The sequence below is a fragment of the Canis lupus genome, chromosome 25 (assembly GCF_011100685.1).
Source record: "Canis lupus familiaris isolate Mischka breed German Shepherd chromosome 25, alternate assembly UU_Cfam_GSD_1.0, whole genome shotgun sequence".
In the NCBI taxonomy this organism is placed as follows: Eukaryota; Metazoa; Chordata; class Mammalia; order Carnivora; family Canidae; genus Canis; species Canis lupus.
In genome coordinates this window covers 37,195,183-37,252,393 of record NC_049246.1, presented here as the reverse complement: position 1 = coordinate 37,252,393, position 57,211 = coordinate 37,195,183, and the positions used below count along the sequence as shown (strand labels likewise).

At 37.0% G+C, this 57,211-nt stretch overlaps 1 pseudogene; it reads left to right on the top strand.

The window, feature by feature from the left end:
- The first annotated feature begins 37,380 nt into the window (after positions 1-37,380).
- LOC100684156 lies at positions 37,381-38,675 on the top strand (annotated as a pseudogene).
- Positions 38,676-57,211: the final 18,536 nt, after the last annotated feature.

The following is a 57,211-nucleotide window of genomic DNA, read 5'->3' as shown; positions in this document are numbered from 1 at the left end:
TTTCTGTCATTTATAAATTCTTTATGTTTGAGTTAGTGATCTTTCCCTGGCAATATCAGTCTTTACCCATTAGCACTGTTTCAGGTTAGTAGGTTGTCTTCCTTCGATTGTTATGAGTTTATAGACAGTTGTGTCACTCTACTCTTCAATTTGGGGACTGGAAATTTCCAGAAGACACATGCCAAGTATGTTTTGAGATTTCTACAAGTTAATCAACTGAGGGCCAAAAATTCAGTCAGCATTTGCCTCAGAGTTGCTGATCATGCTTATTGAATATTTTCTGTTTTCCATGTTTACATGTAGTCTGGTTGCTCCAAAGAAAAGCTGAGCTGGGCCTCAGACTCTTAGATATCCAGAATCCTAGAAGATTTAGTATGTAAAAGGAAGGAGTGAAAAGAGATTAATTTAAAATTAGGTGCACTGGAAGGGTGGGTTTCCCTGTGTCCACTAACATGCTTGCACATAATCCTTCATAGGTTTGATTGTCTTGCTGCTAAACAAATCACAGCACGTGTTCTGTTGCCAAGCATGAGAGAGATTGCTAACTTCTGTACTGATTTCTAGGCCGGAGACTTCCATCCTGGGACTCAGCATAACTTACTATTGGATTGATTTACCAATCCACATCTTAATTTAGAGTGTAATGGGTCATGATATAACAAATGTAAATATTTATGTATCCAACTTTGGAGCACCTAAATACATAAAACAAATATTAAGAGACATAAAGGGAGAAATTGATAGTAATACAGTAATAGTACTTTAATCCCCCCCACCCCCCCATCAATGGATACATCATCTAGGCAGAAAATTAAGAAGGAAACAGTTTTTTGGGATGCCTGGGTGGCTCAGAGGTTAAGCGCGTCTGCCTTTGGCTCAGGGAGTGATCCTGGAGTCCTCTGCATGGAGCCTGCTTCTCCCTCTGCCTATGTCTCTGCCTCTCTCTTTCTATGTCTCTCATGAATGAATAAATAAATTTTAAAAATCTTAAAAAAATATAAAAAAGACAAGGAAACAGTTTCTTTGAATGACACATTATACCAGATAAACCTAAAAATATATATGGAACATTGCACTCAAAAGCAACAAAATATACATTCTTTTCAAGTGCACATGGAACATTCTCCAGAATAGATCATGTGCCAGGCCTCAGAACAAGTCTCAATAAATTTAAGAGGATATATTATACATCTTTTTTGACCACACTGGTTTAAAACTAGAAATCAATTACAAGACAAAAACTAGAAAAAGACCCCCACAAACACATGGAGGTTAAACAACATGTTACTAAACAGCTAATGTGTTAACAAAAAAATCAAAGAGAAAATTTAAAAATACATAGAGACAAATAAAAATGAAAACACGGCAGTCCAAAATCTGTGGCATATACTGAAGGAAGTTCTAAGAGGGAAATTTCTAGTGTTACAGGCCTACTCCAAGAAACAAGAAAAATCTCAAACATTCTAATCTTACATCTTAAGGAACTAGGGGAAAAAAAAGGGCAAACAAAACCCAGGGTTAGTAGAAAGAAGGGAACAACAAATATTGGAACATAAATAAATGAAATAGAGACAAAAGAACAAAGAAGAAAGAAAGAAGGAAAGAAAGAAAGAAAAAATTCAATGAAATCAAGAACTAATTCTTTGAAAAAAGTAAACAAAATCAATAAACTGTGAGCCAGATTCATCAAGAAAAAAAAACACAGAAATACAAAGGACTATAATACAATACTATGAAAAATTGTATGCCAGCATATTGGGCAACCTAGGAGAAACTGATAAATTCCTAGAAACATACAATCTTCCAAAACTGAAAAGACCAAAAATGAGTAAATAATTGAATTGGTAAACAGAAAACTACAAAAAACAAAAGTCAGCAAAGTAGCAGAAGAAGAAATTAAGAAAACAATTCTATTTACAATTGTGCCTAAAAGAATAAAATAGCTGGGAATAAACTTAACAAAGGAGGTGAAATACTTCTACTCTGCAAACTGTAAAAAGGCAATGAAAGAAATTGAAGATGTCACAAACAAATAAAAAGATATTCCATGCTTATGGATTGGAAAATATCATATTGTTAAAATGTCCATACTTGTCAAAGCAATATATAGATTCAATGAAATCCCTATTAAATTATCAGTAGCAATTTTTACTGAAACAAAGAGTACTAATCTCTTCAATAAATGATGCTGGGAAACTGTATAGCTATATATAAAAGAATAAAGCTGGGCTATACACACAAAAGAATAAACTTTCACTATACACACAAATAAATTCAAAATGGATTAAAGACCAAAATATGAGACATGAAATCATAAAAACCTTAGAAGAAAAGATAGGAGTAATTTCCTTTACATCATCCATTAAACATTTGTCTAGATATGCCTCCTTAGGCAAGAGAGCCAAAACCAAAAAAATAAATTATTGGGACTACACCAAAATTTTAAAAATGCTTTTGTACAGTGAAGGAAACCATCAATGCAATGAAAGGCAACCTACTGAATAGGAGAAGATATTTGCAAATGATACATTCTATAAGAAATCAATATCCAAGATACATAAAGAATTTTTACAATTCAATACCCCAAAACAAGTAATCCTATTTAAAAAATGGACAGAGGGCCTATTCAAGACATTTTTCCAAAGAAGACATACAGATGGCCAACAGACACATGAAAAAAATGCACATGATTAATCATCAGGGAAATGCAAATCAAAATAACAATGAGATATCACTGTACACTCGTCAGAATGGCTAGAATCAAAAAGACAAGAAACAACAAGTCCTGGTGAGGATATGGAGGAAAAGGAACCCTTATGCACTATTGTGAGAATAAATGTTGGTGAAGCCACTGTGGAAAACAGTATAGAGGGTCCTCAAAAAATTAAAAATAGAAATGCCATATGATAGAGTACTTCCCCAACTGGGTATTTACCCAAATAAAATGATAGCATCTTAATATAATTTGGAAAGATACAGGCACCTCTATGTTATCGCAACATTATTTACAATAGCCAAGATATGGAAGTAGCCCAAGTGTATACCAATAGATAAATTGATAAAGAAGTATATATACATAGTAGAAACCATAAAAAAGATGAGATCTTGCCATGCCTTCCTCACCGTGCACCAGAACATCGGGTCAGAAGTTGAATGTTCCACTATGAAACAATAGAAAAAGCTGCAGCTGCTCATTGGAGAATTAGAAGATCGTGATAAAGAGCTCAATAATATGGTTGCAGTACATCAGAAACAACTTTTTTCTTGGGAAGAGGATCCGCAGAAAGTGTTGACTTTGGAAGAACGTTGCAGCAAATTAGAGGGTGAACTACATAAAAGAACTGAAATAATCAGGTCACTCACCGAGAAGGTAAAAACCCTTGAATCTAATCAAATTGAATGCCAAGCGGCTCTTCAGAAGACTCAGCTCCAGCTCCAAGAAATGGCTCAAAAAGCAACCCATTCCTCTCTTCTCTCTGAAGACCTTGAGGACAAAGATATTATTGAGGCTGTCAATCACATTGCAGACTGCTCAGGAAAATTTAAACTATTAGAGCATGCCTTGTGTGAGGCGAAGATGGTGAAGACTTGTATTGTGAAAGAAAAGCAAGATTATAAGCAGAAATTGAAGACACTTAAGATTGAAGTCAATAAACTGAAAGAGGATCTAAATGAAAAGACAACAGAAAATAATGAACAACGAGAAGAGATCGTTCGCCTCAAGCAAGAGAAAAGTTGCCTGCATGATGAATTAGTTTTTACTGGTAAAAATAATTAATTTAAATGATTGAATAGTTTTGTGTTTACAGCCTAAACTTTCTGTGGTACAACTATGACAAGATTAAAGGAATTATATCTCTCACTCAAAAAAAAAAAAAAAGAAAGTGTATTGTGCTAAGTGAAATAAGTTAGACAAAGACAGACAAATATCATACGATGTTACATATATCCAGAATCTAAAAAACAAATGAATAAACAAACAAAAACCAAACTGATCCATAAACATAGAGAACAAACTGATAGCAGTTTGGGAATGGGGTGGAGGGATAAACAAAATAGGTGCAGAAAAGTTGGAGGTACAGACTTCTAATTATAGAATATAGTCATCCTTATTATAATAAGGTCACATGGTGATTGATAGTAACTACTGTGATGACCACAGCATAATATATAGACTTGTCCAATGAGTGTTGTACACCTGAAAGTAATGTAACAGTGTGTGTCAACTATACTTCAATAAAATTGTGTTTAGAGTTACTCATATTTATTATTCTTTTGATCTCTGTTGTATTCATGGTGATATTCTCTGTTTCATTTCTGACATTTCTACCTCGTGTCTTCTTTTTTTCTTTGTCAGTTTTTCTAGAGATTTGTCAATTGTATTGATCGTTCACTGAAAAAATTAAATTAAAAAATTTAGTGTTGAGGGTCATATATTTTGTTTTCCCAGTTACCTTAAACCAAAAAAGGCATGGTTTTATAAAATCTACAATGATCTAAGGAATTTAGAGACAGTTAGTTATAAATGTTTCAGACATAGTCTCTCTTTTGCTCATTAGGGAAAGACTTTTGGAAAACAGAAGGAAACAGATGGATGCTGGAAAACATCCAATGGTTATACACATCAGCTGCTTCTGGGATAACCCAAATCCAGGAACAAGACAATTACACCAAAGCATATTGTAGTCAAGTTCTTTTAAAAAACTTGAGAAAGAAAAATCTTAAGCAACTAGAGAAAAAAGATATATATATGTACAGAAGAAGAAAAATAAAAGATAACAGAGTACTTTTTGTTGAAAAAATTCATAAGAATGCAAATGAGCAATATCTTTAAGGTAAAGATTTTACTAAAAAAAAAAACTATAGCCTAAAATTCTACAACCAATAAAAAGTATCTTTCAAAACAAAGATAAATAAGACTTTTTCAGATGTATGGAAGATAAATAAGACTTTTTCAGACGTATGGAAGCTTAAATAATTCATTATCAGCAGATGCCCAGTATCAGAAATGTTAAAGAAATGTTAAGTGTTTTTTCAAAGTGGAAAGAAAATAGTTCCAGGTGAACATATGAATCCACACAAAACAATGAAGACCATTGGAAATGACAATTCTGCATATAGTTTTTTTCTTACTTTTTAAATGTGTTTAAACAATCACCTGTTTAAAGCAAAAGTAACAACAAAGAATTGTGGGGTTTATAACTTATATAGAAGGAAAAAGATAAAAGTGGACCAGTGGCTGGGAAGAAAGAAATGAAAGTAAGGCTCTTATGCTATAAGTGAAGTTGTATTATATAATATCATTAGAATAAAGACTGTGATAAATTAAAGATTTATGTCATAAATGGTAAAACAATAAATAAAATAACAAAAGGTTTGAGCTAATAAGCCAAGAAAAGGGAGATACAATGAAGTAATAAAATTATTTAATCCAAAATAATACAGAAAAAGAGAAAAAAAGAAGGAGAAACAAAGAACAGGGAGGACAAATAGAAAACAATTAGGAAGATAATATCCTTATTTCTAACCATATCAACAATAACATTAATCAAAATGTTATACACACTCCCAAATAAAGAGAGACTTTAGAGGGCCTGAGTTGCTCAGTTGGTTAGGCATCCGACTCTTGATTTCAGCTCATATCTTGATCTTGGGGTTGTGAGTTCAAGTCCTTTATTGGGCTCCATTCTGGGCATGGAACCTACTTAAAAAAAAGAAAAAAAGAGATTATATATATATATATGAAGAGATCATCAGAGATAATCATAATGAGAAACTAAAACTCTCATACGTGACTAGTGGGAATATAAATGTATACTCACTTTGGAAAACAGTTTGGCAAGTTCTTAAAAAGCTAAACAAACACCTACCATATAATTCAGCCTATCTACTCTTAGGAATTTACCAAAGAGAAATGAGAGCATATGTTCATACAGACTGGTACAGGGATGTTCATAGCAGATCTCTGTTTGTAATAGCTATAAACTGGAAACAACCCACGTGACTATCAACATATGAATGTGTGAACAAATTGTGACTATTGATATACTCAACGACATGAATGGATCTCAAAATAATTATGGCTTTGTGAAGAAGCCAGACAAAAGAAGTGTGCGTACTATATTATTTCCTTTATCTAAATTCTACTAACTTTAAATTAATCTATAATGACAGAATGCTTATTAGTGATTGCCTGAAGACTGAAGGGAGGGAAGACAGGAGAGAAGGGTTGTAAAGCAAGATGAGTATTTGGGGTTGTGGATATGTTCATTATCTTGATTGTGGTGATGGTTACGCTATCACAACACTTAACTAAATTGTACACTTTAGAAATGCAGTTTATTGCATTCGAATTATACTTTATTTTTTTCTTTTCTTTTTTTATTCATAAATTTATTTTTTATTGGTGTTCAATTTGCTTACATATAGAATAACACCCAGTGCTCATCCCATCAAGTGCCCCCCTCAGTGCCCGTCACCCAGTCACCCCCCCCTCCCCTTCCACCACCCCTAGTTCGTTTCCCAGAGTTAGCAGTCTTTATATTCTGTCTCCCTTTCTGATATTTCCCACTCATTTTTTCTCCTTTCCCCTTTATTCCCTTTCACTATTTTTTATATTCCCCAAATGAATGAGAACATATAATGTTTGTCCTTCTCCGATTGACTTATTTCACTCAGCATAATACCCTCCAGTTCCATCCATGTCGAAGCAAATAGTGGGTATTTGTCGTTTCTAATGGCTGAGGAATATTCCATTGTATACATAGACCACATCTTCTTTATCAATTCATCCTTCGATGGACACCGAGGCTCCTTCCACAGTTTGGCTATTGTGGACATTGCTGCTAGAAACATCGGGGTGCAGGTGTCCCAGCGTTTCACTGCATCTGTATCTTTGAGGTAAATCCCCAGCAGTGCAATTGCTGGGTCGTAGGGCAGATCTATTTTTAACTCTTTGAGGAACCTGCACACAGTTTTCCAGAGTGGCTGCACCAGTTCACATTCCCACCAACAGTGCAAGAGGGTTCGGTTCCCCTTTCTCCACATCTTCTCCAACATTTGTGGTTTCCTGCTTTGTTAATTTTCCCCATTCTCACTGGTGTGAGGTGGTATCTCATTGTGGTTTTGATTTGTATTTCCCTGATGGCAAGTGATGCGGAGCATTTCCTCATGTGCTTGTTGGCCGTGTCTATGTCTTCCTCGAATTATACTTTAATAAGCTGCCCAAAACAAAACAAAATAGGGAAAAGAGTTACATAATATTTACCCATGGATATATTAAAAATAATTTTTTCTCTTACAGAAATACCCATTCCTGGGGCCAAATAATTGAAGAAAAGTCTCACAAAGTTCTATCTCCTCCAGCAAAATCTTGGGAATACCTTCCCTAATATATGCAGCTTTAACGTAATAACCTGTCTTGGAGACCATCATGCTTTAATTCCATCATGCTTAGTAAATCCATTTTTACTGTTCATCAAAGAAGCTCAAGATTCCTCTGTCACTCATCATCTAACTCTCCTCCCTTCATTATTGCATATATTCCCTAATATGACTGCCTCCTACCCTCTTCCAACTCCACACATTTTTCCATATTTTCCTCTGAGATTATTGATTTGTCATCAGTAAAATCCATTCTCAACTTCTCTTCTGAACAATCTTTACCTTCTTTCTCTGAGACTTGGCTGTCCCTCGAGAGCAACTCTTTCCTGTAGCCTTCTGTAATGGTAGATATTTTCTTTCCCTTTTTTGTCACTGAGGATATAAATACTCCTGCTTCTCCTTACCACTTTTAAAGCATTGCCCCTTCCTCTTCCCTCAAGCCCCAAGTTTGCTCATGTCAACAAATTCAGTATCTTCTATCTCCCCCTTTGGTTATCTGTATAGACCTCTGAATTAGTCTTCCTAACCATTATTTTAGCACTCTCTCTTTCTAACACTAGTCTTGTCATTGTTCTTATTGATTGGTTATCCACATTTGGTAGATTTTGTTTTCCAAAAATGGCCACAACAATATTTCCCATTCTGTATGTTTTTCTGCAAGGTTGTACTGTTCTCATCAAGAGTTGAGATCTGTTCTCCCCACCTCTCTGAATTTGTGTGGGCTCTGAGATTGCTTCTACTAATAGAATATGGTAGAAATGACACTGCACGAGTTTGGACATAACCCTTTACTGGATTTATAGCTTCTGATTTCTGCTTTTTGAAGGGCTCACTCTTGAGACACTTATCTTTTGAACCCAGCACTTGTGATATTACAAAGCTGTGGTCATCAAGACAGTGTGGTACTGGCACAAAAACAGACACATAGATCAGTGGAACAGAATAGAGAACCCAGAAGTGGACTCTGAACTTTATGGTCAACTAATATTCGATAAAGGAGGAAAGACTATCCATTGGAAGAAAGACAGTCTCTTCAATAAATGGTGCTGGGAAAATTGGACATCCACATGCAGAAGAATGAAACTAGACCACTCTCTTTCACCATACACAAAGATAAACTCAAAATGGATGAAAGATCTAAATGTGAGATAAGATTCCATCAAAATCCTAGAGCAGAACACAGGCAACACCCTTTTTGAACTCGGCCACAGTAACTTCTTGCAAGATACATCCACGAAGGCAAAAGAAACAAAAGCAAAAATGAACTATTGGGACTTCATCAAGATAAGAAGCTTTTGCACAGCAAAGGATACAGTCAACAAAACTCAAAGACAACCTACAGAATGGGAGAAGATATTTGCAAATGACATATCAGATAAAGGGCTAGTTTCCAAGATCTATCAAGAACTTATTAAACTCAACAGCAAAGAAACAAACAATCCAATCATGAAATGGGCAAAAGACATGAAGAGAAATCTCACAGAGGAAGACATAGACATGGCCAACATGCACCTGAGAAAATGCTCTGCATCACTTGCCATCAGGGAAATACAAATCAAAACCACAATGAGATACCACCTCACACCAGTGAGAATGGGGAAAATTAACAAGGCAAGAAACAACAAATGTTGGAGAGGATGCGGAGAAAAGGGAACCCTCTTGCACTGTTGGAGGGAATGTGAACTGGTGCAGCCACTCTGGAAAACTGTGTGGAGGTTCCTCAAAGAGTTAAAAATATACCTGCCCTACGACCCAGCAATTGCACTGTTGGGGATTTACCCCAAAGATACAGATGCAATGAAACGCCGGGACACCTGCACCCCGATGTTTATAGCAGCAATGGCCACGATAGCCAAACTGTGGAAGGAGCCTCGGTGTCCAACGAAAGATGAATGGATAAAGAAGATGTGGTTTATGTATACAATGGAATATTACTCAGCTATTAGAAATGACAAATACCCACCATTTGCTTCAACGTGGATGGAACTGGAGGGTATTATGCTGAGTGAAGTAAGTCAGTCGGAGAAGGACAAACATTATATGTTCTCATTCATTTGGGGAATATAAATAATAGTGAAAGGGAATATAAGGGAAGGGAGAAGAAATGAGTGGGAAATATCAGAAAGGGAGACAGAACGTAAAGACTGCTAACTCTGGGAAACGAACTAGGGGTGGTAGAAGGGGAGGAGGGCAGGGGGTGGGAGTGAATGGGTGACAGGCACTGGGGGTTATTCTGTATGTTAGTAAATTGAACACCAATAAAAATAAATTAAAAAAAATAAAAAAAATAATAAAAAAGGTCACCGGAAAAAAAAATTCTTTATGACAAATATAACAACAACAACAACAACAACAAAAAAAAAAAAAAAAAAAAGAAATCCAAGCTACATGGAGAGACCATATATTGGCATAGTGATAAAAACAAAGAAACAAAACAAAACAAAATAAAACCAAACAAAACAAAAAACAGCTAGCTGAGTGTCCAGCCAGCAGATAGTACTGATTGTCAGCCATGTGGATAAGGCATTTTGGATTTCCAGCCATTGAGTGTTCAGAAGACTATAATTCCAGCTGGCACTTGGATGCATCCACATGAGAGACCCTGATAAAGAGCTGTCCAGCTAAGCCTAGTCAACCTACAGTACAATGAGAGGTAATGATTAATTGTTTTAACTAAGTTTCTGGGAGATTCACTATGCAACAATAGATAGCTGGAATGTGTACAGATGATGCTCCTAATATTGTGACCTCATGATGGCTTTACCTCCTCTCCTCCCATGGTCTTGTCTCCCAATCTATTTTTACATAGACATCCTGAGCCATATACTACATTATGCCATTATTCTATTATCCCATCACTCATAAATTCCATTTCAAGTTCTCCCCTCTCTGACCACTACTTCCTATTTTTCTTTTAATCAATATAATGTCTCCACTGAAACAATTCCACAAATGCCTTGGAACTTCCAACTCATTGATTTATCAATCTCTTGCTTCCTTACACATCCTCACTTTGATCCTTACTTCCTTAGATTTTAAGGGCCATGTGCATGTACACACATAAGCACATGAACACACACACCACTTGTAACTATCTTTGTTACCCTCTCATTCAAATTGTCCCTTCAGTAATTCTACTACATTTCCAAACATTGTTTTACTCTCCCAGATTATTATTTCATTTCACATCTGCAATAACTTCTTACCTCTCTTCACTCACAGCTGATGACTTGGCTTCTTATTTTACTAAAGATATAGATGCAATCATAAGGAGAATTTCTGTGTATTCCACTCCTCAATCTACTAATCTCCCTGCTACTATGTCCATATACTCTGCTTTCCTTTCTAATATGATGTCTTACCTGTCTTACCTAAAGCCAATTCCTTATATATCAATTGTGCAAGAGAAGGAATATCTTCTCTCAGACATTGCTCTAAAGTTGCTCTATTCTTTTTTGCTTCTCAGGTTTTGCTTCCCTACTAAATCATTCTGTCAGCATATAAGCGAGTTATAATAGTTTCTACTTAAAAACAAGATCTAATATGCAGCATAGTGACTATAGTAAAGAATATGGTATTATGGGGGTGGTGAGGTGGCTCAGTCAGTTATGGTCCAACTCTTGATTTCAGCTCAGGTCATGATTTAAGGGTTGTGAGGTCGAGCCCTGAGTTGGGCTCCCTGCTGGGTGTGGAGTCTCCTTAAGATTCTCTCTTTCCCTCTTCCTGCTCTTTGCCCCTCCCCTGCTCCCTCTTAAAAAAAAAAAAGAATATGGTATTGTGTACTTGAAAGTTACTGAGAACAAATCTTAAGCATTCTCACCACACACACACACACACACGTTAACTAGTTAACTGTGTTAACTATTTGAGGTGATTCTATGTTAATTATCTTGATCTTTATAACTATTCTATAACGTATATGTATACCAAATTATTACATTGTAGACTTTAAATATATATAATTGTATTTGTCAGTGATTCCTCAATAAAGTTAATAAATAAATAAATAGTTCCACTTAGCTTTCTAATAGGTATTTCAAATCTAATAAAAAACATAACTATTGATTATAAACCTTCTAATGTCCTACTGTTTAGCAGCCCAGCCCATATGGAGATAGGTTTGAGATTTAGGGAGAAAGGACTGATCTGTGGATGGCTAGATTTAGCACCATGGTGTAGGGTCTGGTAACTGCTTTGGCCAAACATTTTCCCAGCAAGTTTTAATGCACAGGAGTCTCTGGTGTTTTTTTGTAAGCTTCATTGGCTTCAGTGGGGTTTCAGTCAGAAAACTTTGACATCTCTTCCATTTAAACAATTCATTGATGGTGAGCTGTGGCAAGTGATATTAATAGCTGGAGATACAAAGGAAGGCAAGTGTAAAGTTAACTCAGGCTGACAAATTTTATTAGGCACCTACTACATGCAGGCAGCTTGTAAGGTGCTAGGGTCATGGTACCTTGGCAAGTTTCAGCAGGCATATGGGAGTAGATAGGAAAGCTATGAATGACATGGATCTGCATGTGCTTTATGTGCTCAAAAGTGAATATCTTTTTGTAATTCAGCTACCCAGAGTGGTCATTTTTTTTTGTAATTCATTCAAAGACTCTGTACATATTATCACTGACTTTACTCACTCTCCTATCCTTCACTAAAATTAGGGAATATTTAAAGATGCTGGAGGTATCTGTATAGGAGGTAGGAGCTAGAAAATAATGCTGTGTTATATTGTGCCTTGGCTCTATGTTGGCTCCATCATTCTATTCTCCCAGAAATGAATTTATATCATTATTTGTCTTGCCTTCTCAGATGGACACCAGGTTCCTTTAATAATAATATTATATCATCTATCTACTGAAAAAAAGTGTATAAAAATAAACATGCTTACATTTATATTAACAATTCTGTTAATTAGATGCATAAATAAATGGATGGTGACAATCATGAATAAGTACTTTTTCTTTATTTCAAAAATTTTAATTCTGATATAGTTGACATGCAGAGTTATATTAGTTTCAGGTTTACAATATAGTGGTTCAACAATTCTGTACATCACCCAGTGCTTATTATGACAAGTGCATTCCTTAATCTCCATCACCTATTGCACCCATCCCCCACCTACTTCCCCTCTGGTAGGATTAGTTTGTTCTCTATAGTTAAGAGTCTGTTTCTTGGCTTGTCTTTCATTTAAGAAACAAAACAAACGAGCAAAGGAATAAGGACTTTTAAAACTCTAATGAGTAGCATAAATGAATGAAACATCACTTTACTCTCCATATCTCTACCTTTATAGGTTTCTACAAACAATGGGTATAATTGAAATTGACCAATTTACTCATTCTTGCTTGGAACAAGACATTTCGGATGTTCTAAAAATACATTCTTTGACTTATTAAAATAGGTTTCTCAAGACTGTAGTAACAAACATGAACATAATTAGCTCCAGGAAGAGATTTTCCTGTATGTCCTAAGAAGGCTACTAAACGGAACTGAGATGCTGACCTAAAAAAAGCTAAGTAAAGATTGGGTAAATTGAGTTGGGGTTAGAAAAAAAAATTAGAAAGCAGAAGTTAAAAAGAAGGAAGATATTCATATCTTAACACTATATAGTTAATGTTAATTTTAAAAGAAAAAATAACTATTTCCTACTGGGTGTGCCAACATCATGTGAGATAGTATCATACACAAAAGCAATGACAGTACAGGTTAAATAAAGAGCTGATTGAATTAATCATTGTGAACTCAGCATTTTGATATATAAGTAAGGGCTAGAAAAATAGTCTCTCAGAATTCCCCAAGTTGGAGAGTTTGGGTTGTAAAATGAGGCCCTAGGATTCTTCTGTATGTGATTCGGGCCAAGATGCCAATGACAAGTATACTTCTCTCAGATGTGTAAAGCATTCTATTTGAAACCAGGCCACTTATTATTTCAAGGTGACCATGACTCCAAGGACACATTTTAACTCTATATACATAATATAGTATCACTCTGTTCCTCGACCTTTATTGTTTCTGTCATCTTAAAGGAGTGAATAAGGATGATACCTTTTAATCCATACCAGTGAAAGAAGCAGCACTGAAATGGTGTAAGTCGCAGCCTGAATCTGAAAGCCCAAGAACCAAAGGTGCCAATGTCTGGGGGCAGAAGATGGATATCTCAGGTCAAGCAGATAGGTCTGCCTTTTTGTGCTATTGAAACATCCAATAACAACAACAACAAAAGAAACATCCAACAGATTGCATGATGCTCACCAGCGTGTCTTTACTCAGTCTACTGATTCTAATCTTTTCTGGACACATTCTCACAGACACACCCAGAAATAATGTTTTATCAACTACCTGTACATCCTTTTATTTTAGCCATTATTTTTTATTTTAAATTCCAGTATAGTTAATATACAATGTTATATTAATTTCAGGTATATAATAAAATGATTAAACAATTCCATAAATCACCCTGTGCTCAGCAGAATAAGGGCACTCCTTAATCCCCATCACATATTTTACCTATCCCCCACTCCTGTCCCCTCTGGCACTGTCCATTTGCTCTCTTGTTAAGTTTGTTTCTTGGTTTCTCTCTCTCTTTCTCTTTGTCCCTTTGCTCATTTGTTGTTGTTTTTTTTTAATTCCACATGTGAGTGAAATTATATGGAATTTGTCTTATTCTGACTGACTTATTCCACTCAGCATAATGCACTCTAGCTCCATCCATGTTATTGCAAATGGCAAGATTGAATTCTCTTTGAAGGCTGAGTAATATTCATATGTATATATATATATACCATATCTTCTTTGTCCATTCATCAGTTAATGGACATTTGGGCTCTCTCCATAGTTTGGCCATTAATGATAGTGCTGCTATAAATGTCAGGGTGTATATACTCCTTTGAATCTGTATTTTTGGTATCCTTTGGGTAAATACCTAGTAGTACTATTGCTGGATCCTAGGATAGTTCTCTTTTGAACTTTTTGAGGGACCTCCATATTGTTTCCAGAGTGGCTGCATCAGTTTGCATTCCCACCAACAGAGCACAAGGGATCCTTTTTCTCACATTCTTACCAATACCTGTTGTTTCTTCTGTTTTTCATTTAGACCATTCTGATAGGTATGAGTTGGTATCTCACTGTAGTTTTGATTTGTATTTCCCTGATCATGAGTGATGCTGTGAATCTTTTCCTGTGTCTGTTGGCCATTTGGATATCTTCTTTGGAGAAATGTCTGTTCATGTCCTCTGCCCATTTTTAATTGGATTGTTTCTTTTTCGGGGGGTATTTAATTGTATAAGCTGTTTATATATTTTAGATACTAGTGGTTTATTGGATATCATTTGTAAATGTTTTCTCCTATTCAAGAGGTTGCCATTTAGTTTTGTTGATTATTTCCTTCACTATGGAGAAGGTTTTTATTTTGATGCAATCCCAATATTTTACTTTGCTTTTGCTTCCCTTGCACTATGGGACATATGTAGATAAATGTTGCCGTGGCTGATGTTAGAGACATCTGTGCTGTGCTGTCTTGTAGAATTTTGTTGGTTTCACATCTCACATTAAAATTTTTAATCCAGTTTGAATTTGTTTTTGTGTATGATGTTAGAAAGTAGTCCATTTTCATGCTTTTGCTATAGCTATCCAGTTTTCCCAACACCCTTTGTTGAAGAGATTGTTGTTTCTCCAGTGAATATTCTTTCCTGCTTTGTGGAAGATTAGTTGACTACATAATTGTGGGTTTCCTATTCTGTTCTATGGATCTATGGGCCTACCTAGTTTTGTACCAGTACCATACTGTTTTGATGACTACAGCTTTGTAATATAACCTGAAGTCGGGAACTGTGACACCTCCAGCTTTGTATTTCTTTTACAAGATTGCTTTGGCTGTTCAAGGACTTTTGTGGTTCCATATGAATTTAGGATTGTTTGATATAGCTCTGTGAAAATGCTGCTGGTATTTTAATAGGAATTGTTTTAAATGTGTAGATTGCTTTGGGTAGTATAGATATTTTAACAATATTTGTTCTTCCAGTCCATGAGTATGAGCTGTCTTTCTATTTCTTTCTTTCCTCTTCAGTTTCTTTTACCAGTGTTTTATAGTTTTCAAAGTACAGTTCTTTCACCTCTTTGCTTAGGTGTATCCCTAGGTATCTCATTGTTTTTGGTACAATTGTAAATAAAATGTATTCCTTGATTTCTCGTTCTGCTGACTTATTATTTGTGTATAAAAAAGCAACAGAAAAAAAAAAGCAACAGATTTCTGCATATTGATTTTTTGGGGGCTAATGTTGATTTTTCACCAAATGTGTTGCTTCATTGTAAACTAAGAGTCTTAGTACAATTAGGATAAAGGTTTTGAACCCAAAAATATTGGGTTCCCGAGACTAATTATTAAATGAGTACTGGCAACTCTGAATGTAATTTAGTCTGACTATGCCATGAGGCTTCTCATAATCTTCTGAGTCACATGGTAAAGTTAGATTTAAGAGGTGTCTGAATCCACCAAGTCACTCCAAAAGTAGCATTTTTGATAGATACTTATTGTTTTTTTTTAAATTTTATTTTTGCTGTGGGCCATTCCATCAATAAAAACATGGTTTGTGAGTACACTGGATACTTGGCATGTTAGACAAGCTACCTCTAAGTTTTTCCTGTTGCACCCAAAAACTTTCTATAAATCATCATCTAAATTTATAGAGACATGATGGTCAATCTTTTAAGTGTTATATAAAATGCGGGTTAAATTTGAGTTAGGTAATACTTCCTGAATTTTTTTTCTAAGAGAAGCCCTTTATTATATATATACAACGTGGTTTGCCTCTTTGGCCCCTACATTTCCCAAAATTTAATGTATACTAAATGTTTTCTGAACTAACCTGATAAACCAATATCTTAGTTGCTGCTCTCTTCTATAAGGAAGTAATTTTTAAAATGTATTCCAGTCTCCAGAAGGAAAGGAAAGTTGAAAAGGGGGGAGATGGATGAGAGTAATCTTAGGAGGCAGGTGCAGCAAGGTCAGTTTGGCTTTAAGTGCCTCCTGTGAGATTTAAAAGATGGCTCCCCACAAAACATCAACACAATCTTCTAGTAAAATAAAACTGAGTTTGTTGCTTACTTCATTAAGGAAGAATGCAACCTGGTAAAGCATTGGCAGTATCTTAGAGTAGTGATAATAAAATCAGAATTTATTGACAATCAAAACCTGAGGACATTGATTTAAAATGGAACTTTAAAAACAGAGGCTTGATGAGGATTGAGTAAGGATCATGATGGGGTTCAGCACATACTACCTCAGAATATGACCCCTTGCTATATTGAATACTTTAAGCTGAAGGATTGAGAAAATCCAGGAGTGAGATCACTCTGACCTCTCCCCTCCCCTGAAACAGGTTTAAAATCTTCATTTGAGAAATAGAGAAAAGGAGCATTCCTATCTCTGAAAACAAAAGGGCACAGAAAAATTCTAACAAAAAGAACTTGCTCAGTTCCCTCCAATTTATTATACTTACCTCATACTCTCTGACCTATCATTTTTACACAACTACTCACCCTTCATCAGACCTAATGTAAAGATACTCAGGTCTGTTTCTTTGGGTCTTCATTTCCTTATGATGGCTCACATGTCATATAAAACTTACATTAAATAAAATTGTATACTTTTTTTCTATTAGTTTATCTTTGTTAGTTTAATTTCAGACATAGCCAAAAAAGCTAAGAGGGTCAAGAAAGCCTTTTTCTTCCCTTGTATTCACAATCCAACAGCCAAGGCTTGAAAAGAGCAACAGGAGGAATTTGAGGTGTATATTGTTTATTGATGTTTTCCATTGAAGAATTGATGAATCTTTTGGAAAGTTTCTGTATTGAGCAATCAAATTGCCATGGACAGGAAACTCCTGGAAGAATATAGTCATGCTAATGAATACAGAGAATTTCACAAAGTTATGTTTATGTAGACAACCAGTTTTGGTTTCTGTGTCTAGCTGGATGAGGGTGTAGACAGTGTCTGTTCTAGGCATTAGGCTGGCATTAGTCTCCGAATGAGGCCTAATGAGAAGTAGTTATGGAGTCAAAGAGAATGGTATATTTGACAATTAGGAACACACATACACACACACACACACACACACACACACACACACACTGAAATATTACACAGCCATAAAAAGGATGAGATTATGCCATTTGAGACAATATGGATGAACTTACAGGGTATTATGCTAAGTGAAATAAATAAGACTAAGAAAGATAAATACCATGTTATTCTCCTCATAAATGGAATCTTAAAGAAAAAGAATAAACAGACAAGAAGCAGAATTAGACCTGCAAATACAGAGCTCAAACTGAGGGTTGCCAGAGGGGAGAAGAGTGAGGGTTGGGCAAGATGTGTGAAGGGGAGAGAGAGGTACATGCTAACAGTTATAGAATGAGATAAGTTATGGGATAAAAAGTAGACCATAGGGATCCCTGGGTGGCGCAGCGGTTTGGTGCCTGCCTTTGGCCCAGGGCGCGATCCTGGAGACCCGGGACCGAATCCCACGTCGGGCTCCCGGTGCGTGGAGCCTGCTTCTCCCTCTGCCTGTGTCTCTGCCTCTCATTCTCTCTGTGTGTGACTATCATGAATAAAAAAAAAAAGTAGACCATAAGGAATATAGTCAATGATATTGTAATAGTTATGTAAAGAACAAATCATAGCTACACTTGTAAATAAGCATAATGTATAAATTTGTTAAATCACTAAATTGTATCCCTGAAACTAAAGTAACATTGTGTGCCAACTATATCCAAATTAAAAAGAAAAAAAAAAGGAGGAAAAAGGAGGGGAGGGAGGAAGGAGGAGTAGAAGAAATCTCCAGACCCCTGCATTCCATAACTCTAGGATCTGGAAAAAAGAGCAAAACATGGTAAATTGATCCTCATCAGAGCCAGTTAATCCTCCTCTACCCTGATGTTGTGGGATGCCTCTGATTGGTCAACTCAAGCTTCTAAGACCAGCTTGAGTTGTTTTGGTGTTTAACCTATCCATCCCACCATATGATCATGATTAAAACTGTGTCCCAAACATCTCCATAGCTCTGCCACTCACATTCACTGCTTGAATTAGAATTAGCATGACCAACTGTCCCAATTTGCCTGAATTAGAATTAGAGTGACCAAACTGTCCCAGTTTGCCTCTGTATTTTAGCAATGAAAATCCCACATACTGGGAACTCCTTACTCAGTCTCAAGCCTAGTAGCCAGCCAATCTTGTCACCTAATTAGGGTCTACCTTCTCCTTTCTTGTCTTGAAAGAGGAGCAGAATAGATATATTCTTGTCATAAGTACTTGAGCAATTTCTTTTTTTTTTTTTTTTTTACTTGAGCAATTTCAAGTTTCTTTTTTTAATGGGAGGTGTTTCCCTTTGGCAAAGTATATATTCCAACATTTACTCTGAATATAGTCCAAAACTATGGAAGCTCTTGGAAATCAGGTCAAACACATCACCGTAGTAGGAGGATGAGAAGAGGGAGGATTAAGTGTCTTACATAATAATCTCACATCATACACACACACACACACACACACACACACACACACACACACACACACCAAAACATGTATATCTTCAAACAACACAGAAATTTTTATTTTGAAATGAATCACTTAAAAGACTGATATCAGGGGGAGTGATACTTTTGCTGGAAGTTTGGTGATTATGAAAGTAAGCAGTGATGATTGTGGTAATAAGATGAACATTTGTGTTCTAGGACTGTCCTGATATGAACACCTTGGGATCAAGGCTTGTTTACAGGGTTGATCCTTTCAACACCCCCAAGGGCATGACAAGCTCAGGTTAGATTTTGGCAGATGTTAGCTGCAGACAAGAGCCAGTCTAGTGGAGAAAGGCATATGGGTCTGCAATTCAAGTTGGGTGGGAGGTGGTGATGTGCTTCAGGGTATTCACCTTTACATAGAGGGAATCCGTCCTGCATCTATATGAGGAAGAAACTATCAAAGCCTATGTAGGATGACTAGGATGGAGTTGAGGGAGTGAATAGGGACACTGAGGTAGATAGTCTGTCCTGGGAACTTAGTCAACATGATAGGGAACAAGGGAAGACAGAGACTTGCTGGGTTAAATGTCCACATTGTCTGTACAGGAACATCACTAATTCTAATTCTGTTTCCCAGGCTGGTGGGATGTGTCAGTAATATTGTTCCTGTCATGATCTGGATTGGCTCAGTTGCTTGGCTGAATTTAGGTTAGATAGGCCCAGGGGCTGTGCAGGGAAGGGCTGCTATGGAAAACGAAGCCTATAGAACCCCTGTACTATTAAGCACATAGTTGAAAAGACCTCTTTAGTAACACAAAGTAGTTCCTTGGTACTTTCTAAAGGTCTGCCCTGTGTGTTCATTCCTGAGCTAAATTGTGGGTAACATGCCATAGAAGTTAAGACATGGTACCTATCTTAATTTGGGCTGCTATAAGAAGTTATCGTAGGTTGGGGGGCTTAAATAACAAACATTTATTTCTCATATTTCTCAGGTAGAGAAGTCTAAGGTCAAGGTGCCAGCAGATTCAGTGTCTAGTGAGGGCAGTCTTCTCACTGTATCCTCATGTGGCAAAAGAGGCAAGAGTACTCTCTAGAGTATTTTTTATAAGGCACTAATGCCACTCATGAGGGCTCCACCTTCATAACCTAGTCACCTCCCAAATCCTATCTTCAAATACTACATTGGAGATGAAGTTTCAACATATGAATTTTGGTAGGACACAAGCATTCAGTCCATGGCAGTACCTTACTTCAAGAAACTTGCTATCTACATGATGATAATGCAGCTGTTCATGACAAAGATGCAAGGTTGATGCTTATTGAAATCAAAAAGATAAGTGTTGACTCCTACTCAGGTTAGGATATATTAGATAGCACTGGCCACATGGTATATTAAGAAATTATTTGGGCATCACTGTGCAGGCTAGCAATCCACAACAGACAGGATTCTCAACATGTAGACAGCACCCATTTGGGTTACTGGTGGTGTCCCTAATCATAGGAAGGAGAAGTAGAAGTAGAAATCTTCAGAAATTATTTCAGCATCCAGATTAATGCTAGTGGTGGCTCTCACGTTATGGAAATTCTAGTTTTAAGTGATATGATGGTTACTGCTTTAGGAAAAGGCTATCCAGCAAATTAAGGTGCTCCTGTTGGCTGCCTAGACTATAGACATTTTGGGGAAAAAGTTACACTCATTCCAAAGAATTTCAGTTAAAAGAGGATAGAGTAACTAGCTATCCTTGCAGAGGAGAGTAACTAAGAGAATCAGAGGTCAAGGCACTGGAAGTCCTTGGCCTTCTTGGTGATTTGACTTGTTCACATAGGTCAACAGAAGACTATTTCTGAACTTCTTGAGCAAGTGCAGCTTGCCTGTCTGTTTCCTCTGTATTTAGTACATATTGGGGAGAGGAGTCCGGGTTAGTGGTGAAGACCTCGTAGGATATTAGTGTTCAGCTGCACTAAGGTTAGGACCCAAGCCAGGAATGGAAATAATCATGAAGGTAGACGAAATGCAGATCAATAATTTTTACTTGACTTTGTGTCTGATGACACTAATTCCACTCTCTTTTTCCAAGTCTTCGGAGAACACTGACTTTCTAGATCTACATTTTATATTCCTTGGCAAGTACGCCATTATCAGACAGCAAGTTAACAAAAAACAGAATTTGGTTCTCCCTTTGGTCTCTGTTTCAGGTAATATTCTGCTAAAAATGTTTTCCTATCAAATACTATTAGAAAGAACTAATGGATTATGCTTTTATGAATCTTGAAAGTTAACTGTGAATTGACCTTATTTGCAAAAGGTGTATATTCAAAGGCAAAACAAACAGCAATCAAATTCTTTATTAATATACTACTAATGATGACTTTGAAGGCATGTAAAATATATCTTATAGGCATTTAAATTATGTCTCTGTTAGTATTTGTCATTATTATAGCAACTATATGTCTCTTAATTGCTACCTTGTGAGTCTCCAGAAGGTCAGCAGGCTGACCTTATTTATTGCCTGATTTATTCTGGGGTTCCCCTGTAGCACCGAAACTAGCACAGAACTGGATACTTACTAGAAGCTCAATAAATGTTTGCTGAATTAAACTGATCTGGCATCTGGACAACCTGGGCAATGTTCCACTTTGTCTCTGCTTAGCTTCTGTACACAGGACACATGCTGAGAATGGATGACATCAACCTCACTCTGATGTTTTTTACAGCTGCAGTAAACATGAGAAGCTTGGCAGAATGTCAACGAGCCAAGTTCAAAAATGTAGAAAGAACAGTACTTTGTGGCTGCCAGTTATCTGGAAATGCTACAGCATTTTTAGAGATATAATACTAATTGCCTAATACAATTATCACAATGACATGAAGTAATGTATTTAAATTACCTTGCACAAATCCTAGCTTATTTGCTGAAGAAGTGTTGCCTATTATTGACATCATTATTAATAGGTTAATAGTAATAAGTCACATGGTATAATAACAGAATGCTAGAAAAACAATTTGGTGTACAGTAAAGCCAAGAAAATTCCATCTGAGTAAGATTATTTTGGACTTAATACATAGGGATGTGGGAACTAACTAAACAGACTGAGGATGAAGACTTGATAAATGGTACTTTGGCTAAGAGAATCCTACATGTCTTATAATATTCAGTTCTATAAACTTCTTTTTAAAAATATTTTATTTATTTATTCATGAGAGACACAGAGAGAGGCAGAGAGGCATAGGCAGAGGGAGGAGCAGGCTCCACGCAGGGAGCCCAATGTGGTACTCCATCCCAGCACCACAGGATCACACCCTGAGCCAAAGGCAGACGCCCAACCGCTGAGCCACCCAGGTGTCTGTAGTTCTATAAACTTTTAAAAAGCCCTTCCTTCATCTTTCTCTTCTCTTGTTCCCACAGTGGTCTTCAGAGGACCATCAGAGGTCCCAGCTTTGTATACCTAAAGCTACCAAATTGCTATCACTCCCCATGTCACACTGCATCTCTCTCCAATCCTTATCAAAAGGAGCCATGCATAGGGAAAATTTTATAACCTTTTCAGAGGTGAATGAACAGAACAAACACATTCAACTGGAACCTCCCAAAGTATTCTAATATGCTCACATCCACACCATTGTGATGACTACTGCTTTCTTTGTCTATTTTTCTATTAAATTTTTAATTCAAATTTTTATTAATTATTATAAGTGTGTTATAATAATATGCTACATTATGCATTACTTATGCGTGGTATAAATATTTAACTATCATAAATATGTTAATGAAATAATAATTTGTTTTAATAGTTTTTAAAAAATATAATTATTTTCTTGGCTAGATTTTATTTAATTTCTTTCAAGTTTTTATTTAAATTCTAGTTAACATACAGTGTAATATTAGTCTCAGGTGTAAAGCCAGCAGAAAAAGGGCAATAATAAAGATTCTAGCAGTAAAAAAGTGATATAGAAACTAAAAACAACAATGAACAAAAACAAACAAAAAAATCAGTAAAACAGATCATTAATCCAGGTCTTGATTCTTTGAAAAAATTAATAAAATTTATAAACTTTAACCAGACTTATCAAAAGGAAAAGAGGAAAAATCCAAATAAATAAGAAAAAATGAATGAGAGAGGAGAAATACAACCAAAACTATAGATATACGATCATAAGAGAATATTATGAAAAACTAAATGCCAAAAATTGAACAACTTGGAAGAAATGGGCAAATTCTTAGAAATATAAACTATGGAAAAAAAACAGGAGGAAATAAAAAACTTGAACAGATCAACAACTAGCAAAGAAATTGAATCAGTAATCAAAAATCTCCCAGCAAATAAAGATCCAGGGCCAGATGACTTCCCAAGAGAATTCTACCAAACATTTATTTTATTTTAAATTTTATGATAGTCCCACAGAGAGAGAGAGAGAGGCAGAGACATAGGCAGAAGGAGAAGCAGGCAGGCTCCATGCACCCACCAGGAGCCCGATGTGGGATTCGATCCCTGGTCTCCAGGATCGTGCCCTGGGCCAACGGCAGGCGCCAAACCACTGCGCCACCCAGGGATCCCTCTACCAAACCTTTAAAGAACAGTTAATACCAAATTTTTTAACTAAAAAAAAAAAAAAAAAGAATAAATACCTATTCTTCTCAAATGATTCCATTTATGAGGCCAGCATTACCTTGATTCCAAGATACCAAAAGATGAAAGACCTGTACTCTGAAAACTGTAAAACACTTATGGAAGAAAGTGAAGAAGATTCAAAGAAATGAAAACATATTCCATGCTCATAGATTGGAAAAACAAATATCATTAAAACATCTATACTACCCAAAGCAATCTACACATCTAATCAAATTTCTATAAAAAATCATCAGCATTTTTCACAGAGCTCAAATAAACAATCCTAAAATTTGTATAGTACCCCCAAAGAACCTGAGTAGCCAAAGAAATCTTGAAAAGGCAGGGCAAAGCTGGCAGCATCCCAATTCTGAACTTCAAGCTATATTATAAAGCTGTAGTCATCAAGACAGTATGATACTGGCACAAAAAAGGACACATCAATGGAACAGAATAGAAAACCTAGAAATGGACCCACAACTATATGGTCAACAGATCTTCAACAAAGCAGGAAAGAATATCCAATGGAAAAAAGTATGTTCAACAAATGGTTTTGGGAAAACTGGACAGCAACATGCAGAAGAATGAAATTGGACCACTTTTTTTATACCATCCACGAAAATAAATTCACTAAATGTGAGACAGGAAACTGTCAAAATCCTACAGGAGAACACAGGCAGCAACCTCAGACATCAACAATAGCAACTTCTTACTAGAACTCACCTGAGACAAGGGAAGCAAAAGCAAAAATGAAATATTGGGACTTCATCAGGATAAAAACTTCTGCACAGTGAAAGAAACAATCCACAAAACTAAAAGGCATCTTACAGAATGAAAGAAGATATTTGCAAATGACATATCTGATGAGATTAATATCCAAGGTATATAAAGAACTTACCAAACTCAACACCTAAAAACCAAATAATCCAGTTAAAAAATGGGCAGAAGACATGACTAGACATTTTTCCAAAGATAACATACAGAAGGAGAGAAGAGACACAAAAAGATGCCAAACATCACTCATCACCAGGGAAATAAAAAATTACAATGAGATATCACCCCACACCTGTCAGATTGGCTAAAATTGACAGCACAGGAAATAACAGGTGCTGGTGAGGATGCAGAGAAAGAATCCTCTTACAATGTTGGTGAGAACGCAAACTAGTGCAGTCACTCTGCAAAACAATTTGACATTTCCTCAAAAAATTAAAAGTAGAACTATCCTATGACTCAGCAGTTGCACTACGAGGTATTTACCTAGAGGATGCAAAAATATAGATTTAGAGGGACATATGCACCCTAATGTTTATAGCAGCATTATCAACAATAGCCAAATTATGGGAAGACCCCAAATGATGAATGGAATAAGATGTGGTATATACACATAATGGAATATTAGCCAACAAAGAGAATGAAATCTTGCCACTTGTAATGACATGGGTGGAGCTACAGTGCATTATGTCAAGCAAATTAAGTCAGTCAGAAAAAGGCAAATACAATATGATTTTACTCATATGCGGAATTTAAGAAACAAAACAAACTAGCAAAGGGGTAAAAATGAGAGAGAGAGAGAGAGAGAAGGAAGAAACAGATTCTTAACTATAGGGAACAATCTGATGGTTACCAGAGGAGAGGTGGGTGTGGGGATAGGTTAAATAGGTGATGGGGGTTAAGGAGTGACTTACTGTGATGAGCATAGGGTGATGTATGGAAGTGTTAAATTGCAGTATTGTACACCTGAAATCAATAGGACACCATATATTAACTAATGGAAATTGAAATTTAATAAAAAGAACAAGGGATGGGAAGGAATAAATCATATCATATAACATGTATTACTGCACTTCTCTTATGAAGGATAATCCTTTATTATTTTAACTTAAGCCTTTGGCTTTGATTAAGGAGCATAGATTATAAAGCATAGGGTGAATTACTTCTTCTGTGACATCCCTATAGGATGATGTATAAACAAAATTGTAAGCATAAAGAAACTGTGGAAGGATACAGAATAAACTAGCAAATGTGGTTACCCATAATCCAATCCATAAAGAATTGGATTCGGCAGAGATAGAGTGCTCCTCTAATATATATTTTCAATATTCTTTCAGTTTTTGAGCTATTTTACTATACTGTCTATTCATAAAGTAAAAAAAGAAAGAGAACTAAACACAAATATTCAATCATATTTTCATTATCTCACTATACCTTCATCAAAACACAGTATTTTGGGTAAAATAAATGATCATTCTTCGTAACAGGAGGTTAAATAGTATCCTAATTCATGAATATATCAATTGTTCTTTCCGGTTAAGCACAAGGTACAGTTTTTTATAATAGCATACACCTAGTCACTGAATAATAATAGTAATAGTAATAGTAATAATAATAATAATAATACAAATTATTTGCTAGGATATTGGAAAACTATTCCTTCAGGATAACTGTCCAAAATGAAATCATATATGGACAGTTTGTTTAAAATAATTCAATACTGCGTCACTCACACACACACACACACACACACACACACACACACAGACACTGTTTAAAATGAGCTCAGCAGAGCATCTGGGTGGGTCAGTTGCTTAAGCGTCTGACTTGATTTTGACTCCGGTCATGATCTCAAAGTTGTGGGATTGAGCCCTGCATTGGGCTCCATTCTCAGCAGGGAGCCTGCTTCTCTCCCTCTCTCTTTTCCTCTGACTCTCCCCCTGCTCACATACACTCTCTCTCAAATAAATAAATAAATAAATAAATAAATAAATAAATAAATAAATAAAATCTTTAAAAAATAAAATGAGTTCATCAAATTGCAGTGCATACTCAAATATATGCCTTCTCCCAAGAGACCAGGAAAGTATAAAAATACATGATGATCATGAGGATGTGTGCATCTGCACAGATTATTGTTGCTTTTGAAAACTAGAGAAATAATTGTCCCTGACTCTCACAGGAGGGGAACAGGTAGGTCAGAGGCTGGTGGGAAATGTCATGTCTTAAGAGCAGAATAATAGAAGAGAAATGTGTAACTTTACCAATTGTCCTTAGAGGGACCAGGACTATTATTAGAAAATCTGATTCTTGTAGTAGATAACAATATGCTTCTCCTTATGTGGTTTATCCTTATATTGGTTACAATGACCTTTGAAGAAAGTTTTTATAAAGGGAAGAAATCACGTTACAAAACAACATGGTAAGACTGAGGCATTTCCATTCCTAAAGCTGTCTTTGGTTATGATACTTCTTTGAATCGGTTGCAGTTACTTGTACTCTAGAAATGAAAGATCTCAAAGTCCAGGACAGCCATGCCCCCTCTTCCCACATTAAAGTTTCTTCTCCTTCTACTTCATAAGACTTGTCAAAAAAGCTGCCTTAGCCTTTGTCAGCTCCAGAAAATATGGAGTGAGAGAAGCGTGGATTCCAACAGTAATTTGAGCCAGTTGTACTTTTCATGAAGGCAGGACGGCACCATAGATTCTCCATTTGTCGTCCATAGGAAGCTGGAGTGAGGGCAAATCATAACCAGTGCTTACTGTTTATAATAGCTGCTTGTAAATATGAGGCTGGCTAATTCATAGGTTAATTTACCATAGAAAGAGCTAGAATCCAAAATACAGGATTTAATTGCTTATTTGACTTAGCAGTACTATATACTATTCTGACTGCTATTAATTTTTTTTTCATATGCAAGAAGACACTATTAAGTGCTAAAAAATTAATAGCATGGCTAGGAAAACAATGGTTTTGTCAAAACTTCTTGAGGTTTAGTTAACATGAAGCAGCTACTTGCATTTCTGCTTGAAATGTATATCAAGTTTTATTCATTCAATTATATATACTGTCATTAATTTAACAGGTATTTGAATGCCTAGTATGAGCCAAGGTCTATGCTATGCTAGGTACTGGGGATTTAATGGTGAATAAAACAGATCCCTGCCTCTCCAGAGACTGAAGGTCTAATGGAGAGATAGACATTTAGTTAATTATAATCTTAGATAATGCTAGTTGTTAGTTTCTAAAAAAAAAAAAAAAAAATTCCTGCTGGGATGTTGATTGGAATTGCCTTGACCCTGTGGATAATTATGGATAGAACTAACATTCGTGTGACGTTTACTATTCTGATCTATGAGCACAGCATATGTATTAATTTATTTAATGATTTTTAAATTTCTGTCATTGTTTTATAGTTTTTTAAAAAGATTTTATTTATTTGAGAAAGCGAGAGAGAGAGAGAGTGAGAGAACAGTGGGGAGGGGCAGAGGGAGAGGGAGAAGCAGACTCCCAGCTGAGCAAGGAGCATGACACTGGGCTCGATTCCAGGCCCCTGAGATAATGACCTGAGCTGAAGGCAGATACTTAACTGACTAAGCCACCCAGGCACCCTTGTAGTTTTCAATATACAAGTATTGCACAGTTTTTGGTCAGATTTATCCTATTTCATATTTTCATAGTATTATAAATCATTTAAAAATTTTCAATTTCTCTGTTCATTGTAAACATGGAAATACAATTGATTTCTACATATTGGTCTTGAATCCGATGATTTTGCTAAATTTGTTTATTGGATCTACTCTTTTTTTTTTTTTTTAAACTCCACAGAATTCTGTTTTAGGTTTTTATAGATTCTACATAGAAGATCACATCAACTGTGAATATAGATAGTATCACTTTTTTCTTTCCAACCAAGATATTATTTCTTTATCTTGTCTTGTTGCCTAGTGAGGACTTCTAGAAAAATATTGAATAGAAATGGTGAGAATGAATCTCCTGGCCATGCTCCTTATCTTAGGAGGGAAATATTCAGGCTTCTCTTGTTAGATATGTAGTAGGTTTCTCTTAGATGCCTTTTATTGGATTAATATTTTTTAAAAGATTTATTTATTTATTTATGATAGACACAGAGAAAAAGAGAGAGAGAGAGAGAGAGAGAGAGGCAGAGACACAGGAAGAGGGAGAAGCAGGCTCCATGCCGGGAGCCTGACGTGGGACTCGATCCCAGGACTCCAGGATCGTGCCCTGGGCCAAAGGCAGGCGCCAAACCGCTGAGCCACCCAGGGATCCCCTATTGGATTAATATTAAGCTTCTATTTCTAATTTGCTGTACAATTTCATCAGGAATAGATGTTGTAATTTCTGAAATTTGTTTTTTGTGTATACTGAGATTTTTTTCTAAGTTGGTAAAAATGGTGAATTATGCTGATTTTCTAATGTTAAACCAATCTCACATTCTTGGGATAAACTCTATAGGGTCAGGATATATATTATTGATTTTATATAATGTTGAATTTAATCTTCTGGAAAAGCAGGCCCAATTTGGCCTATCAAGTTTTTCTTGGTCAAGATTTTGATCATGGTACTCCTCAGTACGTTCCTCGGTCTTCAATATTTTCTGCACATTGGCAACTGAAGCCAGAGGCTTGATCAGAATCAGGTTTAATCCTGTTAGCAAGACCATAGTGTGTCTTTTCATCAAAAGGCACTTTTTGTGTCTCCTTTTGTGACATTATCAACCTTTGATGATTATCATCAAAATTCATTAATTTGTTGGGGGTTGTAAAATAAATGGTGATACTGTAATCCCATCATTTCATTCTCATGAAATATTTCTCTCATATATTATTTGGTGATTCAGTAGAATCACCAATTCAGTAGAATGAAAGATAGGAATTAGGCTGAATTCTTTCCCTTTACTTATAGGTTTTCAAAATAACAAATTAATTCCGTATCATTCTAGAATGATACTGATTATATATATTTTAAAATTTTATTTATTTACTTATTTATTCATGATAGACAGAGAGAGAGAGAGAGAGAGAGAGAGATTGGCAGAGACACAGGAGGAGGGAGAAGCAGGCTCCATGCAGGGAGCCCGACTCGGACTTGATCCTGGGTCTCTAGGATCAAGCCCTGGACTGAAGGCAGGTGCCAAACCACTGAGCTACCCAGGGATCCCCCTGATTATATTTTTAAATGTATCATTTGAACTTAAATTTTTTTTTTGTATTTCAAGATACACTTTCTAATCTCAAATTATTTCATCTTTGGTCAGTGGGAAGTTCTTCAAATTGGCTCTTATCTTTTTGACATGACCCTATTAGTCTTTTTTTTTTTAAGATTTTATTTATTTATTCATGAGAGACACAGAGAAAGAGAGAGAGAGACAGAGACATGGCAGAGGGAGAAGCAGGCTCCATGCAGGGAGCCCAATGTGGGACTCGATCCTGGGACTCCAGGATCACGCCCCGAGCCAAAGGCAAATGCATCTACCACTCAGCCACCCAGGCGTCCCTGACCCTATTAATCTTTGAAGATTCCTTGCTTTTTGGTATATCAAGACATCCTACATGTATTATTTACATTTCATGTTCTGGACCTGGAACCAGCTATTTCTCCAAGAAGCCTTGGTTTCTTTTAGTTGCAAATGGTATTTTAAGACAGCAATATAGGTGCCAGGACATGCTTACTGTTACTGAGTTTTCAACATGTCTTGGCTTGTATTATTAATTGCAGCATAATAAACTCTCCCCAAATCTAGTACTTTAAAGCAACAATAATCTTTTGTTTTCTCACAATTCTGAAATTTGAGCCCAGCTTGCTGTGGACTATTAGTGTAAGCTGGGACATGATGTCAGCTGGAACATCTTTATCAGGCTAGAAGATTACTCACGTGGATAGCAAGTTGGTGTTGCAATCTGGCAGCTCAGCTTGGGCTGTCAGTCAGGTCTCAGTTTTCCCCTGCATGACTTCTCCACTTGGCTAAGTAGAGCTGCTCACAGAATGGCTGCTACATTCTAACAAGGAACATCCCAAGTCCTAGCATTACAAGAAGATAGACCTCAGTGTGCAAGTACTTGTCAAACCTCTGCTTGCACATTACCTGTTCATGTCTCATTAACTGGTCATGGTAAGGAGCCCAGAGTCAGTGCAGGTGGGAACTACACAAAGCAGGATGGTATGCCGTACTGGAGGCCACCATAGTACCAATGTAACCCCAAGCCCTTTCAATGAACAGAGTTTGTGTTCCTTCTAGTTTACTTTAATAATTTTATTGTATTTTTACTTTTTCCTTGAACTCTGTCACATTATTGTTGATTTTTCCATTTTTACTATGTAGTTTTTTACATGTCTTTCATCATCTTCTTGGTGTCTTTTGATTAATTAAAACAAATAAGTTTATAGGGAAGCCTGGGTGGCTCAACGGTTGAGTGTCTGCCTTTGGCTCAGGTTGTGATCCCGGGGTCCTGGGATCGAGTCCTGCATTGAGCTCCCTGTGGGGAGCCTGCTTTCCCCTCTGCCTCTCTCTCCTACTCTCTCTCTCCCTCTCTGTCTCTTATGAATAAATAAATAAAATCTTTTTAAAAATAAAAAACATAGTTTATAGTTTTACCTAAGAGAAGTAAGATGGTGTTGGAGTACGAGGATCCTTGGCATGTCTCAATAGACAAACAGAACTAGAAAACTATCAAATCGTCCTAAATATCCCAGAAATTGACCTGAGGACTGACAGAACAAACTGCACAACTAAAGAGAAAAATGGAGTCACATCAAAGAAGGTAGGAAATGCAGAGACCATGGTTTAGGGGAGAAACAGAACACAGATGCTACACAGGGTAGGGAGCTGTGGTCATGGAGAGAGATGAGAGAGAGAAGCACATGGGGGAACATACAAGGGAAATGTTTCCCCAAAGCCATTGGCTTAGAAAATAAAAGGGGCTAAATTTCATGAATTCTTGCAATGTATGGAGTTTAAAGCCTGGGGTTTTAAAGGTCAGTGGGTTTTGCTGGGTTAGAGACTTGAGGGCACTATTGTGTTCCTGGAGAGAAGACAGGCAAATGACCCAGTGGCAGAAACAGTGATTTGAAGAATACCTGGTGCACACAATGGGGAGATTTTTCACTCTTCTTTGAGTGTGTCCCTGAGAGGCAGCATTCACAAAGATGCCTCTCCTGGGATAAAAGAGCTGGCTGGTGCCATTGTACTCCCTTGCCCCTCAACGTAAACACAGAGATGCCTGGAGGAAGCAGTGCAGCACCAACACTGGCTGCCTAACTTGCTTACACCGGGCCTGATGCCTCATGCTCTGGCTGGACTATCCTCAGTGAAGCATGCCCCAATCCCCGTGTGGTGGGCCCCTCCCCCAGAAGACCAGCACAAACCCTTGCTTACACCCTGTCTCCCAATCAGTTCTGCAGAGCCTCAGTTCTCACAGAAGTAATATGAGATCTCATTTCACAAGCCGACCAGAGCACAGCTCATTAAAGCTCACCTCATTCAGGCCAAAGACCAGATACTGCCCACTGCAGGCAACCAGGGCCTCTGCAGGCAACTGGCCTGAAGGACAGAGCAGTCAAAACACAACAGCAGAGTGCTTGCCGCACACACTAGAGACAACTCCCCAAAGCACTGGGTGCTGGGCACTACTTGACCTTTTTTTCATAAGGCCATTACTTCCAGGAGCAGGAGACATAACAGGCTTTTCTAACACAGAGAAGAAGGCAGATACTCAGACAAAATGCCAAGATGGAGGAATTTATCCCAAATGAAAGAACAAGAAAAGGCCACAGAGAGCTAAGTGAAATGATGATAAATAACATGTCTGATGGAGAATTTAAAGCAACAATCATAAGGATACACAATGGACTTGAGAAAAGAAGGCATCAGGGAGACCCTTACCATGGAGATGAAAGAATCAGAGATGAAAAATGCAATAAACAAGATTAGAAACAAGCTTGAGGCAGCAGGCTGGAAGAAGCAGAGAAACAAGAAGACAAAACAATGAAAAATACTGGGAGAGTAAGGTAAGATGGTGGAGGAATAGGGTAATCCTAACCCTGCTACCTCACTGGAACACAGCCAGATAAATATCAAATCATTCCAAACACTCAAGAAATCAATCAGAAGTCTTAGAGAACAAAGTGCACATCTAAAAACCTGAAAAATGTCCCACAGGAGGTGGGAACCTTGGAGAGTTGATCCATGGGGGAAAGAAGAGTGGGTGCTTCTCAGGGGAGAGAGCCTTGACTAAACAGGGAATAGTGAAATAGAAGGAGGAGAGAGAAAAAAACATGGGGGAAAAAAACCCAGCAAAAACACATGCCAGGGACTGCACAAGAAAACTCAAAACCACTGTGCTCAAAACCACTGATGGGGGGAAAAGGAAAACTCAAAACCACAGTGCTCAAAACCACTGATGGGGGGAAAAGGAGAGGGCTACAATCCTGCCAGTTTTCTATAAACAGCAGAGCCCAGATTCTGAGATGGGAGGTTTGTGACATAGACAGGCTGGGGTCTGGGGAGCTGAATGATGCTCCAGTGGGAGAACAGAGCTGAGCCATAGCAGCAGGCAGCCTGAAGATTCCCAGGGTCACACGGGAAAAAGCAGTTGCTTGGAGTTCATTTGGAAGAATGATATGGCCTCTCTGTAAGCAAAAGTCTCTGCAGGCACTATCGAGCCTCCCTACCCATTGGGATAGGAGCAAAGACAACATCCCAGGTCTACAAACCCTCATGCGGACTGTGTGTTGCCATTTACCATAGACCGCACATGGTCATGGTACTGTCTTCTGCTACAAGTCAAGACCAGCCACAATGCAGAGAAAGCCTCCCGCAGAGGATCAGAGTAGATTTGTGACTTGGGAGTCTCTGAAGTGTGGGGTTTTGAAACACAGACACACCTTCAATCAAACACAGAGGTGCTGCCTCATTCAGCAGGTGGACAGTTCTGACACAGACAGGATAAGGGCATGGATACCAGGGATACAGGAGGGATCATCATTGTGCATCTGAGGGCTCACTAAAGAGGGATGGTGAGCATTTCCCACTCCAGAGAGATGTGAATAGGAGGTGGACATTTTCTCCCCATACGCAGAAGCTTGAGCCACATCAGTGAGCTGAACAGTGCCACCAAGTGGAGAACAGAGACAGAACACCAAGCTCCACTGTCATCACCTCCTCCTCACCCCCAGCGCCCTGCAGGTACATCTCCTCCAGGGTGATTCCACCTGAGAATCAGAGCAGCGAACCCTCCCCAAGAAGACCAGCACCAAATCCTTCACCCACACCAAGTCCACTAATCATAGAGTGCTGCAAAACGTCAACTCTAGGAGAAACAGGATCTAGCATTCTTTGTTTTTTGTTTGTTTGTTGTTTCTTCCTTTTTTTTTTTTGTATTTTGCTTTTATCTTTGTTTTTATCTGTCATTTTTGTTTGTTTAGGTACAGAAAGAGTAATTTTTGTTAGATACAGAAAGCAATTTTTAAATTTCTTTTTATTTTATTGTCTTTTAAAATTTTTATCTTTACCCCTTTTCTTTTGGTCTATGTTTTTTCAAATAAGCTTCTTATAACAAGTAGACCAAAACACAACTAGATCTATCTTCCTTTATGTATTTTATTTTATCTTATTTTATTTTTAATTTTTTTTCAATTGTTCAATTTTTTTTATTTTTATTTTTTCCCTCCAAAATGTCAAGACAGAGGAATTCACCCAAAAAGAAAGAACAAAAAGAAATGACAGCCAGGGATTTAATCAATGCAGATATAAGTAAGGTGTCTGAACTAGAATTTAAAGCAACAATTAAAGGATACTAGTTGGGCTTGAGAAAAGCATAGAAGCCACTAGAGAATCGATTACTGCAGAGATAAAAGAATTAAAATCCAGTCAGACTGAAATTAAAAATGTTATAACTGAGATGGAAAATGCAAACAATAATTAGAGAATACTATGAAAAATTATATGCCAACAAGCTAGGTAATCTGAAAAATGAACAAATTCCTACAAACTTACAAACTACTAAAACTGAAACAGGAAGAAATAGAAAACTTGAAGATCCATAAGCAGCAAAGAAATTGCATCAGTGATTCAAAATCTTCCAACAAACAAAAGTCCTGGACCAGATGGCTTCCCAGGGGAATTCTAACAGACATTTTAAGAACAGACATTAAAGAAGAATATGTGTTCTCAAATTGTTCCGAAGAAGAAGAAGATGAAGAAGAAGAAGAAGAAGAAGAAGAAGAAGAAGAAGAAGAAGAAGAAGAAGAAGAAAGGAAGGAAGAAAGGAAGACAGAAATGGGAGGAAAACTTACAAACTCTTTCTACGAGTCCAGCATTACATTTCAAACCAAAGACTCACTAAAAAGGAGAGTTACAGCCCAATATCCCTGATAAACATGGATGTAAAAGTTCTGATCAAAATACTAGCAAATTGAAAGAATTTGCTCAAATTCTTTACTAGCAAATTGAAAGAATTTGCTCAAATTCATCAAAAGAATTATTCACCATGATCAAGTGGGATTTATTCCTGGACTGCAGGGGTGGTTCAATATTTACAAATCAATCAATGTGATTTACTGCATTAACTTTTCAAAAGGATAAGAATCATACTGATCCTGTCAAAAGATTCAGAAAAAGCGTTGTACAAACTACAGTCTGCTTTCTGGATAAAAACCCTCAACAAAGTAAGGATAGGTGAGATGTATCTCATCATCATAAAAGCCATATGTGAAAGACCCACAGCTAATATCCTCCTCAATGGGGAAAAACTGAGAGCCTTTTCCCTATGGTCAGGAACAAGACAGGGATGTCCACTCTCACCACTACTATTACAACATAGTACTGGAAGACTTAGCATCAGCAATTAGACCACAACAATAAATAAAATGAATCCAAATAGGCAAGGAAGAAGTCAAACTTTCACTATTTGCATATGACATGATACTCTATGTAGAAAACCTGAAAGATTCCACCAAAAAATTATTAGAACTGGGTCACTTGTGTGACTTAGTTGATTGTCTGACTCTTGATCTCAAGATTGTGAGATCAAGCCCCATATTGGGATCTGCACTCAGTGGGGAGTGTTGTTGAGATTTTCTCTCTCTTTTCTTCTCCTCCTCCTCTCCTTAAATGCTCTCTCTTTCTTTCTCTCTTTCAAATAAATAAAACTTTATTAAAAATTGCTGGAACTGGGATCCCTGGGTGGCGCAGCAGTTTGGCGCCTGCCTTTGGCCCAGGGCGCGATCCTGGAGACCCGGGATCAAATCCCACATCGGGCTCCCGGTGCATGGAGCCTGCTTCTCCCTCTGCCTGTGCCTCTGCCTCTCTCTCTCTCACTGTGTGCCTATCATAAATAAATAAAAAAAAAATTAAAAAAAAAATTGCTGGAACTAATACATGAATTCAGCAAAGTTGCAAGTTATAAAATAAATGTGCAGAAATTTGTTGCATTTCTATACACCAAAAACAAAGAACAGAAAAAGAAATCAAGGAAGTGATCCCATTTGCAACTGCACCAAAAACAGTAAGATACAAAAGAATAAACTTAATTAAAGAGGTAAAATATCTGTACTCTGAAAACTATAGAAGACTTTTGGAAGAAATTGAAGAGGACATAAAGAAATGGAAAAACATTCCATCCTCATGGATTGAAAGAACAAATATTGTCAAAATACCTGTACTACCCAAAGCAATCTACGCATCTAATTCAATCCCTATCAAAATACTAACAGCATTTGTCACAGAGCTAGAACAAACAATACTAAAATTTATATGGAACCACAAAAGACCCTGCATGGCCAAAGCAATCTTGAAAAATAAAAATAAAACTGGAAGCATCACAATTCTGGATTTCAAGCTATATTCCAAAGCTGTAATCATCAAGACAGTATGGTACTAGCACAAAAATAGACAAATAGATCAATGGAACAGATTAAAGAACCAAGAATTCCACCCACAACCATATGGCCAACTAGTGTTCAACAAAGCAGGAAAGAATATCCAATGGGGGGAAAAAAACGATCTCTTCAACAAATGGTGTGAGGAAAACTGGACAGCAACATGCAAAAGAATGAAACTGGACCACTCTGTTGCACCATATACAAAAATAAATTAAAAATAGATGAAAGACCTGAATGTGAGACAGGAATCCATCAAAATCCTAGAGGAGAACACAGGCAGCAAACTCTTTGATCTTGGCCATAGAAACTTCTTACTAGACACACCACCTGAGGCAAGGGAAGCAAAAGCAAAAATGAACTATTAGGACTTCATCAAGATAAAAAACTTTTGCACACCAAAGGAAATAATCCACAAAACTAAAAGGCAACCTACAGAATGGGAGAAGATATTTGCAAACAACATATTGGCTAAAGGGTTAGTATACAAAATCTATAAAGAACTTATCAAACTCAACACCCAAAAACAAATGATCCAGTTAAGAAATGGGTAGAAGACATGAATACACACTTTTCCAAAGAAGACTTCCAGATAGCTAACAGGCACGTGAAAAGAGTCTCACCATCACACATCATCATGGAAATACAAATCCATGATAAGATAGTATCTCACACCTGTTGGAACAGCTAAAATAAAAAATATAAGAAACCACAGGTGTTGGTGATAATGTGGAGAAAGAGGAATATGAAGTGGTGCGACCACTCTGGAAAACAGTATGTAGGTTCCTAAAAATGTTAAAAATAGAACTATTATGTGATCCATCAATTGCACTACTAGCTATTTACCCAAAGGAAACAAAAATATGGATTCGAAGAAGTACATGTACCCTGATGCTTATAGCAGCTTTATCAATAGCCAAAGTATTGAAAGAGCCCAAATGTCCATTGACTGATGAATAGATAAAAAAGTGGTAGGTTTATGGAATGGAATATCACTCAGCCATCAAAAAGAATGAAATCCTGCCATTTGCAGTAACATAGATGGAGCTACAGTGTATTGTGCTAAGTGAAATAAGACAGAGAAAGACAAATACTATAGGATATCACTCACATGTAACATTTAAGAAAGAAGACAGATGAATAGGTTCCTGGCCCGAGCCTGAGTCCTAGCCTCCTGAGTCACCCTCTTGCTCTCCGAACAGCATGAGCTTAACCACCTGCTCCACCTTCTCTTCCAACTACCGGTCACTGGGCTCCGTGCAGTTGCCCAGCCACCGGGTCCGACCCATCAGCAGCAGCGCAGCCAGCGTCTATGCAGGCATGGGGGGCTGGGCTCCCGGATCTCTGTATCCCGCTCCACCAGCTTCCGAGGTGGCTGGGGGTCCGGGAGCCCAGCCGTGGGGCTGGCCGGGGGTCTGGCGGGCATAGGGGGCATCCAGGGTGAGAAGGAGACCATGCAAGACCTGAATGACCGCCTGGGCTCCTACCTGGAGAGGGTGAGGAGCCTGGAGGCTGATAAACAGAAACTGGAGATGAAAATCCGCGAACACTTGGAGGAGAAGGGACCCCAGGTCAGAGACTGGGGGCATTACTTCAAGACCATCGAGCACCTGAGGGCTCAGATCTTTGCAAGTGCTATGGACAATGCCCGCATCGTTCTGCAGATTGACAATCCCCGACCTGCTGCTGACGACTTCCGAGTCAAGTATGAGATGGAGCTGGCCATGCGCCAGTCTGTGGAGAGTGACATCCATGGGCTCTGCAAGGTCATTGATGACACCAATGTCACTCGGCTGCAGCTAGAGACAGAGATCGAGGCTCTCAAGGAGGAGCTGCTCTTCATGAAGAAGAATCATGAGGAGGAAGTAAAGGGTCTATAAAACCAAATCGCCACCTCTGGGTTGACGGTGGAGTTGGATGCCCCCAAATCTCAGGACCTCAGCAAGATCAGGCAGATATCCGGGCTCAGTATGAAGAGCAGGCTCAGAAGAACTGGGAGAGCTGGACGAGTACTGGTCCCAGCAGATCGAGGAGAGCACCACACAGACCTCTGAGTTAGGAGAAGCTGAGATGAACCTCATGGAGCTGAGACATACTGCCCAGGCCTTGGAGATCAATCTGGACTCAATGAGAAACCTGAAGTCCAGCTTGGAGAACAGCCTGAGGGAGGTTGAGACTCACTAGACGATCAGATGCAGCAGCTCAACGGGGTCCTGCTGCACCTGGAGTCAGAACTGTCCCAGACCCGGGCAGAGGGGCAGCGCCAGGCCCAGGAGTATGAGGCCTTGCTGAATGTAAGGGTCAAGCTGGAGGCTGAGATTGCCACCTACCGTCACCTGTTGGAAGACTGGGAGGACTTCAATCTTACTGACGCCCTGGACAAGAGAAACTCCTTGCAGACCATCCAGAAGACCACCACCAGCAAGATCGTGGACGGCAAAGTGGTGTCTGAGACCAACAACACCAAAATTCTGAGGCATTGAGGCAGCAAAACAGGGTATCCTTTGAGGAGCAGGAGGCCAAAAAAAGGTTCAGAGGTAAAAAAAAAAAAAAAAAAAAGAAAAGAAAACTGATGAACACATGGCAAAAAGGGGGGGGGGGGAGGAGAGAAGGAAATAAACCAATAAGATACTCATAATGATAGAGAACAAACTGATGGTTGAGGGAGGGATGTGCGGGTGGCGGGGGGGATGAGCTAGATGGGTGAAAGGTATTGAGGACACTTGTTGTGATGAGTACTGAGTGCTATATGTAAGTGATAAGTGAATTCTACTCCAGAAACCAATATTGCACTATATTAACTAAATAAAACTGTAATTAAAAAAAAAAAAGAAAAAGAATGAAGTTGAACAGAAAAGAGACAGAAGATTATACAATGAAGAACAGACTTAGGGAACTGAGTGATTCCATCAAACATAATAAAACTCATATGATAGGAGGCCCAAAGAAGAAGATAGAGAGAAGAGGGCAGAAAATTTATTTGAGGAAATCATAACTGAAAACCTCCCTAAGCTGGGGAAGGAAACATATCCAGATGCAATAGGCACAGAGACCTCCCATCAATATCAACAAAAACAGGCCAACACCCAAATTTTGTAAATAAATTGGCAAAATATAGTGATAAAGAAAAAAATCTTAAAAGCAAAACCGAAAAATTGTTAACTTACAAGGAAAGATCCATAAGGCTAGCTGGAGACTTCTCAACAGAATCTTGGCACAGAAAGGTGTGGTATGATATACTCAATGTGCTGAATGGGAAAAATCTGCAGCCATAAATACTCTATCCAGCAAGCTTATTATTCAGAATAGAAGCAGATAGACAAGTTTCCCAAACAAACAAAAACTTAAGGGGTGTGAATGTTACCACCCCTGCAAGAAATAGTAAAGAGGACTGTTTGAGTGCAAAGCAGAGACCAAAAGTGACAAGGACAAGAAAGGTTCTGAAAAAATCTCCAGAAACAAGAAAACAAGTGATAAAATGGAAATTAATATATATATATCTATCGATAATTACTCTGAATGTATCTGGACTAAACATTCCAACAAAAGACATGTGTCAATGGATACAAAAACAAGACCCATCTATATGTTGACATTTTAGACCTAAGACACCTGCAGATTGAAACTAAGGGGATGAACAAATATTTATCACGCAAGTGAATATCAAAGAAAGCCAGAGTACTGATACTTAAAACAGACAAACTAAAATTTACTTATTTATTTTATTTTATTTATTTATTCATGAGAGAGACACACACAGAGAGGCAGAGACATAGGCAGAGGGGGAAGCAGGCTCCATGCAGGGAGCCCGATGTGGGACTTGATCCCAGGACTCCAGGATCATGCCCTGAGCCAAAGCCAGATGCTCAACCGCTGAGCCACCCAGGCATCCCACAAACTAAAACTTAAAATGAAGTCTATAAGAATAGATAAAAAGGATGTAATATCATAATAAAGGACACAATCCATTAAGGAGATCTAACAACTGTAAATATTTATGCACCCAGTATGGGAGCACCCAGATATTTTTTAAAAATAGTAATACACATAAAGGATCTAATTGGTAATAATAAAATAGTGGTAGGAGAATTTAATGACCCCACTTACATCAATGGGCAGATCATCTGAACAGAAAATAAATAAGGAAACAATGGCTGTGAATGACGCCCTGGAACAGATGGACTTAATAGATATATTCAGAACATTCTATTCTAAAACAGCAGAATACACATTCTTTTCAAATGCACATGGGACATTCTCCAGAATAGATCATGTATTAGGTCACAAATCAGGCATCAACAAATATAAGAACACTGAGATGATATCATGCTTCTTTCCTGACCACACACACAAACAAATGAAATTAGAAGTCAACCACAAGAAAAAATTTGGAAAGACCACAAATACATGGAAGTTGAATACATGCTTCTAAGAATGAATGGCTCAGCAAGGAAATCAAAGAACAAATAAAAAAAAATACATGAAAACAAAGATCCAAAACTTTGGGATGTAGGAAAAGTGGTCCTATGAGGAAAGTATATAGCCATATAGGCCTACCTCAAGAAGCAAGTAAAATCTCAAATACACAACCTAACCTTACACGTAAAGGAGCTAGAAAAAGAACAATAAACAAAGCTTACAGCCAGCAGAAGGGAAGAAGTAATAATGATGGGAGCCGAAATAAGTGATATAGAAACTAAAAACAATCAAAAAACCAAAAAACCCCACAATAGAACAGATCAGTGAACCAATGGCCCTGGTTCTTTGAAAAAATAAATAAAATTAATAACCCCTAGACAGAGTTATCAAAGAGAAAAGAGAAAGGATTCAAATAAATAAAATTTAAAAATGAGAGAAAAAATAACCAACACCACAGAAATATAAACAATTATAAGAGAATACTATGAAAAAATATATACTAACAAACTAGCAATCTGGAAGAAATGGACAAATTCCTAGAAACATATACACTACCAAAAGTGAAATAGGAAGAAATAGAAAATTTGAGGAGGTTCTCTCTCTCTCTCTCTCTCTTTGTGTCTCTCATGAATAAATAAATAAAATCTTTAAAAGAAAGGGCAGCCCGGGTGGCTTAGCGGTTTAGCGCCGACTTCAGTCCAGGGTGTGATCCTGGAGACCCGCCGGGATCAAGTCCCACGTCAGGCTCCCTGTATGGAGCCTGCTTCTCTCTCTGCCTGTGTCTCTGCCTCTTTCTCTCTGTCTCAATCTCTGTCTCTCATAAATAAATAAATAAATAAATAAATAAATAAATAAATAAATCTTTAAAAAATTAAAAAAAAATTTGAAGAGACCCATAACCAGCAAAGAGATTGAATCAATAATCAAAAATCTTCCAACAAACAGAAGTCTAGGACCAGAGGGCTTCACAGAGGAATTCTACCAAACATTCAAAGAAAAGTTAATATCTATTCTTCTCAAACTGTTCCAAAAAATATAAATGGAAGAAAAACCTCCAGATTCATTCTATGAGTCCAGCATTACCCTGATCCCCAAGCCAGACAAAGACACTACTAAAAAAGGGAATTACTGGCCAATATCCCTGCTGAACACGGATGCAAAAATTCTCAACAAACCCAAAAGCAAATCAAATCCAACAGTACATTAAAAGAATCATCACCATGAAGTGGAATTTATTGCTCGGCTGCAAGTTTGGTTCAATATTTGCTAATCAATCAATGTGATACATCACATTAATAAAAAGATAAGAACCATAAGGTCCTCTCCCTAGATACAGAAAAAGCATTTGACAAAGTACAACATTCATTCATGGTAAAAACCGTCAAAGAAGTTGGAATAGAGGGAATTTACCTGAATATAAAGAAGCCGTGTACAAAAAAAACCCCACATCTAATTTCATCTTCAATGCGGAACAACTGAGATCTTTTCCTTTATGGTCAGGAACAAGACAAGGATGTCCACTGTTGCCACTATTATTTAAAATAGTGCTGAACATCCTAGCCTCAGGACTCAGACAGCAAAAAGAAATACAAAGCATCCATACAGGCACGGAGGAAGTAAAACTTTCACTCTTTCCAGTTGACATACTACTCTATATAGAAAATCCGAAAGACTCCACCAAAAAACTGAAACATGATTCAGTAAAGTCACATAGTACAAATTCAATGTACAGAAACCTGTTGCATTTCTACACACTAATAATAAAGCAGCAGAAAAATCAGGTCATGATCTCAGTGTCCTCAGATTGAACTCTGCGTTGGACTTTCTGCTCAGCAGGGAGTCTGCTTCTCCCCCTTACTCTCTGTGTTCTCCCTTTCTTACATACATACATTACAAACATACATAAATATGTTTTTTAAAAAAAGGTAGCAGTCACAGTACTCAGTAATGAGTAACTCTTTCTATAGCCAAAGATAAAAGGTTTATAGACCAAATTTGCAAAGGGGAGGGGTACTTTAGGGTTACAATGGGAAGATGTGGAAGGTTCAGTCCAGCCTTTTAATGCTCATGAAAATAGTTCGTCATTAGGGCAGCTGAATTCACAGGTAACTCCTTTAGAGGGGCATTGATGGCAGCTATATTTTCTGGAGACTCTGCTTTAGTCTGAAAAGTGACATTCAAATAAGATTTCTTTCTTCAACTAATTTAAGTCAGATGTTTTTAGTTTATAATAATTTTTATACCAACTTTGGAGGAGTCCCCACAAAGGTCAGTGGCAGCCATCAGGAAAAGCCAGCATACAATCCAGGGCCCCACCCCAATTCCATGAGGATGAGTACTCATACTGGGAAGGGGTGAGAAGAAGCTTTGCAGAAGAGAATTACCGACACACAGAGAGAGAGAATAAAAAAATTTACATAGATTAGATTGCTACTAACTGGAAAAATAACATTTGTGTTTCTTCAGTCATTGGTAAAATGATAGCTTCAGAACAAATAAGCAACAACAGAAAATAAATGTGCAAGCAGAAAGAGGAGTCCCCAGAAAAAGAAAGATAAGAGCTTTCATGACACAAGAGAAGTCTTTTTAGGCGCCCAGCTATTTCCCATGATTTAGGCCTTCCTCACCTGCTGTTTTGCTTGAACACTTTTCTTATAGAACTTCCAGGAGGTGTTAGAACAAACAAATGCAACATCCTCAGGAGTTAAGGATTTTTAACAGAACAAAGGGAATACAAAAACAGTCTCTACCAGGGCAGGAAATAATAGCTTAACCATATCCGTGACAATAAATCAATGGTAAAACTTCAGTACGGTTTCGAGAGCAAAGATTAATTTAACACCTGTTCTTGAGTTGTTTTTGCAGGATTGAAACCAAATCTCTTAAGAGTAATGGGGTTAAAACTGTCACCAGCAAGACTCCCATTGATCCTCCTTCACAGGAATGTTAACTTTGTCTTTTAGAGGCAAACAACAGGAAGGGCTCCAATGGCCTAGACTAGTTTGAGCTGGACCCACATCTACACCTATAGACCATGGAGTGTCTGACAATTGCCTCTACCTTGATATAATGTTAAAATCCACCCAAGGAAGAGCACACATCTCATAACATTACATACAATGTGCACATAAGCATGTTTCCTTAAGACACAAGCATGACTCTAGGTCCACCTCTACATATCATGACAATGCTCCAGTTTTTGAATATTCATCCTGGCTCTAAATAAAAGGAGCCCACTCACCCCTGCTGTAGGAGTCATGGCTTTGGAAATTATTTCCTGCCATCTCCTTATTTGCTGCAAATAAAGTTTCCTTTGTGTGACAACTCCACCTGGTGTGGTCTCTATCTGTAACTAACTAAGGAGCAAATTCATGTTCAGCTACAAAGGGATTTATACCTTTTCCTGAAGCATATGTGAATTCTTGTGAGAAATTTCTATCCTTTCCTGCATCGCAGATCCTTTAGAGTTGGTGAGGAACATGGACATTTCCTAAAGTAATTCTTTAAAAACTTAAAAAATCATACTCTGTCCTAATCTGAGACTTGCAAAGCTTTCACACATCTACCAGAGCTGCTGGGAGTCACAGGGTGTGGGGGAGACAGAGACTGGGAATCAATGCTAGATGATTTCTGGAATAATTAAAAATTTCCAAAACAATTTACAAAGTACTAAAGTATACTTTTGTTAGTTAATCTGTGTGTAACTGTATCTAATTAGAATTATTACTAGAAAGCAGCAGCTAACATAGTTTTATAGTCCCTGGGAAACTTGAAACCATGAAATCACTATGTTAGCCTCCACATACTGCTTCTGGTTCTCAGTATACCTTAGGTAGGTTCAGATCAAACCTTCTCCTCCCTCTTTTTCTCTTTCTGACAAAGTCAAATGTGCTAAAACAACAAAGTCCCTAGTGTCCTACTGGAAGCCACTGCATTTATGTGAGGAATAGAATGTACGTGTGGAAAAATAGAAACAATCACAGTCAGAGGAGCCAGCTATTCCTTGGCCTAAGAAACAAACATTAATTAAAAATGACTGCCTTAGCCTTTCAATGTTTATGAAGTGAAAAATATTATGATGCGACTTGCATTGGCTATCTCTCTTAGAAACTGATCAAGTCACTTATTGTAGACTGGCAATGAAGAAGAGTGTTTGAACAGTAAAATTCCAAGTGGGTGTGGGGGGGGCTGGCTAGAGGAAGGTCACTTTTGGGCAAATTCTTTCTCATAATTCCTGGCTGTGATTTGCATGTGACTACAGCTGGCTCTAAAGCAATGTGTGGGTTTGGCATTGGGGAGTTCCCTGTAGAATTATTTCTAGCTTGCTGTTTTTTTCATACAAAAAGTACAAAGAGTCAGGCAATAGGCCCTTCCAAAATAATTAATTGGTATTAACAGAAGCCTGTTCTACACATTCCACAAAGACAATGGTTCTCTCTCTTTAAAATATTTTATTATTATTATTTTTTGAGAGCCAGAAAGTGAGTGAGAGAGAGAGAGCATGAACAGGATGGGAGGGGGGCAGAGGGAGAAGCAGACTCCCCACTGAGTAGGGAGTCTGATGACAGGCTTCAGGACCCAAGGATCATGACCTGAGCCAAAGGCAGACACTCAACCTACTGAGCCACCTAGGAATCCAAGACAATAGTTCTCAAACTGCACTCTATATATTATAATTAATTGGGGAGATTTGACAAATGTGTGTCCAGCCACACCCCCACGAACTAAATAAAAATCTCTAAGGATGGGACACAGGCATTTCTATTTTTAAAAATTCCCCCAAGTAATATAAATAATAGTGAAAGGGAATATAAGGGAAGGGAGAAGAAATGTGTGGGAAATATCAGAAAGGGAGACAGAACATAAAGACTCCTAACTCTGGGAAACGAACTAGGGGTGGTGGAAGGGGAGGAGGGCAGGGGGTGGGGATGAATGGGTGACAGGCACTGAGGGGGGCACTTGACGGGATGAGCACTTGGTGTTATTCTGTATGTTGGTAAATTGAACACCAATAAAAAATAAATTTATTAAAAAAAATTCCCCCAAGTAATTATGTGTAGTCAAGTCTGAGAACCATTGTCCTAACAGGGACCTCTAAGAATGATGATACTGACTAGAAACATGGGAATTAAGGAGTAGAATGGGCTTCTCCCTCAATTCAGAGAGGTCATAAATGAGAAAGACAAGACTTTCAGCAGAGATAATGAGTACAATCATATTATTAGACCCAGGTATCTATGAGCTGTAGACAAAACCTCCCTCCTCATCTATCTACAGGGGCAATTTGAAAGCTCAAAGATCTCTAATTTCTTAGGTTGTTCTGGATTGTTCAGATAAGCAATCAACAGTTATTCAATCCATGTGTGGAGGGGTTATAGCCACAGGATGCTAACAGTTTTTGTTTTGCTGAATGCAAAGGTAGGAAATGTTCCTTGAACCCTCTGCAGGGTTGATAACTAATAAAAATACAAGAGATAAAAGGCTCTTGCAGGGAACCTGACACCACAAGCACTCACTTGAGAAGTGACAGGGTTAAAGAGGTTAAAGAAGGAATAGGAAAAGTCACTGAGGGCTTCATGGGGAAGGACCTGAGCTAGGCTGGAATACCTCAGTGAAGCAAGGGGGTTTCCTGACCCTGGACTATTTTTGGTGTCCTTACTTTCTGATGAGCAGAGGGTATAATGCAGATCATTTCAACAATTATGGAGCACCTCATATGTGCCAGGCATTGTTCTATTGCCTGAGGACACAAAGTAAACAAAATAGATACACCCCACTCTTTGCCTTCAAGAATCTTAGAATCTGACTTTTCCCCACATCACTCTAATGCCCTTGGTCTGAATCATTCACACTCCCTTCATTGGGTTGAATAGTGACTCCTCCAAAATACATGTCTACCCAGAATCTCAGCATGTGATCTTATTTGGAGGAAGGGTCTTTGTCAGTGTAATTCAGTTAAGGACCTTGAAATTTTCTTGGCTTGGAGTGGGCCTTAAATCCAATGACAAATACTCTTATAAGAGAAAAAAAAAAGTAGAAATGGACATAGACATAGAAAGGAAGCCCATATGAAAAGGGTGACAGAGATTAGAATGATATGTCTGCAATTCAAGGAACACCAAGGATTGCTGGCTACCACTAGAAGCTAAAGAAAGGGAAGAAATAGATTGTTCCTTAGAGCCTCCAGAAGGAGTCTATTCTATGGTCACCTTCTAGCTTCCAAAACTGTGAGAGAACATATTTCTCTGTTTTAAACCACCTAGTGTTTTTGCCTAGTAATTTGTTATATAGTCCTAGGAAACTAATAACATCCCCCCTAATGGTCCTCCTTCCTCTCTACTTGTCCCCATAGCAATCAGAGTAATCCTTTTGGAACCCAAGTCAGATTATGCCACTGATTGAGTCAAAGCTCTATAGTGGTTCCCATCTTATTCAGAGTGAAAGTCACTGTCCTTTCAAGAACTTCAAAGCCCTTAGCATTGGGAAGTGATTCTCTGGTCCAGTTACCTTTCTAGCCACATTTCTTAACTAATCTTCTCAGGACTACCTTCCCCAACACTGAGCTTTAGCCACACTGAAATATTCAAGAAATTTTTTCCCCATGTTCCTAGAATGTTCTCCCCAGATATTCCTCTTGGCTCATTTTCTTTCTATCAAGTCTCAAATAGCACAGTGTCAGAAGAGGCCTTCTCAGAACATCCTATCTAAAAAAGTATCCCTCTTCTTCACCTTAGTCTGTATCTAATATTATTTATACATATAGATAAGTATGAATATAGACATGGGTATAGCTTATTTATTTGTATACAATGTGACTTACCCAATAGAATGAAATCTTGAAGAAAGGGATTTTGTTTTGCTTGCTGCTGCATCCCTATTGCTTATTTCTGAAATGTTGTGTCCTTGTATTTTTGCCTGTCTTTTGACACATCACAATTATATTGCATTAAGGATGTTTCTTCATATGTCTTATCTCTTCAAGTGGATTGCAAGCTTCTTAAAGTTTGGAACCCTGTTTCAGTCATACCTGCCTCAATGTCTCTCACTGCCCAGCCTAAGACAATACTTTATAGTCAATACTCAAAAGATACTAATTGTTTAGGTCATGTTTTTTAAAAAGAGATATTTCCCCCAATCTAGTGTTATTAAGTATAAAAAGAGTATAAACTAAAATTTGAATTTCTTGTCTTCTTTAGAGTTTCAAAAATGAGCTCTCCTAAAGAATTTTGAACTTTAATGAGTTCATTTGGGAAGAAAGCAATCCTATAAGAGGTTATAATCCAAATTATTCTATTAGTGAGAAGTAATCTTATTCTCTTTGATATTTATTAAATGTTGACAACACATCTAGTACTTGGTATATTAAATTTTGCTTCCTTAAAAATGCAAGGTATAATGTAGATGAAAATTGCAAGGATTCTAAAAGCTCATTAATTTGAACTCTCCTCGTTTTAAGATTTTTTTTTTTCTGCCAATGAAAAGGTATGGCATCGGTTAAAGTATCTCATGTAAGTATAAAAAGAAAATATTTTTTAGCATTTTAAATAACATCTCTGGGAAGTCTCTTAAACCAATTAAGTACTTCTTTAAGAGATCTATTTCTTAGTCCCATACTTATAACTTCTTTGGATCAATTTTCCAAAAATGAACTGATGCTAATTAAAAAAGCATTCCTATTTATTCATTAATCTAAGACCCTCAGCATCTTTCAAAAGCAGAACTCTTGCCTCTTATAATAAAGGTGTCACCAGGGCAAAGACTTAATCAGGGGCATGGACTCTCAGAATGATTTGTCCAAGGAAAGATTTGCAATGGGCAGAGTCTATAAATTAGTAATGAAACTTCAAACTTTAAATAAACTTTATTTCAATAACCTGGCATAGGTCCATATCAGTTTTGAAGATAAGAAGAATAAGACAGAATTTACCTATTTTTTTAGCTTGAAATGACTACAATTTGATTTAATTTTTATTTAAGAGAAAACAACCTATAAAACAATGTTCTTGACTTTTGTTTCTGTGTTTAAATGCATGGAGAAATAATGTATTGAAAGAACACTGGACTAGAAATTAGGAGACTTGGTTCCAGACTCCTCTCTATCCCATATGCCTTTGGACAAATAATTTCCTCTGGGATTCAGTTTCCTCATTTGTAAAATTATGGGTTTGGACTTTTTGAGGTCTCCAACAGTTCTAATATTCTGTGATTTCATGTAGTTACCCAGGGTATTGTCTTGGAAATCTGAGTTTCTATCATATTTTGAGTCCTTTGAAGATTAGTCTTTTAGGTTTGTGTTTCCACTATTTCCTTCAAAATTCAGATTTAGATTAATCTCTGTATCTATCACAGAAAAATTTCAAGATGGCATACTAATCCAAATATTTGTAATATGCAGGTAAGCCTTAATTCAATGTAAATAATAAGATACCCAATACAGCATTTGAAAATTTGATTTTAAGCCAGAAAAAGTGACCTTTGAGCATCTAATCTGCAACTTTAAGAAGTTTTATTTCAAATATCTATAAGTTTGTTATTAAACAGATAAATAAATAAAAAGGGAGTGAGGAGAGAGAGAGAGAATGTTGAACTTTAAGCTCTGTACTTACAGAAAGCAGCAACGTTGACAAATTTTTCTGTGTTGTGAGAAACAGCCAGCCACAAAGATCCACCTTGTTCTTAGAAATTTCCCTCCCTCCTTCTTCATTACTCACACTAAGTCTTGCCATGGACTTTCTTGTTTACCTACCCCTATAAAACTCTAGGCTCCCTTCTTATCTTTTGAGACACTTCTCATTAATGAATGTTCTTTCTATTATAAGAGGCTGAATAAAATTATCTCCTTCATTACCTACTATCTTTTGTCTTTGGCTATGGATAGTAGGAAGTGTTGGGCACTATGATGGAATGGGACACATGGTGCTATTCTAACTCAGGTGGTCAAAGAAGGTCCTGTGAGGAGGTGACCTGTAAACTAAGACCTAAATAACAGGATAAAGCTAGCCATGGACAAAGCAAGGGGAAGAACCCTCTAGGTAGGGTGTGGAAGCAGCTAATGCAAACATCCTAATAAGGGAACAAGATTGATGCTTTCCAAATGTGTGGAGCTGGAGAGTGGAGTAGAGTTACAGTCTAGTGGTACTAGAGGAGACTGAGAAAGAAGTGGACAGAGGGATGATCATGAGGGTTTGTAGCAAATGGTAAGAATGTTAGATTTTATTCAAAATACAGTGGAAAGCATTTAGATATTTAAACAGAAGAATAACATGATCTGATTTACCTTTTAAAAATATAATTTTGACTGTTACATGAAAATGAATTTTATATAACAAGAGTAAAAGTGGGAACTTTGTAAGCCGTTGCAATTATCCAGTCAAGAGCTGATAGTATTTTTTGGTAGTGGTGGCTAGGGGGAAAAGTAAATGAACACATTTATGATACATTTAGAGATAAAGTTAATAGACCTTGCTACAGGATTGGATGTGTGGTGGGGCATAAAGAACAAAGTGAAATTAAGAATGACTCTAGATTTTTGTTTTTGGCTTGGGCAGCTGGTTAGACACTGGTACTAGTGGGGTCCAAGAGTCTCCTGGGAGGAAGCTGATTAAAATTTATACTCAAATTTAGATGTTGGAGGAGTCTTCTGGGGTAGGTATTAGACTTGCTGCTAATAAAGGCACATGAGAACACAAGATAGTTGAAAAAAAAAATAAGAAACGTGGCTGGTTATACTCTAAATTGGCCAAGCAAGTCATGTAGGTGAAATGCACGTATTGAAAATAAAATTATCAGGTACTTACTATGTGCTAATGTTTTCAGGAGTCTGTTTTTGATCATTTACTTTTCTAATTCTATTTATTTATTTGTTTATTTACTTATTTTTATTTTATTTAAATTCAATTAGCCAATATATAGCACATCATTTGTTTCAGATCTAGTGTTCAATAATTTATCAGTTGCATATAATACCCAGTGCTCATCACATCACGTGCCTTCCTTAATGCTCCTCACCCAGTTACCCTATACCCATACTCACCTCCCCTCCAGGAACCCTCAGTGTGTTTCCTATAGTTAAGAGTCTTTCATAGTTTTTCTCCCTCTCTAATGACTTCCCATTCAGTTTTCCCTCCCTTACCCTATGATCCTCTGTGCAGTTTCTTATATTCTGCATATGAATGAAACCATGTAATAATTGTCTTTCTTTGATTGATTTATTTCACTCAGCATAATAACCTCCAGTTCCATCCATGTTAATGGAAATGGTAAATATTCATCTTTTCTGATAGCTGAGTGATATTCCATTCTCCTACAAATAGGGAATACGTCTTCTCGTCATGTGAAACATTAACATATCAGTACTTTCAGATTTCAGCCAAAACAATGCTCATGCTTCTAGGCACCTAATAAATAAGAAAAAATGAAAATAAATGAAACATTTATTCAAGAGATTAGAAAAATAGTAACAAAGTAAGCCTAAGGGACATAGAAGCAAGGAAAACATAGAAATAAAAACAAAAAACAAGTAGGATAACAGAAAAAATTTAACAGAACTAATAAATTAATTCAAAAGTTAGGTCTTTATAAAGATTAAATGAAATTAAATGAGTATATGATTGGCTAACTTAATCATATAAAAAAGGAAAACCCATAAATTCTGAAGATAAGAAAGGATGTTAGGGAGATAGCCATTGATGATCTAAAGGAAAATTAAGTTATCATAAATAATTACAAGAGATTACTCCATATAAATAAATTTGAGAACCTTATTGAAAAACAATTTTATTCAAAAAAAATTATATAAACACTAGAAAGGAAGAGAAAATTGTGATTACACAAAGATGATAAGATTATGTATCTAAAAACTCAAATATAACCAATTGAAATTTTATTATACTTGATACAAAATTCAATATGGTGGCTGGGGGGTGAAATTAATATGCAAAATGTATATAGCTTTCATATATACAAAGTTGGGATAGAAAAGGAAAGAAACCACTATTTACCAGCAACCAAAAAGATTGAATATGTAGGAGTAGTTTAAAAAGGAATAAGAATAGATTGCAAAATTGTTATTTTGAACACAAAAAAAGATAAACAAATGAAATGACATACCATGACCTTGATTAGAATTGTTGATTTAATTGTTGAATTAAGAATTATAAAAATATATTTTAACCTTACATTATCAATAGATTTAAATTTGAAACTGATAAATATACCAATATAACTTTTTATTTTTATTTTTATTTTTTTAAATTTATTTTTTATTGGTGTTCAATTTGCAATATAACTTTTTAATAACAAACAATTATTCACATTTCTAAAAATCACATGGAAAATAAAGAGGTAAGAATAAGACGACATATTCTGAACAATAATAAAAACAATGTCTAAGGACAAACTGTGCCAGATATTAAGATATATTAGAAAACTGCAAGTCATTAAAATAGTGTTGTCTGGTGCATGAAAAGAAAGATCAATCAGGGAAAAATAGTCTCAATACACAGAATTTTAGTGCATATGTGTATATATTTAATATGTATATATACACATATTATAAATTAACATTTTACATCATCGAAAAAGAATTGGATTCTTTAACCAAAGGTATTGGAACAACTGAGTAGCCTTCTAGGAGAATAAATGGATCACTACTTCTCATATGTCACATCAAAATAAATTTCATATGGTTTAAAAATATAAACATAGGAGGGATCTCTGGGTGGCGCAGCGGTTTGGCGCCTGCCTTTGGCCCAGGGTGCGATCCTGGAGACCAGGAATCGAATCCCACGTCGGACTCCCGGTGCATGGAGCCTGCTTCTCCCTCAGCCTGTGTCTCTGCCTCTCTCTCTCTCTGTGTGACTATCATAAATAAATAAAATGAAATAAAAAAAAAAAAACCATAGGAGAAAAGCAAACACAAATCACAGAGTTAATTTCATTTGCACCACAAGTCAATACTGAAAAGTCTAGTAAATTATTATAAAAGTGGGCAAAGATATGACCAGACAGCCACGTGTTAAGAAATATGGTTTTAAAATTTATGAAAAATATTCAGACTGAGTTCATAATAATAGAAATGCAAACTAAAATTACAAGGAAGTGATTTAAAAAAAGAAGAAAACATTTCATAAAAAATGGTACCAATGAGAGGGCAGGGGGACCGACTCTTACACTGCAGGCGGAGGGTATACTGTTAATAACTGCCTTCAAGGGAAATGGAGCAATCCACTGTATCTTTCAGAATTAAAAATTGATATATGCTTTAACCCAGCAATACTTTTAAGTTTTTATCTTACATATAAATTCTTACAGGTTTTAAGTGGTAAATATACACAGATACTAATTACATTGTTGTTTGAAATAACAAAATATTGAAAATGAATTTAATATAGTGAAAAGTCAAATAAATTATGCTGTATCATTACATTGCTAAATGTTGTCATTTCAAAGATGTAGCTTCACATGTACTGATTTGGGAAGACTAAAAATATACTAAGTGAAATAACTGTGGAACAATGTGTTTGTTGCAACTTGTGTGGAGGGAGTATACAGAATCATATAAGTTATGTAATGCATTGACCATTTCTACTAGGACCCTCAGAAACTAGTAACAGTAACTGCTCCTGGGTCAAGGAGCTGAGTTGTTGAGGGACAGAGGTAGGAGAGAGACTGCCTTTGCACTCTATCCCCTCATGCACCTTTTAAATTTTTGCACATGTGCATAAATTATTAAAAATAAATGAAATAATTTAACATTATCTAATTTGAATATCTGTCTCTGAAAAAATACACTGATTTTAAATCAAATACCCAAATGAGATGTTCACACTGAAAATTATTTGAGTGGGAAATGGAACATGGAGGAAATATTTATAGATTTGGCACTATTTTATCTGAGGAAGGAAAAGTCTGAAATAGTTGTTTTCAATTTTGTGGACAGTAGTCGTGGAGAAAATAATGATAACCAGCTGTGTTTTATTTCTGCTGAGCCTGCAGCAAGGAGGAAATAGGGTAGAAGGGATGGAATTATAAAAAATAACCCAGCTCCTAAGCTCCTAAACCAGGTCAGTAGATCATGCTCCTCTGGTGGAGTTGCTTAATGGTCTCTTTGTTAACCTCTCTGGGTATCATCTTCAATAAATACACAACAATTGATTCCCTGACACAAGAGAGCTGGATGCGGTTACTGCAGGGCACTGGAACATATGAGTCTTACTTACTGTGGAGCAACAGGATTGTCAGGCCTGCTCTCCTGACTGGGAAAGACTCACCCTTCTGATCCAGTCATGATGACCTCCAGAGGGAAAGCACAGTCAACGCAGAGCATCACAGAGTAGGATTGGGAAGCCTCTCTGGATGCTCTTCCAGTGGACTAGAGAGGATATCCTATAGGAATGTCTGAGAGATGGAGCCAGAAGTCCTAGATGGGTGGAGAAGCTAAGGGAACACTGTCAAAAGGAGGGGAAGTAATGAAGGAAAAGCTGGAAGAACCATCAAAGAATTAACATGAAGGCAAAGTAAATTAATTTCTTGATATTTAGGATTATTTCAGTTTTTCCTAAGAAAATATTGAAAAGAAGATCTTTCATTTACTTTTGCATTCTTTAAAGGGTTACTTATTCTGCTTCTTGGCTTGCTTTTCTCTAAGTTTCTAGGCACATAGACCACCTGGGTGTTTTATCCTTTGCTTAGAATTAAAAAAAAAAAAAAAAAAAAAGAGGTCCAGTGGGTCAGGGACTTCTGCAGCCTCTTTGGGGATGATGAAGACTTCTGTCAGTGGAATAGGCTAGGATTGTATGATGTGATTTAAGAGGTGAAATCACCTTAGGGGAAAGTAAACAGTTGCAGGGGACATAGTTATTCCTCAACTTAATAAATTATACTCTAGCAACAAAAATGTCCAGATATGCTTTTAAATATAAATATTTTTACAATAAAGAATTTAATGGTAAGAAAAATTAAGGCCAAATCTCAACGTGAAAGCAGGGGAGTATAAGTAAACAGAAAGGCACAACGTGAAGTCTCACATGATTAATAAAAGTTAGCCAAAATTTAGTTCTATTTCTTACAGAAAAACAAGACAGCTAAAATGCAAATACTCCTTGGAGAGATTATTTACGTATTTGGATTGTGTAAGTGGCCAAGAGTAGATTTTGTTTTTCTGGGAATTGGGTTTGATTTGAAGGGAGAAAAAACAAAGACAATCACGTCTGTCTCTAACATTCTGTCCCTCTTGTTTCCTGCCTCTCAGAAACTACTCTGCCTTGTAGACTCCAACTTCTTCAGCCTGAACCCCATCTAGGATGTATGTTAGCAGGAGCACTGGCTCAAGACAACGCAGAGCAGTTTTGGTTTGGGATTTTATTGAACTTTGTGCTTCTTCACTCAAACTCTTTTCTTCCTTTGTTATGTAGGGTTTTTTATTCTCCATTTTTCTCAAATCACAGTTCTAAGAGTGATTCTTTGGTCAGCTGGTGTAGAATCATGTCCCAGCAGAATGAGACATTTGCATGGTATACCTTTCCTGCCCCAATAATGCTTTTCAGCATGTGAATAAATTGAATGTTATAAGGTGCTTTGAAAGGAGAAATAAGGGGAATAAAAAATGTTTAAAGTCAGGAAACATGGATTCCAGTCTTGGCCTATTTACTAGCCATGAAACTTTAGTCAAAGCATTTCATTTGTCTGTGACTTATTTCTAAAGCTGGCAACAACACACTAATCACCTAAAGATAGAATTGAATCTCTATAGGACCATTTTTTTAAGCTTTATTTATTTACTTATTTTGAGAGAGAATGAGAGAGTAAGCTAGTGGGGGGAAGGGGCAAGTGAAAGAATCTCAAGTAGACTCCCAGCTCAGCAGGGATCCCTATCTGGGGTTCGATCCCATGATCCATGAGATAACAACCTGATCTGAAAGTAAGAATTAGGATGAGCCACTCAGGACCATTTAGGTTCTAATTCTGTAAGAGATTCAGTGAAAGAATAGAGTAGAACCAAATATTATTGAGCAAACAGAAAGGGGAATGACAACATGTATAAAATGTGCTTGGGTTGTTTTTAAAGCAAGCTGGCCAGTTTCCCAAGACCAAGTTAGGACCAAGTAGATATTTCAAATTCCTATTTGTGGGAGTCCTACTTTCATCATGAAAATATTGCAATGTACCCTTAATACACATTAATATGATTTTTAAAACTTTTAAGTATGTTTGTATTTTTACATTTGATTTTTTTTTTGTAATTTACTTTATGAATGACTAATGTTTTGGCATTCATGGTACATTCTCAGGAATTCTTGTAAAGTTAAAAAAATCTAACTTGAAATGTAATGAAATTTTTTATAAGTATTAAATTCAGTGTTTAATGAAGTTAACATGTATTTGTGGGCATTTAATTAAACAGTTTGGATTTTGTCCTTTGTCAGCATATATTGAAGTCAGTAATATGTTCTTTAGGTCTCAAATCTTAACAAGTTTCAAGTCCCTAAGCATGATAGCTCTAGTGTCTTTAGAGCAGAGCAGTCCTCCAGCTACCTGGTCTCATGACAGTAATGGGTCAAGGTTGAGGCAAATGCTATCTACCTCAGGGAAGTACTGCCCCGACCTGTGGATTTAGGGGATTTTACACACCATCAGAGGCACAAATCTTCTTTTCATTAGCAGACTTTCATGCCGTGGTCTTAGAGCCTGGCAAGGAAAGGGATGCAGAATCCAATCAGCTTGTCATTTAATTTCTGTGAAACTTTTAGTCCAGACAAAAAGGAAATAAATTAACTAACAAACAAAAGTAAGACCCAACCAAGCCATGAGGGAAGTTGTTGTAATTTTCAGACTGGGTGCTGATTGATTGAAATCGATGTGAAGATTTAGGAAATAGTATAAATAGTACAGTGGAATAAGTAGGATGATAGAATTGAAAGAGATGGGCTTTATGATGTTAAAGTCATAAGAAGCGCCTCAGCAGGTCATTGAATGGCTCAATCACTTTGTAGGTGTTCCAGTTATCTATTGTATAACAAACTATCCTAAAACAGTGGCTAAAAAATCTTGTTATTTTTATATTTCAAAAATTTATATATAGGTTAGGAATTCAGATGTATTCCCCAGGGATGGTTTAATTCAGAAGCACAATATTTGTGACTCCAGATGGGGTGATGTAAATTGTTGTGGGCCGTAAGGGGTCAAGCTGGCCAGGCATATATGGCATCTGAAAAATGCTTTCTACGTCCTAGTACAGTGCAGATTTATTTTTGTTGCTTATACCCACAGGCCCAACCTAACTAGCCAGTGGTCTTTTTCACATAATAGCCTAATGAGTGTTGTTTCACTATCAGTTGCTGTTAAACTTTTTAGTCCTTGATAGAAGTAGCTTTTGGATACTAGCCTTTTATTTGATATGTCATTTGCAAATACCTTCTCCCATTTGGTAGGTTGCCTTTTAGCTTTGTTGATTGTTTTCTTTGATGTGCAAAAAGCTTTTTATCCTGATGAAGTCCCAATAGTTCATTTTTGCTTTTGTTTCCCTTGTCTCTGGAGACGCATCTAGCTAGCATCTCTTCAAAGAGGTTGCTGCCTATATTTTTCTCTAGGATTTTGATGGATTCCTGTCTCACAT